At 44.2% G+C, this 71293-nt stretch overlaps 2 protein-coding genes across 9 annotated transcripts; one reads left to right on the top strand and one right to left on the bottom strand.

Annotated features, from left to right (window-relative positions):
- Positions 1-3700: 3700 nt before the first annotated feature.
- Positions 3701-5509, bottom strand: rps16 (ribosomal protein S16). Its single transcript, XM_069164961.1, has 6 exons — positions 5451-5509; positions 5307-5358; positions 4846-4947; positions 4506-4602; positions 4351-4398; positions 3701-3887 (listed from the first exon to the last, which is right to left on the bottom strand). The coding sequence occupies exons 2-6, from the start codon at positions 5352-5354 to the stop codon at positions 3742-3744; spliced, it is 441 nt and encodes a 146-aa protein (XP_069021062.1). The 5' UTR covers positions 5355-5358; positions 5451-5509; the 3' UTR covers positions 3701-3741.
- Positions 5510-21527: 16018 nt separating this feature from the next.
- Positions 21528-70903, top strand: ppp1r12a (protein phosphatase 1, regulatory subunit 12A). Of its 8 annotated transcripts, XM_069164719.1 has the most exons (28): positions 21528-21852; positions 40632-40762; positions 43433-43551; positions 47577-47736; positions 48417-48561; positions 48643-48717; positions 48861-48952; positions 49148-49305; positions 49594-49682; positions 52133-52357; positions 53117-53208; positions 53510-53623; positions 54575-54727; positions 55717-55881; positions 56426-56572; positions 57618-57708; positions 58186-58353; positions 58461-58629; positions 60714-60835; positions 60947-61012; positions 62524-62540; positions 62641-62758; positions 62833-63021; positions 63204-63308; positions 63419-63466; positions 65163-65213; positions 66491-66790; positions 68830-68913. In XM_069164719.1, exons 1-27 carry the CDS (start codon positions 21616-21618, stop codon positions 66626-66628), a joined length of 3384 nt encoding a protein of 1127 aa, XP_069020820.1. In that variant the 5' UTR covers positions 21528-21615; the 3' UTR covers positions 66629-66790; positions 68830-68913. The 8 variants fall into 8 exon arrangements, with proteins under 8 accessions (XP_069020820.1, XP_069020821.1, XP_069020822.1 ...); XM_069164720.1 differs by lacking the exon at positions 66491-66790 and having other exon boundaries at positions 68830-70903; XM_069164721.1 differs by lacking the exon at positions 54575-54727.
- Positions 70904-71293: the final 390 nt, after the last annotated feature.

Genomic DNA, 71293 nt, shown 5'->3' with positions numbered 1-71293 from the left:
ACTTTGGATTTTCTTTCCTCAGCTTCTGTCAAAATGATAAATGGTTTTACCAAAGTTGTTGTTAATCATTTTCATTTACTGGCTCAGCAAAACATAAACCATTATAATCTGATAAATTAGGGATGTGTGGCATTATTATATAGAAAAGAAATATGAAAAGAAAAACTTGAATCACAACAGAATTTCCAGCTGTAATCTCTGTGGAGACATTCCTTCTCCTTCACACACACACACACACACACACACACACACACACACACACACACAGATCAGCATGGACAATGCAGCAGATGAGCACCTCGCCCCTCATTATCACCCAAACAGCAGCGCGTCACCTGGCAACGCTGCATTTTCCTCAGCTCCTGGCACCGCCAACCAATTGTTGTTTACTCATTCCAGGCAATGAGGCTCGACGAGGAGTCAGCAGGGGAGAAAAAAAGGAGGGCAGTGGTCAATATATGTTAATGAACACGCTTCCCTCTTCATTTATCCCCCGCTTTCTTTTTCGCCCGTGCGGAATAGAAAATTGAATCTGTATGTCTGAAGGCGACTTTGTGGGCATGCGTGTGGGTGGACTCAAATGTGTGTTTGTGTGCGTTCATAAAGGCGTTGTGAGGAGAAGTGGGGATGAAGTGCAAGTGATGACAAAATGCATCCTGGCCTAACACCTCAATGTTTGTGTGATTGGGAAACCTGGAGAGGCGGAGGTGTTAACAGAGGAAAGGCAGGTGCTAGAATCACTCTGTGAGTGTGTGTGTGTGTGTGTGTGTGTGTGTGTGTGTGTGTGTGTGTGTGCGTGTGCGTGTGCGTGCGCGCTCAGTCATAAAGGAATAAACCCTGCACACTATTTGAACACCAAAAGAATGACTAACACTTGTTGCGCAACAATAATAAATCAGACACCTCTTTTCTGCTCCAGATCAAATTCCCTTAATTTTACCATCACAGCCCTTCAGTTATTAAATGAGAGAAGCAGATTCGCAGCAGTGGAGCTGAATCAAAGCAGCAGCTTGTTAAGATGAAAGAAAACAAGCCGATGTTGACGCATCTGGTTCTAAAAATTACATTAAGGCCACAAAGTGCACGACAATTTCATCTCTCGTCCTTTATTTCCTGCAACTACGCATGGTTTACTTTAAAAAAAAAAAAAAAAAAAGAATAACTGCTTATAAATGTTAACTAACAGTCTTTAATGGTTAATATATCACTAATTATTGCTGTTTAGAGCAGGTACAAGCCACATTAATCAAGTTGTCATGAAAACAGGGTGAATGGAAATGTTAACCATGCACTTTCGTATGCTAATATGCCATTAATGTGTGGTAATGAGTTTCTCACTTACTAATAAACAACCAGCAAACCAGTGTCATCTGTTAAGAATCTTAAAAAGGTTAGTAATTCAAGGTTTTTGATCTCCCAACTCTGCAGCTGACAATATCAATTAAAATTGAATAAATGGATTGCTTCTATCGAGCATTAGTCAATTATTTATTAACCCTTAATAAAGCCTTGTACTTCTATTCATGCCCTTACGCTGAAGTTCAGGTTTTATTGCTGTGTCATTTAATTTACTGTAGAAAAAGCAGTTTTCCTATTATAACAGCTTATTTTTTTCCATTCGCTGCTTCCTTAAGTTGTGATTTACAGTACACACACATTATTGTGCTGCAGTCTGGAAGCCATCAGAGAGAAAACAGACACGATCATCTGTTCTGCCGGTTCTTTTTGTGCTCCTTCCACCTCCATTTCCCTGCAGCCCGCTGCATTATCCACATTAGTTTCCTCTCAGGCCTTATTCCTTGCTGCAGACAACACAGCCATTTCCACAGGTGCAGAATGTCCCCGATGCAGCATTATGGCCTTTAAGGGTGAGGCGGCCGGCAGAGGCAGAAAATAAACAGTAGTAAACAACAGTAGCAGTGGGGGAGTGGGCTTCCCTGCTGTGTTGATTATTGGAGGGCTGTAAACAGGCCTGATCCCCTCCCGGGAGCACACGGAGCGGGAACGGCTGCTGTGGGCTGCCCACAGAGAGGCCAACAACATCTGGGCCTCAGCTCACCTCATCACACTCCCGTTGTTGTTGTTGTGGTGGTGGTGGTGGTGTGTGTGTGTGTGTGTGTCAGCTCTGGCAGGGAGAAACAGATAGCAGTAACAAGCAATCAGCAGAAAGTGAGGAAAGAATGCAGCAATTCTATGCAGAAATGCTCCTCTGGACATCATCTGGTGACATCATGAAAGACGCTGTTCCTCTGGCGGAAGGTAATAAGTGCAAATCATCTGTGCAAGGTGTTCTTAAAATCTGTAGCAAGGAAAAATACAATGAAGCCACCAACCAGAATAATGAACTGTGAATTTTTTTTGGCACAGTGAGGCTGGTTTCATTATACACCATCCATCAAATCAGCAGTGGGACACACTGGGTGCTCACAATATCTCATTTTAAATAGAAAACCAGAATGGGCCTGGAACAATAGTCAACCTATGCATTAGTATTTATTTGTACAATAGGAGGGCAATAAAAGCAAATTCAGCTCGGGTACATCGCTACGCTTTGCAAATCAGTCCAAGACAGGAGATTTACGTGCCTTTATCTTGACAAAAACATGGAATCTTTTATTTATATCCAGCGATAATGTGTCTGTAGGTCTATAAGACTCTGTGAAATGGCAGCAGGCCAGCTGAACATCTTTTCCAATAGCTGCTGTTGTGGGAAAATATGTAGCGCTCTTTTCACTGTCTTATTGCGCCCTCTGCTGGTTGATCGTTGCAATCATACATGCATAAATTGGAGTAAATTAATAGAAGGTAAAATAAAAACATCTCAAAAACTAAACTAAATATAAAATACTTTGTGTTTCATAATGCAGCTAAAATATATTTAGAGTGAATGTTGCACAGGGGAAAAATTAATACAAAGAAATTCCTCAATTATTGATCACACTGAAAAGTACCCACTGCACATTAAATCGGCATTCTTCACACATTACACTCAGAAAAACAGGTGTAATTAATAGATTGAAATCTGAATTCAACTTATCAGCTTCGGTTTCAGGATCTTGGTGGTGTGACCGCTCTGTCATACCGTCAGGGCTCATGGACACACTTCATTAACAAGAGTTGTCATTAATGTTTTGAGGAACACCTTCTGCAAAGAAAGACCTATATGATAATCAATTCTTACATTTGCAAACTATTACTACTTTAAAAGCCCATAATTAAGTGAAATTTCTAATGAAAACGGCAAACATCTAAATCGGTTTCTCTTCCTTGTGCACAATGTAGAAAAAGTGTGCGCAATATTATGGGAATTGTATAGCTATTTTTGTTACGCATGATCATATCAGGAAACTAATTTGCAGATAGTTCTGCAGGATTAGCTCATATAAACAAACCTTCACTGTTTCTCGTCCTCATCGGGAGGTCAATGTTAAATTCAGCCACATTACAGCTGCCTTGGACTCATTTCAGCAGAAGGGGATGTTGCTGCTCGTGTTCTTTCTCTGTAACTGACAGTCTGCTTACTTACATTATTTTCCACTCATTAAATACACTTGAGCTCGTGAGAAATACAAAGTGGACTGTTGGTGCCTAGCAACCGAAACAAATATGCAATTTACCATCAATCACGCCTGTGAGATGTACTAGGGGAGTAGAGCAAATGAATAAATAATAATAATAAAAAAAAAGTCAGCAGATTAAGTTCTTTGTTCCTACAATTTATTATGAAAATGTACATAGGATTTAACGGTAGGACTTCTGGTAGCGGGCACGTGCTCCAGGTCCACCGAACTTCTTGGACTCGCAGCGACGTGGGTCGGCAACCAGCAGGGTCCTATCGTACTGGATCAGGATGTCCTTGATCTCCTTCTTGGAGGCCTCATCCACATCTGGAGGAGGACGGGGAAAAACGTGGGTTATTCTGAACTTGTTTTTCGTTTACAATTTTACAAGTTAACACACGTCCAAAGAGTTTCGTTCTATACTAAAAATACATTTCGAATTTACTGACGTTATCCACGGAAATGTCAAATTGGTAGTTTTTAAATGGGAACTCCAAGACAACTCATTTACTCCATACAAGTCTTTCTATTGATATTTAATTTTGACGAATGTCCGTGAACACAAACTAATCACCGTACCGACATTTTGTTGAACTGCTCTGACATCATCACCCCTGAATCCAGCATTCAGCACGTACATTTTACAACATTTCTTATATTTTATTTCTGAAAAGCTTTGAGACTTAGTGTGTTTCGATAACTTATTATTGTCTAGTACTGGGTTGCAGTTTGACATTTTATGGCCCCACGAGGAGGGATTTTTTTTAACACCAAAACTTCCAATACTTACACTTCTGGTAGTAGGCGACCAGGGCTTTTGAGATGGACTGGCGGATAGCTGAAACACACAAAAATTAGATGAATGGAGCACTTTTTTATTATTATTATTATTATTATTATTTAAAAAGCATCAGATGAAGAAAGAGTAATAAATCTTCTGCTCACCGTAGATCTGTGCGACGTGTCCGCCTCCCTTCACTCTGACTCGGATGTCAACACCTGCAAAACGCTCCTTGCCGAGCAGCAGCACCGGCTCCAGGAGCTAGAAAGAAAGAAAGCACTCTATTTAAACCAAACAATTATGTAGAAAAAACAACAACAACAACAACAACAACTCGTGCTCGGTGTCCTTAAAAGTGTTTAATGACACACAGCCACGTTTGTTGGAAGTGGTTTCAAACGTGTCATCCAGAATCCACTGCAGATGTTCCAGATGTTCCGGGCCCGGCCCAGATGTGCACCAGGCCCGGCCCAGATGTGCACCGGGCCCGTCATCGGGACTCACCTTGTACTGGAGGGTGGCCGGCTCCACCATCTCCAGGGGTCGGCCGTTCACCTTGATCAGGCCATTCCCCCTCTTGCAGTGGGCAACTGCTGTGGCGGTTTTCTATGATAGAAACAAAAAAAAAAAATCAAATCCCAATTAAATAAAAACCACCTGATAAATAATAGTTAACTATATATTAAAGCTTACTAATATATATATAAAGTAAACTCGAGCTAACACCGACTAGCGGCTAACCTTAGCATCGGTCTCGCAAAAGCACAGCGATCAGGTGTTGACAGCTATTTCAACTTCACACGCAAATAATCCAAAACCACTTTTATAACCTCGTAACAAATAAAAGTTTAATTACTGGTTTATAGTCGGTGCGTATTTACCGATCTCCCACCGATTAGCTAGCTCAGCTAATGTCCGGTAGCCCGCAACGCCACACGTGGGTTAAAGACGATATATTTACTTACTTTACGTCCAAAGACCTGGACAGACTGGAGAGGACCTTTAGCTGGCATGATTCTGGAACACACAGAGAACAACGCTTTTGTTAGAAACCATTGAATAAGTCTTAATTTTGTTCCTATTTATGTGGCACAGCACGGAGAGCATACCGTCTGCAGCTAGGGGTGCCGTACGAAGAGACCGACGGGGTTTCACAAGCCGAACATCAGGGGCTGCTGCACGACAATTTAAGCTGCTTTTTTTTTTTGGGGGGGGGGGGGGGGGGGGGAGGCTTTGCGACAGTTGGTCTTGCTCGACCTCCATTTTACGTTTTCCCAAAGTCAGGATGGGATTTTGGGGCAGGTAGAGGTGGGTTTTTTTTTTTTAATGTTTATTATGCCATTATGGCATATAATTGGACATTATGCGCTTTAGAGCAGCTTCAATAATTCTCCAGTTTTTTTTTTTTTAATCTAAAATAATTTACGTTTTTCAAAGATTTATTGGTATTTAAAACATTTTAAAATCCATAAAGTCAGTGTCAGTCAGTCTGCTGGTACCTGACTGGAGCATAACCAATTATAGGTGTTGGACCCGAGCATTCACTTTATAATATGTATATTATGTATATGTATTATGTATATATGTATATTTATTATATAATATTACTAGATAGTCTGGGAATGCCTTTAAGTGTACTGATGAATCTGAAGTAATTTCATGGTAAATTCAGCCTAATCTTCAGGAACCTTTATATTATATATTATATTTATACTTTCGGTTATGCAAATTAAATAATTATATCTCAAAGTTATTGTTTAAAAAAACATAATTAATAAAGCAGGTGCTGCTGTCTTTGTGACTGTAATTTGCATTAATCTTTACAGACATTTTAATATGCTAAAATCGGAAGGTCCAGGTAAGGGTTGAATCCCTAAATGTCATTATTTTATCCACAAAACAAATTCTGTATAATAAACAGAATATGGTGAAACAGCGAAAAGCTGGAAGTATATATAAAAAAACACAGTTGTGAATGGGTTTTTCTTTGTGTGCTAATCAGAAAGATTGATTGTATGTTCAGAGAAGGAAAATGCCAATTAAAGGAGAAGGGTCAGGACACCCAAAAAAAAAAAAAGAGTGATAGTTTTTCCAAATGGATGTTTCTAGAGCCAATGATAAGCTTCACCCATAATAAACCAGGCTGATGATGATTTGTTAATGGTAGACATGTCTCCTCCTTATTCACCAAACAACAGCACACTCTGGTGTTGGTAAAACAAATCACACAATTTGATGTGTAACATCATTGCCAGCTCAGCTGGGGGCAAGGTTGTATCATCAACCAGCAGCAGCTTGGCCAAGATCAATGCCGGGCGTTAATTTTCTCAGCACAAGTTACATCAAACCACACAAACTCAATACCGCTTGTGTTTTCGTCATGAGTCTAACCACAGAGATCACGCGGTTCAGCTCTGCTTGGGGCAGAAGAGGTGAGGGCCAGGGTATGGAAATGGGACTTGACATGGGAAAGAGGAAGTGGGGATCTTTTCGGGACACCGAATATCAACCCGTAGTACAAGTGCCTTTGATCTGACCACAATCTTGGACAATGTTGACATGACCAAACTAGGCCCTGCAGTTTGTGGGATGAAACAGGCGTCAGACCGGTTCCCCTTGTCCTCTCTCTCATGATTCAACATTTGATGTGCAGTTGACAAAAACAAAAACAAATGGGGTCTTTGTTGGGGGATTGACGTTAGGGGGAAAAAATTGCACCAGGCGCCATTCAGAGAGCCTTGAGAGAGACACTTGTCAAGACTCTCAGCTGCACACACGCACACACACATCCTGGGACGTGGAGAAAAACCGTCAGCGTCGAGACACGGTCTTACCCTGAAAGGAGGGAAAGCAGCGGGGCCGTTCCAGGGTCAGAGGAGGACTGAAGACAGATAGCATCTTGGGAATCTGTATACAGTGGCGTGAGTCATGTGCGTAGTGCGTAGTGCCTACCTATGCCTGACATTTACTGCAGTGAGAGTGGTGTTTATAGTGTCAGCCACGGGTGAACAGGCACCTGGCTTCTTTTATTGTCAGAGGGAAAGTGTGCTCCCCTTTGGGGCTGCCTGCTGACGAGCTGTTCTGCTCTCTACCTTCAGTCTCAGCGACTCGCAAACTCAAACCGCGGTGCCGTCCTTGGAGCCTCATTTGTGTGACAGTAAATCTTAAGGTCAGTTCCCCCGAGGAGTACGTGCATATTTTTTTTTATTGTTTGCTCTGCTTGTGGGTTTTTTTCAGCGTACACCGATGAATTTTGTGGCCATTGAGGTTTTACTCAGTTTTTTGTTTTTTTTAAACGGTGCCACTTAATTTTTTTTGCCAGTTGGGGGCAGTGTAACGAGCAGGGCGACACATCGTTGACGTATCACAACTCAACATCTTAGAAAAATAGCTTGTGAATTACATCAAGCAGACACTGAACAGCATTCAAATTCATTTGCAGTTGTTTTTTTTGTGGCCTCCGAGATGAGTGGAAGTCCAGCGTTTACTCTTTTTGTTGCTCTGTTTTGGTCTCCACCAGTTCCTCTCAAGGAATATCTGGTTGTTTCACCAGCCACTGGTCATTAACATTTAGGTGTTTCAGCAGGTAGAAAGACAAGGTTGAGAATAAACCAAAACATTGATGTTCAAGGTAATAAAACCAAAACAAAGAATGAAAAGATACAAAAGTCAAACTTAGATCTACTTTTAATATAAGATATTGTATAGTACGGCTTTTAAAATCGTCTCTTAAAGTAAATTGGGAGCGGAGTAACAAGAAAAGGTCTGTGTAGAAATGAATGAAAACATACCGTAGGTGTTTGGATCTTTTCCCTGATGCTCTTATGGTGACAAATGGAGCCTGCTCCTCTCGAGGAGTCATTATTTGAAGGACCGAGTCCAGAAACCAGCCAGCTCATTTCGAGAACACTCACTTTATTCTTTCCCTTTTTAGTTTACGGGTGACAAGTCGGAAGAGTTTATAAGCCAACAGATAAATAAGGGATATAGCTGCAGACCAGAAGTGCTAATACCTAGACCGGTCAGGCAGACAGAGGAAACCCTGAAGGGGGACTCTGAGCTGGACGATAAACTATCAGATAAACTTGTGTTTGTGTTATGGGTCACTAAGGTCGCCCCGTCACTGTCTGCATAGGAAACACGTTAAGGCTGCTGAATCGTCCCCGATTTCCTGCTGTGTTCGGCAGGCCGCTGAAGCACACAAGTCCTTTTGTGTTACTCGCTGTCAAGTTCATCTTACAATGTCCAGACCTCTCAGCCATTTACGCTCTCAGATTACTTGCTTTGAGTTAGAGGTATTTTCAGCCTCAGCTTTTACAGACAAGCAAAAAGCGTACGCACAATCACGTTATAACTCATTCTGTAAATATACAGAAGATAAAATATATTTTCTGAAAAGATCCAAGACTTAAAATCCCACACAGACACACTGCAGCAGAGCTCGCAGAAGGAGGAGAGTCTGCGGTCATCCAGCAAAAGAGCTGGCAATAAATAAAGACCATACCATATATGTGCATTTCCTCTCCACGGCCTTATGGAAACACATCACCTGGAGGCGCGACCCCTCAACCTTGTCTTGTCACAGCACCCCGAGCATGAGACAACGCTCTCAGATTTACAGGGGAGGAGATGCTGTACTTTGGCCGGCCACAGTGTTTCATTTGACCATAATAGGCCTTGCGGTGGTTGAAAAAGTGTTGCCGGTAATTGAAGTTTCCCTGAGCAGAAGGAGAAGATCTGCTTAAACCCCAAGTGGGCGGAGAGGCCGAGAGGGGCACTCAAAAAAAAAAAAAAAAGGTATATTTGTGAGGTATACAGAAGCGTGGTCGCCACGGCAACGGGGGGGAGGAGGAGGAACTCCTTTGGGCTCCTGAGGCAGAAAAAGTGTCCTCCCTGGGATACAGCTGCGAGGCCCATAAATCTGCAAGTCAGGAGAAAATATGATTCAAGACAACAGGTCTTACCTTTTATATCCTTGTGTGAAGAACCATAAATAGCTCGCTCTATCGCGCCGTTTTCCCTTTCAAATGTACCAAGATTCTCAATTTAATGGCGCAATCAACCTGTTTGAGCTTGTGTCTTTAAATGAAAAAAAAAAACACATTTATTTGACAGGATTAAAGAGATTATCAGTGTATCAAGTGTATTTTTTTAACCTTTTTAAAGAGAGTTGTACTTGAGTCAGACTTTCCAGTGCCACAATCAGTGAGTGGTGAACATCCCACACAGCGTTTCTGCCACATTGGGGCCTCTTACTATAAGAATCAACAATCCCAAGGTGGTGCACCGATGCACCACAAAAGGGGGATTTCCTGAAACTTGGCATAACGTCGTCACTGGATGTGAGAGGTACCAAAATGGCTGCCACCGCCCCTTTATTTTTTGCTTGCCGTGCCATGGCAGCAGTAAATATTGATGTCTGCCCGACTGGCTGACAGCTCATAGCACTAAAATGTAGCCCAGTATTGAACCCTGGTTTGGACTTGAGCCCCTTCCATTAATTTGGCTATTTCAGCACGCATTTACCACATAGCAGTGGGCCTCGCAGCTGTCCCGCGCTCTGTCAACTTCCATCTGGCCTTGGAGTTGGGGTAACGGGATAATGCAGAAGCGAGCCCAGCATTGCAGTCGCACCTCCCAGAGGGGAATACTTCACCCAGATCGTCACGCAGCATCCAAAAAAGGGAGAAAAAAAAATTATGTCATTTTCCTTTTTCAGCCACTTTTATTGAACTTTTTGAGGTCACTACAAAAAATGTCAACAGTTGCTCTCAAATCTGACTGATAGACATGAATCAAGATAAGAATGAGGTCCAATTGGTAAAGGGTGTTGTATGATTGACAGCCCAAATGAAAAATAGGCTGTTGGGAAAATTTTTGGGGGGGACAACGGTCTCGTGAATGAGGCTGTGCGTAATCTGTTCATACTTAAGTGTATTTATGCAGAATTTATACTGTTTTTTCTCTGCTTCTAATTTAGAAAATGTATCACATATCTTTCAGTTGTTTATCGCAAATACTGACACGCGCATGCCCGTATTTACTACTGGAAATACCTCTCTGATAGGCCCAAGAATAAATATGACCAGACCTGACCGCCTTTTTATGGTACTTACTGTCAGCAATGGATAAACTGGGAAAAACACCCGTCTTAATACAAGTTACATTTCTAATCAAATTCAAAGACAAAATATTTGTTGAAACCATTAGTTGTTTTGTCATGAAGATGCAACCTGAACAGGTTTAATGGCTTGAACTACAATTTGCAACATATCAATTGGTTTCAACTTATTTTTGATTGTGACATTGCTTTTTCAAAAATATGGTAAAGAAATCTCTGGATATAAGTTTTTTCATGAACAATAAAACTTTAATACTTAATGCAGACTTGGTTAGATGGTTGATTTTGTTTTTAATTGTGAGCCTCATATCGATTCACAATGACCAGTATTCAGGATTTTGATTCATGTTGTGTTTCAGGTCATTTTAAAAAAATGTTCTAAAATTCTGTAGCTTCATTTAGAGAATAGAGTTATAACATTCCAACAAAATTATTTCACCCAGCTGCCTAAAATGTCTTTTATTATATATATATTCTACAATATCTATTTCATTGGTTTATCAATTCAAGGAATGAATAAAGTTTCTATGGAGCTGATCTGGCAGTATATAGAGCAGGGCCAAACTTGCCAACATAACAACCTTTCGTCCAACGTTTGTCTATGCTGTCATACACACATACACATACACATACACACACAACACACACACACACACACACACACACACACACACACACACACACACACACACACACACACACACACACACACACACACACACACACACACACACACACACACACACCGGTACTTCCCCTCGATCAATCTCTCACACACACTCAGCTCGCCCACTCAATCTGCTCCATCACCCTCCTTCTTCTCTTGTTCCATCTCGTCCCCTATTTATTTTCCTCCTATCTATCTCTGTGTTTATGTGTTTGTGTGTGTGTGTGGGTCTGGTCTGGTCTGGTCTGGTCTGGTCAGGGTTCATGTATGAGGCAGGGGCAGCGGGGGTGAGAGTGGGATCATGCGGGTTCCGGCTGACATCGACAGTGATCCAACCAGAGAGGGTCACCACTGCAGCAAAGACTTCCTTCTTCTTCACCCCTTCTCTCTCCTCTTTTTTTTTTCTTCCCCTCCTCGCTCCAGTGTTTCTATCAGATGGGCTCGGGAACACTGAGCTCCAGCCTGCTTTGGCCCTCGACAACATCAGAGAATACAAAGATGAATATAATCCCTGTCAGCGACTGGCGTCCCCTCATTTCTCTCTGTTTTTCTCTGCGCCTGCACACACATTAAAACGTCTCAAGGATGATGAAGTGTGACCTTGACAACGCGATAAGTACGTGTTAGAACTTGAGCTTTATTTCTCTCTTGACAAATGATGCCATGTCATGCCGCTGTCTTGTGTTTTGCGTGAGTCAGTTTGTGACAGTAATTTTTGGTGCGTGGCTTTAAAGTCTATCCATATTGTGTTTCCTCTATAAGTCCGTGCTCATGCAGCCGCGCTGTGCTTCAGGCTCCCAGGGGGGAGAGGAGATGAGGCTGGGAAGCTCTGATGGGAAAGTGGGCCAGCGCTCTTATCCCTCCACTGGAGAGCTCCTTAAAAGGCCTGGAGAGATGATGTCGTGGACTCTTTCCTTTCTCCCCCCCCCCCACCACCACCAACCTTATGTTTTTTTTCCTCCCTCCTACAGCGGCAAAGAAGCCCGGCAGCAGCAGAGACGGACTTTGGCCAAACTCATCATGCACATGAGAGAAACACACGACAGTGATGACTTCATTGAGCTGAAATAAGGCCTCCATCCATCAGCAGCCTGGAAAAGGCTTGTTATGAAACATAGGACTTCCTGGAGTTATTCTGCCTTGTTTTACCCACTTAAAGTCCACGTTAACTGGGTATTTTTTCAAAGTATTTGTTTTAGTTTGTGGAACCACTAAGTTCTCTTTATCGCAAAGCAAAAGCAGAAATGAGGAGGAAATGCAATGTCACGACTGCAACGTGAGATGCAGAAGTTCTTCTTTTGTAAGTTGTGTTTGGCTGAGAATGAAACACACTTTTTGCATGCATCGGCTGAAATTGCTATATTTTGGTAGCCTTGACCGATCACAATGCCCCAAAACACACTGAACAGAGGATGTCTTCTCACGCAGATGCCGGCCTCGACGCTTCAGCAGGACAAACTCATGTTTTCCATCACAGAAAGTGTGACAGAGTTCAAGATGGGCCTCATCAGATCGCCGTGCCCTTCTCACCCCACACACACACCATGTTTTTGGCTTTTCGCAGGTGGATGCATCAGGCGTGCGTGGGCGAGCTCCTCACCCTGTTCCTCACGAGGCTCTAATCTACGAGCCATCTGCCGTTATCTGGGGAATGTTCTCCGCACACTTCATGGACATATATGTACCAGCGCTTTGACGTCTCTGTTATTTTTAGCACCAGCCCGCCGCTAGAGGTTGTTATGGTGATGTCACACAGGCCTCCAAAATAAATCTGACTGTTTATCCTGGACTGTACTTCCTGCTCGCTTTTCATGTTGTGTTTGTTTGTGTTTATTCGTCTGTCAAACTAAATGTCTTTGCGTTGCTTCACCGGAGGGACTTGTTTTGCCTGATTTGCATCTTGAGTTTTGTTGTGCAATATTCTCAAAGTTATGATCAATATTTTTGGCTTGAGCACAAAAGCAGGGTTCACCCTTTCAACGCAAATGTCGGTCACTGACTGAATGAGCGATAAAGTTACGCCGTTAGTCAGCCGAATGTTGCAACTTCTTGTGTCCATTTCAAAGTAAAACCCTCGTAAATGTTAAATCTGGCTTCGTGGTGAAAACCAGTCTTCTTCAAACTTTTGCCATGACATTTTCTGAGTTTCCATCCACAATCATATGATTATAAATTGTTTCACTGAGCTTTTATATGCTGATTATGTTTGCATTTCACTTCGCCTCTTTTACCTTTAATCAAAACCACCTCCCTCAAGCATAAAAACATTTTGCGATATTCGGAGATTTTATTTTCAAATTTGCTGTGATTTTTAGCCCACACATCTGTTTCTTTCTGTTTCAACAAACACACCAATATTTACTGTACAATCATGATAGCGGTATCAATCGGTAAAACGGCAAATAAGCATATCCCAAAATGTCAAACTATTCATTTCAGGTTAGCTCCGAGTTAAGGGTATGCTTACATGTACAAAGGTCACTCTAGAAGTCAGGATGTGAGTCAGAACAATTACTCCACCAATGGAGCACACTAAAAGCTTTGAACACGTTGTTGTGTTTCCAGGACACCTGAGATAGAACCACATTATCCTGAGCCCATGAGACAGGTGAATTGTTCTCCCTCCATGTCGGCATTTGGGTGATCCTAGTTGGTGTGAGTCACCTTTGAGGTGTTTTGAGGGGGACACGGGAGTCTCCGAAAGCACCACCACCTCCCATCGTCCACCCCTGCCCTCCCGTCACTCCCACCCACTACATCATCCTCCGCTCGGCTGCAGGTATAAAACCAGACTGGGGCCGTAGAAAAACACCACATGTGATGAACAGTGTCAGTCGTCACCTTGTCAGCTGCAACACAGCCACACCTTACTGTGAGGCCCTGTAGCAGATAACACAGCTGAATCAAAAACACGCTACAGTAGGTCACACTGCGATCGAAATGCAACAGTTTCCAACCAACACCGGGCTCACTGTGCCGTCCACAGCGTTCAAATTGCACCTAATTTACATTCCTCTGGCGGCAGGCTGGACATGGGAGATGAGGTCTGTGAATATTGGCACTAAAACTGCCTTGACCCAATTTATAGTGCGCTCTAAATTTAAACTACACCAGAGAGGTTCACTAATCAGGCTCCCATCTCTGCAACAAAAAACAAATTCAGTCACATTGGCATGCGAATATTAAAAGAAACCAGTGGAAGAAAATCAAAAAGTGTACTTCCAATGAAATACGTGTATTTTAAAGAGTGTGACAGGTTTTTTTTTTTCTTTCTGTGTTACCTGCTGTTTTACACACAAAAATTGTAGCTGAGGTGTTACATATACATCGTTTTCATGCTGCACGGTCGTCGTGCGTAACTTCCAGTTGAACTCCAGTCAGACCAACAGCACTGCTTCACCCACTGCAATAACTTTGCCTCTTTAGAGCAGTAATGATCGCCGCGGTATATGAGGTGATATCTTTTGTTTTTTGCCCCTGCAACGTTTATTCTACCTCACACAGTATGCTGTAGAAGTTGGGTGCTGATAATACTGTCAGATGGCTGCATAAAGGGTAATAATCATATGTGGGTGGCTTCACTGCAGCTGAGTAGCACAAGTAACACTTATCTATTTCCAGCTGCAGCTTGAGGGCTTCCTTTGTGAAGTGTGTGGATGGAACTGAACATAATTTCTGTATGACCGGGGAGAGTTAAATGCTTGATTTTTAAGGCTGGAAATGATTCTGGTTTTTGTCATTAGCGCCTGAAATGGACTTAATTTTCTTGATTTAGAGACCTTTTTGATTTTTGAGTGTCCTTTACAAGTGTAATTCATGTATTCTAGGATAATGTATGAATGTGATGGAAGCGAGTCGTGGGAAACACGGTAACCTGCAGATATGTTTTGTAACTTGTTGTAGATTTTTAGGATTACCGAGGTCGTGGGAGTTTTCCACGGTTAGGTAACGGGATATATGACACCTGTTAATTGAAAGATGAACCTTCTCACATGTGAAGCGAAGGCCCTTGAAGTACAGTCCATGACAAATGGGATGGTCAGTGCCCTTTGACCTCGGAGAATGCGTTCACCGGGTTCGCAAACCCCGACCGTCCACGGGGGTTGAGTTTAGTTCACAGCGTGCAAGTGGTATTTAGAACCCGATAGGGCCGAGGCTTTAAAAGACTGAACACAGCTTTGTTTTTCCGCTCATGCTCCTTTTTCATGGAGGTGAATGGAAATAATGAGGACAGAGGGTTTCAATAGCTAAATCAATAACTCTTAAACAGGATAGCAAAGCCTTGACATATGACGTATGACATGAGAAACAATTGTTGTGACTAATTATTCAGCGTATGTATGTGGACGTGAGGATTGTAAAAAAAAAAAAAACAATTTGAAAAAATGTGACGCTATCCTTTAATACAGCTGCTGGTTGGTCATTTGTAATCTTGCAGTCTGTTGGATAAAGATATAAAACAGTGCTCATCCTCATTTATTGCTGGAGCATGATATTTATTTTTTTTGACAGCAGAAATTTATGATCTCTTTTTCCATGGTTTGCTTGGCTGGAATGATTCATCGTAGCTTTTAGCACTAACCCATTACAGGCTCCACCACAGCTCCAGATTTTGGCCTATTATTAGCCTCTTTTCTCAAGGAAACAAGGTCAGTCAAATGGCCTTGTCTTATTAGGCTGTCGCCACTCATTTGGCCTTAAAGAAACATGCATTGCAGAATTACATCAGTCTGCATCACACACTGAGCAAATTCTCATTCTCTGAAATAATGCAGTCACCTTACACTCGAACGCAGCGAGCACAATCAAACATTCATCGTTATCATGCCAGCGTAATGATCTGGGATTGAAAGAGCAGAATCAGGTGATGCTCCGGGTGTGTAGCCCCTGCTAAGTGAAAGCGACTGCCCTATTTCTGTCCAGGGTTAGCGCTCAGCTGTCGTCTGCCAGTAGATCACCTCATGAACACCCCCCCCAACCCCGGACTGTCCACCCAGGCCATGCCCTGGAACCCAGTTTTGGGTGCAGGGGTGCTCTTGCGGCGATATATCTCCTCATGCTAACACAGAGCCATTCAGACTGCCAGGTGGCGCAGATTATTTTGTCAAGCTGGTATTTTTTCGAGTGCTCCTTGATCACATGTGCAGCGAGGCATCTGTCATGGAGAAGTTGCAACACATTCCCTCTGTGCATTTTAAATCCTGGCCTCCAAATTTGCAAACAGTCTCTCCGCTCATTAATCGCTGTAAAAGTGTCTGCTCGGTGCAAAATACATGAGGTAATGCTTGCAATGCTTGTTTGCTCCAAATGATTAAGTGGATTTACACTGCACAAACACACAAAGAGGAACTCAAACACAAGCACGTAAACCAGCACCCGCAGCTGAGTCGGAGGCCACAGCGTGTGACTGCTGATCAGATCGGGTTGCGGTTATCATTCGAGAATGCTCTGAAACAATCTGACCCCCATTTATTACCTCGCTGCCAATTGGTTTCTGTTCATCCACTTCGCCGCCTGACACATGATTGGACTTGGACAGGAGTCTGCGTTCTCATTCCTCTCTTAGACAGTTGAATCCTCCGTGTGACACTGAGGGGAAGTTCTACACATATCTAACATTACATAGCAGTAAAGTGTTGGTTCATTCATCAGTGATGGACAGGGGGAGTTTGGGTCCAGTCCAGTACCCGATGTCACCTTGAGGCTGTCTTATGAGCCTTTCTTGGAAGTGTGTTATTGTTTTTCACTGGAATCAGACTTTTTTTTTTTTATCGTCTGTCGAGCCACAACCTCCCGTCTGACGAGCTTTTTAATACACTGGTGATTAATTGAGAGGGTCTGAAGGCCTGAACAAGCACAACCAGAGTATTTCTCGCCATTGCTTTTCAGAGATCCTTAGATTACATCAAAGCATGACTATTTCTATCTGTGTGATAAAGCTGCTGTCTGGACACGCATGTCGGGGAAGGAGATGAGTGTGTCCGTGTCGCGGGCGCCAACAAACAGGCTTTGGGTGACATGGGAGCATTGGCAGCAGTGTGTCTGGCTTCTCTCAGATGGGACTGAGTTGTCTACACTTCACCAGTCACCGCTCTGTGAGTGCTGCCTCATCTGGGTCACCTGCACTGACATGTTGCTAGATATGACTGGATACACTTACTGTGTACGCTACAGAAAATGGGTGTTTTCCATGTCTGATCTCACTGGTGTGGGTTTTGGAGGGCTAATATCAGTCTAGACTGGCATCACTGAGTCGTGACGTTGTTTGGATATTGAATATATTTTCAGCATTTTACATTACATTTTACAAGGGCGCAGTGTTTGCCCCTCAACTTTGTTGTTTATTAGAAGAGGGAGAACAGCCTATATGTCTAAATAAAACTTGCAAATTGCTTCAAAGTTACGACAAGTAACAAAAAATATCAAACAGAAATTAAACAGCGAAAGGAGATAGCTGAAAACTTTCAGCTACAGCTGGTAGTAGGTTAGCTTTGCTTAGCATAAAGACTGGAAACAGGAGGACTAAAGCTAGCCAGGTAACAAATCCACTTGCAACCACTTGACATGTTTTGCCTCATTTGTTTAATGTCAAAACGTAGGATTTTTTTTTAGCTGTAGATATCTTTAGATGCCAGGTCGTTTACTCCTGTCTTTATGCTAAGCTAAGCTAACTGGCTGCTGGCTATAGCTGTATATTCACCAGGCAAAGTCAAAGAGTGGTATCAATCTTCTCATAAAAGTCTCAGCAAGAAAGACAATCTGTGTATTTCCCAAAAGATTATACTAATGCTTCAATCAATTCAAACATTATTTGACAATACTATTATTCACAATCTGTAGGAGCCTCCAATACTGACTGGCTGTCATCCAATATACAATAATACACACACTTGTGCCTACACAGACTCATGCAAACAGCCCTCCTCTCCCCTCCCCGGCTGTCTTTCCAGGACACTTGACTTGGACACCTCATCTGGTTTCACAAACCACACAGTCCCTCCGGAAACACTCAATTAAAGCGGTAAACAAGGGCTTCCCCACAGGGATCAATCAAAGGTGCTGAGGGCTCGGATACTGATGTCATGCCGCGGAGAACAAAGCCTACGAATGACTTGACTTTAAGGTCTGTCATTGGGTTTTAAATCAACACTTTTATCCTCTCCAGGAACAGGAACAACCGCAAAACAGTCAAAGGATCCTCTGACATCCCACCACTTATTACACACTGTGAAATCCTGATGAATTCTCTGGTGTCACATTGATTTTCAGGAAGAAATTTGACTGACAATTTTCACGTCAGTGACCTTTCTAATTATTGATATCCACACGACAAGCAGCCATAATGTGCTGTATGTACTGTATGACTGAGGTAAATACAGCTGCTGAGGGGGGTACAGCATAAACAGGATGCATCCAAAATGTTTAAATGGTGTTAAGTGGAGTGTGCCGATATACATTAGAGTTTCCAACAAGAGGCCCCCACTTACATAACCATGTAGTTGACACTGTAGTGTAAGCAGACGGCAGTAAAATGCAGAGCACACATGGTACATATTTTCTCTTAAATTGAATTTCAAATGTTTTTGGTGTACAGTTCCACACAATGACAAGTATTTGTGCTTAGAAAAGTATTTTTAAATGTATCTTTAGTGGTTACTTGATGCAAACTGATGGCAAGTCATCTGCAGGTATTATCACCAGTAAGACGTAAATAATAATAACAATATGTAATAGCTGTAGCTTCCATATTCGACTATCCTAAAATGTTAAGACTGCCAATTAAGCTGGTAGATATCACGAAGCATTTGAGGGCACATGCTTTCTTTTTACAACATACATAAGGATGCTATCACATATCCAGTGCAAGATAGTCACATGTTCGATGGAGACTGGAAAATGTAATCCCTTCATTTGAAACATGTGAACCAAATCTTTCAGATAAGCATGTTTTGTTTTTGTTGTTGCTGTCTGTGCTGCAGGATATAAAACTGTGTGCAGTCACAGATGCACGAACACCTACACACAGCACACCCTTCCTTACGTTCAGAGCTGGATGCGGCCCACATGGCTCGCCTCGCTCCGTGGAGGGAGGTCAGCTCTCTCTTCCAAAACAGCAGCATCGGTTTCCCTCCAACCCTCCTGATATCAGTGCACTGAAGCCTCCGGCCTCCGGCTTCCTGACACTGACGCCGTTGCTGCTCCGTCTCCCTGTGACTCAGTAGAACCAGAAGAAATGTCCCATGACATTTCTTTTACAATAACGACAGTCCTCTGGTCTTGTTTGCTGCGCTTGCAGACAGTAGATCACTTCAATTGTTCAACATTTAGTTTCGGTGACATGATGAATGGTTCTGCCTTTACTCATGGCTCGTGGTCACAGTTGTTTAAATGTTCTGAATCGCGATTTTGTTTGAACAGCTTGTAATACGGAAAGTCAACTTCAAGTTCAGTTGGTGGATGGTAGCTAATCAAGCGCATCTTTAAAATGTCTTCAAACAGAAAAATAACATCTTTATCATCTGTAGTGACACCTCGGTCTTAAAAAAACTGAAAACAGTTCCTGCATGTCGTAGCCACAAGTTGCATATGAGAAGGCACTACCGCACCCCCTGCTGAGTACACATGGGTGTCTGCCAACAATAACACATGGTGGTGCCAAAATAAAAAAAAACACTTTATGCCTGGCCACCTCGCTTTTACTCCAGGTTGAGCTGGACCACCCTGCTGCTCGAGTCCACTAGACATTCCTAGCACCTCAAGTGTTACCCATCAAATCATTGCAGGTACTTTGCGGTAAGAAGGCTTTTTATTTTCCCTCAGTGGGAAATTTGTTAGATGGAAAGTAAGGGATAGCCATTTTATTAAATCGTTCATGCGTGGGAGAAAGCGGAAATACCTCTAAAATGTAAGTTTGTTTAGCGAGCGTGACAAAATAACATTTCTGGAAATGAAAAGAAAAAAGACAATTTACCTCTGTGTAGTTGTTCATTATCACTATAATAATAATACAATGAAGTTAAATAAAAAATAAATTCAACTACACAATTACATAACTGAAAAAAGAATAGATAAACACTATGATACAAATAACTAATGTAGTTTTAAAGATGGGCCTTAAGGTCTTTGGTTCATTACCTACCTGTGAAAATACAAATGGAAAATGAATATTTTGTAATTCAGTCCATAAAAATGAAGCTCAGAAGCATGTAGAGTGCTGGAAGGAGCATCGGAAAAGAGAGTAGTAGTGGGTGGGAGATTTCCAGGTTGGCACAGGGACATATGAGTAAGTTTGTGCTGTTGGGCTGTTTTGATTCAATATTATTATCTAATCTTTATACTTTTCCTTTCTTTTTGTGTCTTTTATACAGTTTCCCAATTTCTTCAAGCACCATGTTGTCAATCTGTGCAATATTATCAATGATGATATGACTTTGCAGACAGGCTGGAAAAAAATTGGGGCTTTATATAAAATTAACGGATGGAGATTAGTAAATAATTGTTTGAGTGCTTGATCTCTTTCCTAACCCAAACTCAGACATGTTGCAGCACCCACAACTGAACTGTCTTCATCACAGCTAAGCACTGCTGAAGAAAGTCCAGGAGATATGGCCGAAAGCTTGAGAAACAACAAGTGAATTGGACCTTGTGGTGAGATTTTGTGAAGTTATTCATGCGTTGTTTCACAGCTTTGAACACACTGGAGATACGGCATACACACGAGCTGTTTTTAAATTTAATTTGAATGATGAATACTTGTTTTTATCTTGTAGATTTTGTATGTTTTGTTTTCTCTATGGCTCTATGGTGTCGAAAAATAAAGTTTGAATTTGAATAGCCTCCATCCTACATCCACCACTGTCAGAGGTGAACTATAACCCAGCAGTATCAGAGTAAACAGTGTTTCTTGGTTGTTTGTATATAATATATATACTGTACTGTATATACTGTGCATTTTATATTTAATATTTTTTTACTGCTATTTTATTGCTTTTTTATTATTCTATTATTATCTTATTGCTTCTGTATGCTGCTGTAGCGAAAAAATTTCCCCTCGGGGATTAATAAAGTAACGACCTAACCTAACCTAAACTATAGTTTTCAGAAAACAGCTCCCAGCTACAATATGCAACAGTGGCTTTCCCAGAAAATGCTTGTGAGCCCGCGTGTTATGTAATATTTCCAAGTGCTCTTGTTTTATTTGGTGTACACAGTCTATAAGGGATTACCCTGCTCACTCTCCCCTCATAATCTGTTGATGATGACGTTATACTGCAGCTCCTGAACGCCAAACTCTCGCGAGATTATGGAAACCAATCCTCCCGCTCCCTCCTCCTCCTCCTCTCCTCTCCTCCTCCTCCTCCTCTCCTCCTCCCCGCTCCCTCCTCTCCAGCCCTCCCTTCCCACGCCCCAGTGCGCTGTGGGATAGTGGCACTATAAAGTATATCCTCTCTCGGAGAACGATAAGAAGCCCGAGACAAGGAGGGGGATGAAGATGGCGGACGCCAAGCAGAAGAGGAACGAGCAGTTAAAGCGATGGCTGGGCTCGGAAACGGACCAGGAGCCTCCGGTTCTGAAGAAGAAGAAGACGAAGGTGAAGTTCGACGATGGCGCCGTGTTTCTGGCCGCCTGCTCGAGCGGCGATACCGAGGAGGTGCTCCGAATGCTCGACCGGGGCGCCGACATCAACTACGCCAACGTAGACGGTCTCACCGCCCTCCACCAGGTTTGTGCGTTTTTTTAATGGCTGTTTTTAAAAACGTCAGTCGACACCGACACCGGCACCCATTTAGACAAAAAACACCACCAGCACCACCCAAAATAAAATATATATTTACACATATATATCGGCTCGCTGCTGAACAAACCGCTTCGCCCCCCCCCCCTCTCTCCCCGGAGCACCTGTCAAATGGAAGCCATTCTCATCCCGTTGTTTACCTTCCCCCGAGCAAACACTCGTCCCTTTTTCTTTTTCTTTTTTTTTTTTTTGTTTCTCTTCTCCCCCTTCCTCCTCCTCCTCCTCCTCCTCCCCGACGCGAGAGTTGAGGGGATGATGAACCCGGCGGGCTCCGTTATCGAGTCGGCAAGGCGACAACTACCGAGAAGCGACCCCCCCCAACACCCCCATAAAAAAAAAGTTGAACCGCTTCACTTTCCGGGGAGACGACGACCGACATTTGTGCTCGTTTTCTCGCCTTCGGTGAAGTCTCTCCCCCCGGTGTCGGCGGTGCGGTCTAATTGCTGCTTTTTTTTGTTGCATTTCAAATAGAAAACGTTGGGTCACTTTTTTTAATTTTTTTTTTTTTAATTTAAGTTTGTAAATTTACATCCAAACGTTTGTTTTTTAATTTATTTGTATTATTATTATTATTATTGTTGGTCATTTGCGGTGCTGTGATCGTGAGTTTGGGAGTTTCGCGTAAATGTTGTCACCGATTTGAGTCGCTGTCCGGGAACAAAAATATTAAAAAAAATAAAAATGACTTCAGGATTAAAACATAAATAAATAAATTAAAAAAGAGAGATGTTTTTGTTGATAAACGCTTTCCAGCTCGACTTGGGCTACTCTCTGGAGAAGGAAGCTAGGCTAAGCGTTTAGTTTCGTAAACGTCATTCGTCACCGTCGCAAGGCGTCAGCTGGATGCCACTTGGTGGTAATATTTACACTGACGTCAGGGAGTTATTAATATTAATCAAACTTGTGATTTATATATATATATTTTTTAAAAAGTAGTTAACGATTGCAGCCTAAGCGAAATGTATGCTAACGCTACGTTAGCGTGCTAGGATAACTGTCGCTAGCTGTGTTTTTTTTTTTTTTTTTTTTTGGGGGGGGGGGGGGAGTAGGAGGAGGAGGAGGAGGAGGAGGAGGGGGGGGGGTTAGCTAAGGGTAATTCATTCATTAGCTGACATGTAAAAAAAAAAAAAAAGACGTCAGCGCTAACTTCGAGGTCTCCAAATTTGACTTTTAGTGACCTCGTCGTGTGTTCATCCAGAAGCACACGTGTGGTTGATGCTCTGCCATTTTTGGCCGGGATGTGAGCTATCTTGCCCCGCTAAGCTCCGTTTACTAGCTCCTCCGCTGTGTGCACTTCCACAGCCAAAACAACTGAAAATGGCACCTCGTTGTTGTCGTCGTCAAGGTTGGTGCCCAGTGGATGAAGCTATTTCAAACTATTAAATGTCTCGATTCACAAGTGTTGTGTGTTTTTTTTTTTTCTTTTTTCTTATTTCTGGCCATGTTTGTTACAGCTCAAATTATATTAACACTTATCTGTCAGCTGCATCAAGCACAGAAACCTTTTTTTTTATTATTATTATTATTCGTGGTGGATTTGTGCATTGATTTTTTTTTTTTTTTTTTTTCCCCCCCAGTGTGAAAAAAGCATTTGCCGTTTCTCTTATCCCATCAGCAAGGATTGTTTCTCCTTCTGCTTGCTCCAATAGTGTTTGAATAATCTAAGGATTAACAGAAGAATTCACATTAAATGTTTTATGCAAGCACAGATCTCCCATGATGTCACCTCATTACTCACGTCCACATGTCTGGTCTTAAGTAAGCGTGATTGCTGCTATGTGCATCACCTTGCTGCATGGTTGTTTTTTGTTTTGTTGTCCCAAGACTTGCGCCAGTACACCGATTTAAAAGTTGAGTTTTCTGGGGTAGGTCATTGTCTTTTTTGCATGGGTATTTTCTCTGGGATTTTTATTAGTGTTGTTACTAAATCAACCTTTCTCTGTGCTCATTGTCTGCTATAATTAAATGTGGAATTAGCATCTCCCCCCCCCCTTCACCGTGCAAACTCATTGGGTGGAAACGTTGCCTTTTTTTGGGCTGATGTCCAGGGATGAGCTAGAGTGAGGAAAGAATTTGCAGTGCTGCTCTCCAGACCTAACCATCTCTGGAGACGAGAAGCTGCTGGTGTGTGTGTGTGTGTGTGTGTGTGTGTGTGTGTGTGTGTGTGTGAGAGAGAGATATACTGGCCAGCATGTGATCCCTGGGTTTTGGGGGTCTTACAAAGGAGTTGAGCAAGAGTGATACAGGGATTTGTATTTGAAGAGCTAATCCCAGGTCATGCTGATGATAGTTTTCTTAGATGGCGTGAGGAGTAGATGGGCACCTGTTGTTTTTCCCTGAATGTCTTTGTCATGCTTTTCTTATTGATTTCAGACAAAAATTCCAAAGGATAACTATCCCGGTGAGTGACTGACCCCTCTGCCTTTGTTGTGAAGTGTGCCATGTTGTTACATGAGGACTCGCTTCTCACTGGGTGCAGCAATATCACTCCCGGGGCTGGTGACCGGTGCAGGTTTATAAATACCACTGCCACAAGTTGTCCTCACTGTGTTTCAGGAGATGATACTAAGTTTGGGTATGACTCAGTGTCTGTAGCTCCGCTTTGTAGTGCGGCCTTTGGTATAATCTCACATTTAGGCCTGAGGTTGTGTCTCTGTGCTGCGACCCCTCTGTCACTTTCAAAAATGAGTTGTTGCTGAAGGAGCAGTAAACAAGTTCATGTGTTGCGTTTCATTTTGTATTTTATTTCCTTTTTTTTTTTTCTTTTATGTGATTGAGACTGGTTTACACAAACACAGAGGCAGGTGGATGGTGGAGGGGATGTACAAGTGAATGAGGGGTCCAGTGGACAAGTGGAGATTCCAGATCCATACCAGAGCTAAACTCATCTCGGGAGGGTAACATACCGAGTCCTGTCGCTCTAGCCGAGCATTCCTCACATGATGGTCGCTGGAAACCATAGCAAAGGGAGAGCAGGGAAGACATTCCTCAGCTGTCACCTAAACCCCTCCCCTCCAGTCATTCCCTCTCTTTCTCTCTCTCTCTGGCTTGCCTTTCCCCTATAAGATGCCAAGCCCCAGCTGACTGTTGCCCACTGAGCTCCATCAAGGCAATTAGAGTGGAGGTAACCAGGGCTTGTAGCCTCCTCAGAGGAAAATCTCCACACTGACCGACACCTGAACTTTTTTTTTTTTTTTTTTTGCTTAAGCGCTCGTGGCCTTCGCTGATCCCCCAGGACCGAGGTTACAGGACTCAGCTCAGCTTAACATGTCAGAGCTGGGCATTACAATGCCTGCGCTCTGTTGACATTACACACCCTCATTATGGCCCTCGAGTCTACGAACATTATCTTGCACTGTCTCCATGACAACGACTGTAAGGTTCCTAGTCACTTGTGTTGGTGGATTTGCATGGACAGAGTGGGAGTTGCATAACAGACTGAACAGAGAGTCTTTGGCAGTGCTCAACAGTTCGAAAATGAGAATCAACCTCATGAATCTGTAATGGAACAATTGCAGAGCATGTGGTGGAAGATGATGAGGTGGCTGCGTGTGTGTTTCTTTTCATCCAGACCAGCATCAGTCATATTAACACATTACATAATTGCTGTGGATCTCGCTCCAGCCCCAACCTCGGCGATTCTCAGCTGTGCCCGAGGTTTGCAGTCGGCCGGCGAGAGGAGCAAAACATGCCTTTGACATGTCCCCGTGTCCTCCTGATAAAGGCGGCATGGCATCCCCTTGCAGACCCCAAGCCTCCCTGACTGTCTGCCTGGGGGAGAAAGTTCCGCCATCTCATGTGGAGAAGGCCCCCTTTGGCTCAGACAAGCAAAACATGTGTGCGTCACATTGCATTATAGATCTTCCCCGTTTGCTCTCACCTGCTCTGCCAGCCTACACGATAGAGATGCAGGTGAGCGTTTTACCAAGAAAAAGGCTTAATCCACAAAAATCTGTCGGGGCTCCAGCTCGGTGATCTACCTGCATAACAGCTCTCGGATCTGATGAGTGTTAGATAAAGACTACCTAGGATTACATATTTTGAGGATGAGACGTAACGCGCCGTGCTGTTTTTAGTTTTTCAGCAGCTTGTGGGGTTTGTAAAGGGGTGTACAGCATGTGGCCTAAAAGCCTCCGGAAAATGAGCCCGGATGACAAAGCAAAACTGTTTAGCATGCAGATTTAGTTCGGAGGTCTTTTTAAGCTTTGTACAATATGTGAAGCATTTTAAACATACTGCTTTCTGGTATGCACGGACATACACGCCTTTCAAATGTCGCTGAAATCGTCTGTTTTCAGGTGACTTTAGGGGGAAGATGGATGTTCTTTTCCTGAAATGGAAACTTTTCTGATGGCACATTTGTTGTAGAGCATGACTGATTATTTTATATGAATTTATTCTTGAACATAAAGGTAAAAAAAATACACTTGAGTTGGAAGCATTTAATTTAGTTTTTAAAAAAAAAAATTTTTTTTTCATTAGGCAGTTGTGTACTATAAATGACAGATATTTTTTTTTAGATATTTCTATTTTGAGCTTATGAGCTCACCCGTTGCACCTGTTGGGGGCTTTGATGTGCCTATTTTTTGGGGTTTTTTGTTGACCCAATTTCTAGCCAATGACTTATTGACAGGATGATAGCCTTCGAGTAAATATGATGAAGGTAATTGCATTTTAAAATGTTGACTAAATGAAATAGGAATAGTTTGCTGGGTTTTTACGGTAACATGCTCCAGTATTTAGGCTGTTACAGAGTCTCTGTGTTCAGCAGTTACTGCCCATCCAGGACATTGGCCCGTTTTAGAACTAGTCCGCCTTCAGATCACTTTTCTTGCAAAAGGTTGCACGAATGGCTGTCAGTCTCTTTGTTATGTTTTAAGGCCATCTTACAGGAGCAACTAGCTAGTCACTCATGCATTTCTAACACATTGCTGAATACATTGAGATGTAACTTAATAATTCATGGGTTAGAATCTAGACAGTCTTGATTTTATTGTTCTTTTGTCTGGCTCGAACAGTCACCTGCCAGTCCTCCTCGACTGCGACCAGCTGTTGTCGTGTTTTGTTGTCTGATATTTGGACTTAATTACTGCTTACAGTGTTGTGTTTCCATATGATCGTTGGCGACGCATCTTTGTTAAATGTTTCCAAACCTGATCTCAAAACCTGTCGGAGGAAAACCTACAGTGAGTCACGTAGTTCAGCTTTGTGCTGTGCGCACAAAAGACTGATCACGTTTTCATTTTGTTCTAATGTATCCTCATTTAGCCTCTGGTTGTTGTCATGCATAAATCTGACGAATTATCAGTTCAGACAGCGTCGCAGCTGTAGAGGCCTAAAAGAGAGTAGAGTAAAGGGGGAAAAAAATGATTGCATCATGAAGTTATTAACGACATGAAGCAAAGCAGGCGTTGCAGAAGTGAACTGTAACCTCTGTATTGAGTCAAACAGACCGTTGGAGAAGGAATACAGTGGCTCCCGAGTACCGACGGCTGTGTAGTGCTTTAGTTATTAATCGCGACAGTTGCACCATACATGCGCTAATATGAAACAACCATGACACCCTCCATTTAACTTCCTACGAAGCATCTGCCATCAAATGCGTTCCAGCCTGGAGTGGATCACTTGCAGCGCTTATCTTTCGCCTGCCTGATGACCGAGAGCCTTCATTTTAAGAATGGGAGGCCCTGGAACATGTGTATTTTACCTGTGCATAATTGGCAGGTCTCTCCTTGTCAAGCTGGCCTCACTCACTGTTTCATTCAGCCTCTCCACCAACCCCATAATCAACTGCAGGAAGTCCTTGTGGCGTTTGCGCGCCAACGCTTCGCAACACGCCAGGTCATCTGCCGATTGTGACACGTCGATGTTGTTTCCTCGCACGGGGTGTCGAGTTAAATTTTTGCATCATTATGTCAGAATAAATATATATTTCGATTCAGTGGGGAAGACTGTACGTTTCGTTTGATCTAATTGGGTTTACTTGAAAGTGTTTGGCCTTCAGAGAAACGGTCTGGATGGATCGCGTGCACCCCGACTTCCTGCACGAACGCTGCCGCGTTACCGAAAGGGGGGAAAATACGAGAAACATCCAGCGGATCTGCAACGCCGAGGGTTTCTGAAGTATTTCGGATGAGCATCGCTGCAGGTTGGAACTGGTTCACCCGGGGTCGTAACCAGAATTCCTCAGTAGAGCAAACCTGCTGCCACGTATATAAATGTATGTATTTGAGCAGTGCTGACTAGACAGCCGGGCTGCTGACACGGACGTGACCTTGCCCAGAAGTGCGTTTCGTGTCGGAACATTTTTTCATGTCACACTTTAGTTCGTGGCCAGATGTAATTAGTGCATTCCTGAAACCTGGCAGTACTGCAGTATAAGAATTTAGCAAAATGAGAAGCTGATCTGAAACCAAAGGCTGCTATTTCAAACCAGCGCCTTTTCCCCGCTGTGTTTTGATGATGTCAGCGTGTCCGTCTTTGACGGGTCCGTATCAACCCGTACATTAGATGGCGTCTCTCACTGCACCGTCGAATGTCACGAGAGGCTGATGATAAACGGCGTGTTGAGACGGACCGGTAAAGGACGTCGTCAGGTGCTTCAACAGATTAACGACCGCCGCCTGCTTTTCTGTCTGTCTGCCCCCCCCCACCCCCCCCCCCCCTCCACACACTTTTTCAAGCTGTGCATAGTATTGAGCTGCTGTGAAATGTTTGTGGGATGACTTCAGCTTGTGGTTTTTTTTTTTTTTGTTTGTTTTTTTCCACCCTGTGGCACACAGTGCCCGTCTTCTACCTAAGCCAGGTCTTCTCGAAGCTGTCCCGCTGTTGTTTGCTTGGCGGCAGTCGCACGCCTCACGCTGAGCGTGTTTTTGTTTTTTTTTTGTTGTTATTGTTGTTTTTTTATGAGCTGTTTTTCAACTGAAAACACCTGGACCCAGAGACGGTGAATTCCTCATTGTCTTACAGAGCAGGGAGTACAATTAAAGCAGGCAACGCGTGTCCATTTGTTGTCTGCGTGGAAGGGTGAGGTTGCACTCTTTCCATTTATTCTCAAAATGGCTGCATCTCCAGCTGACGAAATGAGGAACCCGAGTGAAGAACGGCGACGAGCCCGTTACACATAACCTGACTTCATGTTCTTCTGGTTTAACAGTAACACAACGTTATTGTTCATTCCGCTTGCACCTGTCACAGAACCTGCCCGGCAACCAAAAAAAAAACAAAAAACACGTAAATTCAGCATTATGCATTTTAGTTTTTCCAGGCAAGTTTACTAGTTCTTTTGAAAAACCCATCTTGGGGGACCACATTAGTGTAACGCTCCTCCTTTCATGCTTGATTGACATTGATTTTTGTTAGTGCTGATCCACGAGCGGCCATGAGATTGAATGAACCTGATGTTTGCTGTGATGCTACCCCATTAGTGTTCCTGTGGGTAAGCGCATGCAGATGATACTCTTCCTGCAGATAAATGCCGCTGTCAGTAAATGGGCCCGGACTTCGTCTGTCTAAGTACTTGGGCTTGTGATACAAATGGATTTACGCAAGTACGCCCTCCGTGTGCGCTTGCATGCTGATGTTGTTTTGTGTAGTTGTTTTTTTTTCCATGTTGTGAAATTCCAAGATAGTCTCAAATATTTCATGCTTGTTGCCATTTGGACTATTTTCAACAAATGTAAAACTGATCATTCATTAAAATGGCATAACATTAATATAAAGAACTCCGCAGAGAATGGACCGCTTCCGTTTGCTGATTGCAAAACGCGAGCTAATGACATTACAAAATGTTATTACTGTGTCCTCCAACTGAATTTTATTCCATGTTTTATAGAGCATGAATGTGAGGTCACTGCGTCCAATCAAGCTGTGACGTTAATAGACTGTAAAATGAATAATTAATGAACCAAAACCACTCAAGCGGCTGTATAGAAAATTAATTAACGTGTGTGTAAAACACAGTTATGGTATGATTCTCAATATCAAGACCCTGCGTCTTTTATGGATTCATGTTCTGTAAAAAAAATTAAAATATTAAGATCTAATCGAGAAGCTAATGTTAGATGTTAATCATGAATGTTTCTAATGATCAATCTGTCTTTATTCGGTGTGGTTGACGGACAGTAAAAATGGATGCCCTTTTCTTCCGTGTGTTTTTTTTTGGGCCCAGAACGCGGGGAAGAAGGGGGTATTATTGCCCATCCGTCCTTACCGAGGTGGGGATGGTTGGAGGGATCTGGGTGTTGGAGATTTCAGGCCAGAGAGGAACAGGAAGTGGCTGTTTATTTTTCTCATTTCCTCTTCGAGGCTCGTGAGCCTGCTCCTTCCACTCCCTCGATCACTGACACCGGCCTAACGGAGACGCATGTACACACGTATTCGTACAACTATCTGCACTATCTGTACAACTAGCTTCTCTAAAGCTGGGCAAATAAGTATGCCTCCTTCCCATGTTGTTGTTGTTTTATTTATTTTTTTACATGTGGCACGGGGAGCTGAATTGATTCTTTTGTTTGTCATGTAGAGAGGACTGGGGTCTTCACGGTATCTGTATATTACCAGCTTGCTATTTCAGACTCAACCTGGAGTGAAAGTCTCGCTATGGACGATAGTTTTGTCTTGGCTGAAGGAAAAATAACTAAAACTCGCCATGCAGACACCTGCAGTTCTATTAAGCTTGTTCACATGGGGAAATATTATAGTTTCTGTTTAGATCATATTGTACTGATCTTATTTTGATCCACCTGGAATTGGTGGAATTGGTCTTTTTCCTTGCGTGACAGTGTAAGAACCATTTTGCATTTCTCGTGTTACTCTGGTGATGATCCATATTCATGCTGGCACTGGTTATAAATTGGTAAAATGCCCACGAGGCATCCACTCTCTCCATTAACCTCTTGGGTTTGGAGCTTGTTGGTGCGATGGGTGACATAGTGCCAGATCACCGGAGGGGTGGTGGGGGTGGGTGGAGGAGGAGGAGGAGGGGGGGGGGGGGGTTTGTACCGTCGCCCATGCTCAATGCCTCTTTAGTTGACTGACTGTCAGCGAGTGCTGACTGAGCTGTCCGCTGCCCTCTGTATAGAAGCCTCCACATAAGGGTTCTATTATATGGAAATATCAACAGAGGTTGCATCTCTCTGTGGCTATCTGACCTCCCTCCCCTCGCTCCTCCCCCCCTCGGGTGCCCCCTCTCGCCTTTGGACCCTTCACATGGACACAAACTTGGCTCTCAAGTGGAGCTATTGTTTTGGCTGCCGAGCGAAAGCCCAAGTGAAACATACAGTTACAATCTTGCCGGTATTTTTTTTTTTTCTTTTCTTTTCTTTTCTTTTTTCCCCTCTTCTACACTCCTGGTCTTCTTTTTCCATGGGAATCCCAGGGCCATATATGGTCGTCCTCGGTAGCAGGCGCAGCAACAGTTAGAGCACTGAAGTGTGTGTGTGTGTGTGTGTGTGTGTGTTTTATGTCTGGTTACAGCTCCCAACAGAGCTCATCTAGTGGAGGGACCCAGCTGGTCGCCCCCCAGCGCTTCAACCCTCCCCCTTGTACCCTCTGGCCTCCTGAACCCTGCCAATAGCACGGGAGCTGTGAGCTCTTTGTCTCAGGCGTAAACACACACACACACACACACACACACACATTTACAGACCACCTTCCCAAATCCATCATCACGCTCTCCTCTTTACAGTTTTCCCAATCATCATTCAATCCCTCTTTTGCAGGTCTGTTGTGATGTATTTTTACATGTCCATCTCAGTGCTCTGTGGCTGAGTTGACCTAGCTCACACACACACACACACACACACACACACACACACACACACACACACACACTCAGACTTACATGCAGGCGGTAAGAAGGAATTCCTTTTGTGGAAGTGGCTGTGCGCCTCTGAGCCAGTGACGTAGCCCACGAGGAGTGGCCAGAGCGCTGATGCCTGAAGCCCCAAGGCTAGCAGTATTACTTATCTGGGAATTTCTCCACTGGTATGCTAGTCGAGGGCCTCGCTGCTTACTGGCTGGAGAGAAGCTACAGAGAGAGAGAGAGAGGTTGTAGAGGGGAAGCTGAGAGGAGTAAAATCGGAGAGTTCCAGCAGAAGTTCCTTTGTTGTCCGCACTGTTGCTTTTTATGGGAGAAAGCTCCCCGTGAGCCAAAACGACAGCAACAACAAAATGTCCTATGTTATTAAGCTTTATTGTGGATGCCTTGAGCTCCAATTCTGAAAGCCTACAAGCCTTCTTTTCCTCTCGATTTGTTGCGCGCAACGTTTGAGAAACCTTACACCAGAATACCTAGATAATGTTCCGGCCTTCCCGTCAGATACTAGAGGGTTTCGGCCATCGTCTATCTCGCCGCTGAAATTACAGCAGTTTCACTCCTCCCACGTCGCACCAAAAATAACGACGGCCTCACTGAAAGCACTAGATGATCGCGAAAACCAACAAAGGGAGTCGTGTGTTTGTTTAGAGTCGTGTTGCAGTGAATCGTAGTGGTATCACCCCTCTGGCTTTTAAAGAGCGTCTTTGTGGTTGTGTGGGTGCTTTGATCCCGAAGCAAAAAAAATCCTAATCGCATTCGCAGTGAGAGTCACTCAAAGCCTTTTGTGGCTTTGAGGTTACACAGTTCCCCACCCCCCCCCCCTTCATCACTTTAATAATCCTTCTGGTTTATTGCTGTTGGTATTTGACATTTAGTGAATATGGCATAATTTATAGACATTTCTGGGGAGTTTTTATTAGAGCCATTTATTTCAGTTCAGTTGTCCCGATGAAAAACTGTTGCCTGTGAGGTCTGTGGGTTATCCTGAGCAATCTGGACATTGTTCCTGAAAATATACGTCTCGGTTGAGCTGAAAAACATTCACCGCCTTCAGCAATAAAAGCTCAAATCTGAAGTATGTGCAAGGTTAGATACCACAATTATATATATTTTTTTCTTTTCTGACCCCTTCATGGTTAATGCATCAACAAAGCTAGAACTGATGTTCAGTGCAACACTTCATATGTCAACCTGATACAGAGATCTTGTTGTTACTTCATCTCCCGAAGCACTAATTAACGGTAATGTAGCTATAACAAGCAACTAAACATAAGATTTGCAGGATTTGAATATTTCTGCGTGTGCTACGATTTTACAGCGCCAGACGCACGCTTATAAGCTGAATGTCGCCATATATCAGATAAGGATAAGAAACCCCATATATAAGGGTGTGACTGAATAATGTATAAAACATTATAGCTGATGCGGCGGTAAAACGTGTTGCGTCTGCCGTTGTGTTGATATTTGTTGGTAGGCTGGTAACAGTTCTGTAAAAAAAAAAAAAATTCTACACGTTTATTTATTTTAATTTTTTTTTTTTTATCGGCCAAAACTGCACACAGCCCTTTTCGATTCAAAACATGATACTCAGCAGTTTCTCAGTTGGGTGACTGAGCAAATAGAAAGCTATTGTTGTATGTAACATTAGACTTACACAGGACCTTTCAACCCGTTGGATATTCAGCGTACATGAATATTTTAATGACCAACTGCATTGGCTTGTGTTCTCCTGTTTGAGACTTCATCCGTGGTACCAAATGATGGCTCCCGTGACGCCCCAGGCACACCGCTGTCAGTCACGGGTGCTGCCACGGGTGTGCACCATTGATACTGTCATTGACTACGAAATAGCTGCTAGCTCAATGGGGAGGGGGAGGGGTAGGGGGAAAGGGCTGGGGGGGGGAGGGGGGGGGGGGGGGCTGGCGGCCCGTGCCACCGAGTTCCCTGCCGCTCCGAGTAGTAAACAGTACAGAAGCCGAAACGGCAGCTTTCTCCAGGGTGCTTGAGTCGGCCATCTGAGGGTGCTCACTGAAGGAAGTCAAGGAGGGGAGGTGGCTTCAAGTGTCTCCTTGAGGTGGAGTGCTGCTAAATACAGCTCGCCGCACAATGTCCCACCAGATAATAAATGAACCCTTTTTTTTTTTTTTTTTTTTTTCTTCATCCGCACACAGTAGTTAGAGCTTTTTACTTTTGCAGGAGGGCGACCGTGTCTTGTAAAGTGTTTTTGGCTTGTCTGACTAAACCGATGAAGCAAACGGTGCAAAAATTTGAAATTTGACCAAATGGCGTCAATGTTTATGGCCTTGATTGGTACAATAGAAGTTTGTTGCACTTTTACAGCACACGGACAGAAGCTGACAGTGTTGTAGTTTTATAAGTTTGTTGCAGGTAAGCTGCTTTGGTTTTAGCATTACTTCATGTAGACTTTCGTAATGGGTAATGTTGACATTTTGAAAACATTACAAGATGTTGATCAGCAAAAGATGTGAATGTGGCCGTCTTGGCAGGGGTGTAAGAAAAAGACAGAAGTCATGATATCCGTGGTTTCAAGTACTGCTATTTTGTTATTGGTTTTGAAGTCTATGAAGATTGGGGGAAAAAAATGGATTGAAATGTAAACCAACCATTTTAAATTGCTTTTTTTGTTTTGTTTTTGTCCTCGTCACCCATCCCAGTCATGTTTATAGTCACCGCCTCTTTACTGCAATAATGTAAAGTCTGGTGTCATGCTAGCCATTGCATCTACAAAAAAAAAAAAAAAAAAAAAAAAAAAGAGGAACAAAAGGAAGTGACTGTACTATAGATTCAAAACACTTTCTTGGACGAGTAGTTTAATATTGCCACGCTTGAGTGTCGTATTAATTTATGTTAAATCGACTGTGTTATTAATGACAATATAAATTGGAGACCGCAATCGCAGCAGCACCCACATAATAGCAATACAAACCATTTCCTCTTTTTTTTCTTCTTTTTTTTTGCGGCCATAGAAGATCATGAGAACTGCTCCAATAGCAGCTGAAAGTCATGCCTGTAAGAGGTTAAAAAAAAGAAGAAGAAAGATGGCACCTCAAGATGCTCCTTCCAACATTGTTTTTGTTTTTTTTATGTCGTCTCACAGCGGTTTGCCCAGAGCGCTGCCTTCAGCGGCTGTCTGAGAAACTGGTGGTGCTGTTAACTGATCAGTGGCTGATAGATGTACGTAGTCCCGCTTAACTTACTTTTCTTTCTCGGGAGTTGTGCAGTTACTTTTTTATTTATTTATTTTTTTTAAACCTTGTGCCAAGATATTTGCATATACACAGCCTTTGTGACAGCTGTTCAGGCCTGGCGACTTGGTTATTGCCTTTGCCAACAGTATATTTTGTGTCATGTTTGCTGGAGGTGCTCCATATCAGCTTTTTTTGAGTCAGGGGACTGGTTTCACTTTGTGATTTTTAGAGCAACTGTTTTAAGGAGTTGGGGGGGGGGGGGGGAGGCATGGCAGGAAGCCACCCACTGTTGTGAAATTAGATGCTGTGATCTGCGACGACCTACAAGGTAAAAGAGGCTTTGCAAAGCATCACGGTAAATACTGCAGGATTTTACATTTCCTGCAATGTTGCTCTTAGATCTCCTCCGGTATTTTAGAGCATTTAGAGCAAGTTCACTTCCGTCTGGAAGTGGTGGTTAAGTTGCCAGCATTTCCCTTACGTCCCCTTTTTAATGACCCCCACTCTCTGTAGTTTATGGATTGTCATATCACACCGGACCTTTGGCCGCCATTGACAGCCATCTGATTATTGGACTTAATTTCAAACCGCATCCCTCACACCCGAATGGATTAACACCGTTGTTTTCAGGAGCTCGCCACACAAAGTACATTAAACTCCTATCGACCAATCAAAAGGAGAATCCTGTGTCGATTTGATTAGTTTAGCAGTTGATTTAGTTTTTTATTTTACCACCCCCGAATCATCCGTTTCCATTTATGGAGGAGCTTTTATTAGAGAGAGCAGCAACGTCTATCGTCCCGTTGTCTTGTCTGACGGTACAGGTGACGTCCAACATTGTGTCTTCAGCCTGTTATGATTGTGTGTGTGTGTGAGAATTTGTTTCTCTAAGGATGAATTGTGAGGCATCGATGACATTCATTTCTGAAAAAGAAATCACATTATCACCTCCATTTTCATGTCTTGGTCCTCCTCTTTCTTTCACTGTGTGGTGCCATGCATCTTATTGCCTTCGTGCTTGACAAGGCCTCCTCTCTTCTCCGAGGCACACTGGCCAAACGGGTTTAAATGGCTTCGTGTCTGTTTGCCGGTGAGTCACTACACGTCTTGAGTATTTTCCCTGCGAGCACAGTATAGGTCCTATACGTCAGTCGGGGGCTGATTGGGATGTGCGAGACAGGATTAAGCCCACAATGTTTCCCGGTATAACTTTGATTAATAGTCAGATCCTCATCCTCTCCTCTGTCTGACTCAGTCTTGACTGCCTGCTGTGGGTTACGAAATAATTTGTTTTTGTGGATTTATATGTAACATGGAACCTTTTTACGTTACAGCTCCTCCCTGCACATTCGTGCTGGTTGAGGTGCGTTACAGGCTTTTCTATACAACGACGCTCTGGTAATAAGGATTGAGGATATTGTGGTGCTCTCTCATCTCGTTTGTGTTTTTTTTTTTCTTCTTCTTCTTCTTCTTCTCCCTCCTGTCTCTTCGGCTACGACGCTAAGCGTACTCTTGATGCGGGCGGAAACTCTGCCACCTGTCAACCACAGACAATCCCAGCCATTAAGAGATTACCTTTGTTGGGCTCCAGTAGCTGCTGGGAGGAGCCAGCGGAGGAAAGGCTGGTGACGCACAGACGGGGGAGGTCACGGGCATCTCCGTGTTCACCTTAAGGGGCTTGTTTCCATTCTTAGACGAGGAGAGGACTTTGAAGACATAATAAGCGGAGGGAGTGACTGAGGGGGAGGATTTAGATGAGGGTACGAAGGAGGGTTTTCAGATTAGAAGCAGGAAGTTGGTTTATTTTTTTTTAACAGCCATCACAAAAAATGCTGACTTGCATGACTTGCGAAAGGTTCGTGACGCACCAAACCAATGTAAAACAAAAATCTTTCGTTTGAAGATAAAACTCAAACCACAGCTGATGGCCGTCTGACAGCCAAGGCTCGTATACACTGCAGCAACGTGAGGGGAAATAGCAAGGCAGTAACTGGAAGATGCAGTATTAGTTTGCTAAAAGAAAATAACCTAATAATTTACTTCCATTTGAAATCTATCTAGATGTTGTTGTTTTTTTTATTTGCTGGTAAGAACATTTTTTTTTAAATATGTGGGTTTTCTGTGCTTTGCATTTGTGTCATCGTCTGTGAATGAGGAAAACGGTGGCGAAACATTTTTGAGATTCTACTGAAGGGTAAAATCTTTGATTCACTAAACTGGACAGCCAATCAGACAGCTGGCTTTCATTTACTTCCTTGGTTGGCACTCGGCCACACTCACTCAGCTGTCCGTAAGGGGCCACTTGTCTTTATTTCAAATCCCACAAGGCAGCAGATTGCTTTGCGGATGAGTCTCTGGAGGACATGCATGCTACCAAAGACGGCGATTGCCTGTAAAAAAAAAAAGAAACAAAAATAGGAACCCGAGATAATGTGCTTTCTACATGATGATGATGATGATAAATAGAGTTATACAGAAGCTTTGTTAGTTGCACTCGAACGAACGCGAGTGACAGGATTCATCCTGTTAAAAGTCCTGAGTGTCCTAATGCTTGATTTTTTTTTTTTTTATTGCTGTAAACCACGTGTCCACCTTTTTGTTAACACGACATACTGGTGAACTTGAAAGGGGACCACGAGCTGCCATGTGTTGTGGGAACAGGACGGTCACATCGTTTACGCATGACGGCAACAAACTAACAAACCCATAAAAGTCACATTTTTAGCGATTAGAGCTGCACACGTCAGATTGTTAAAGTCCATCTCCACCTTTATAAAAAAAAAAAAAACATTAAAGTGCACTGAGCACCCACATACAACGAAACCACATCGCACACACACGCGCACACACACTGTCAGATAAGCTCGGTGAGGCTTTTGCAGGCACTCTCCAGCTCTGGCGCTGTAAACGGCCCAAATTTGGACAAGGATTCCAGCCAGATAGTCGTGTGCCCCGAACGTGAGGCCGCTGTGTGTTCATGTGTATCTGTTTCCCTTGCCGACGCTTTTGTTGTCATAGCAACCCCAGGAGAGAGAGAGCGAAACAGTCCAGGCACAGTGTTCAATTATGGGTTGGAGGGACTGGGGAGGGATGGGGGGAGAGGTCAAAGTTTGTTTTTAATATGTTGTAATTATTTTGAATTTCAAAGCGTTTCTCTTTTAGATGATTTACTGCGCTGGCTGTCATTGAAAGTGCGATTCCACAGATATTCCCTTTTTATTTTTTTTTTTTACTGTTGAGTATTTTGTTCAGGACAGCTGCAAATACAGTGGAAAAGAAAGATGGTCTTTTTTTTTTTTTTTTTCCCCACTTGAGTTGATTTATGATCAGTGCTTTGCAGGTAACTTTGTTATGCGTCTTTGACGCGAGACAGCTTCTTAACCTCGGGGCCTCGGTGTGTGCTGAATGAAAAGTGCGCTGCAGCCTCTCTTGTGCTGCGTTTCTTCTCGCTCCCTCTTTTGGATGGTGACAACTCGGCGTTGTGGGGCAGTAAAGCCACTATTGCCTGACTGTGTATGAATTACGTGCAAGTTTTAATAATTAGAATAGAAATGTATTCATGTACTTTTTTTTTTTTTTTTTTTTTTTCCCACATCCAAACATGCGGTAAACAACAAATGTAAAATTTGAGCGGTCGTAACTTTTCTGGACGAAGGTTTATGTTACTTCTTCAAAATGCACGATAACGATTTCTTTTTTCTTTTTTTTTTGCCTGGCTCAGTGGTTAGAAGTATTGCCCAACAGTAAGCACGTCCTGCTAGACTTGTGTTCACAGGAGATATTTCACGGTGGTGCAAGTTCTTGGCAGCATGTTGCTAAAAACAGACTTCTTTATGAAAAAAAACAAGCAAAAAAAAAAGTATTTTTGGGGACAGTGGAGAAGAAAGAGAGAGAGAGAGACTGGTGATGGCATTTGACAAATGTCCACATCTGGATTTGACCAGAGGCAACGTTCCAGCTACATGGCTGTTGTCCCTAACACCTCGGCCACCCAGGACGGACACGTCAGATCGCCTCCTGGTCGCATCAAAGAACAAATACAAAGTGCAGAAGCACTATAAGCACCAATTTATCGCTTGCGTAACGCATGGAAAAAAATACTCGGTGTAGAATAGACTTGTCGGGCCTGTTAACATAATTGACCCTTTCTGATAAGAATGAAATGCAGCTTACAAAAAAAAAGGGACTTTTTGAGTGGACACTCGACTAACGAACGGGCATCGAGTAATTGTATGACATTTAACCAAAGTGTTCCTACAGCTGGTGCAAATTCACATTCATAATGTAGGTGAACGAACAGCATCTCCCACCTCATGAGTCAGAAGATCTTAAATTAGAGCCCTCCCACTGGCAGCTGCTCTGTGTTTCTGTGGGAATCACTTGTGTTTTCATTGTGTCATGTGCGTGTGCGTGTGTGTGTGTGTGTGTGTGGTTCTCGCCAAAGAAAGTTACACTGCTGCAACTAAGGGTTATTTTAATAATTGCTTGTTTTGTTGGTTATCTTCTCGATTAATCGACCAGTTGTTGGGTCTTTTTGTAAAGATGAATCGTTTATTGCTGCTCTACTTGTTTATAATAATCCCCCACCAATAAACCGCACCAGTCCTGCATAAATCCCAGAGCACTCGGGGTCTTCGTCCGTGCTCCTGGTTGACATTTGAGGACGTATACGGGTCATTCTCGCACGTGCATGATATTTTGGCTGGTGGTCTGCAGATTATCTTCCGTACTTCTTTTTTTTTTTTTTTAAATGTATGCAGAGTGAAATTATTTTTGCCGAAATACCATCAGATGAGCCTCCCTCCGCAGATCGGCGTGCTGCTGTCGCTATCGCCCGGCCCAGACGGTCTTCGGCGTCACCCTGACTTGAGGCGACTGAAGTCTTTTAATGTGAAACCTTTGTGGTCGTACCTCAGATGCTCGTCGGGTAACTCCAATTCCCTGCCTGTTAAGAGAAGCAAGAGACCTGCCGTTACGTAAGGAGCCTAATGATCAGTATTGATTTAAATTAGGAGGGCGAACTCTTGCGTTGAATGCGTTGCCAAACAAAGCGGTTTCACTTTCTTTTAGTTCAACCACAGATGTGGATTTAATGGCGTGATTCATCAGCTGTTCAGCATATGAGGAACGCGCATTGCGCTGGCAAATATTTGATGAATGTGAAAAGCAGATTTTCTTTTCGGTAAAAGCAGTCTGTGGAAGTATTTTAATTCCATTACTTTCTGCATTAAGTATGAGTGTATATTTGTGTATGTGTGTGTGTGTGTATGTATATATATATATATATATATATATACATACACACACACGCACGGCACCTCAGCGCCTCCATCAGCAGTACTATGCTGTGTGGTATTTCGGGCGCCTCTGCTCTGTGGAGGCATTTCAGGGAACGCTCCGGCTGCCAAAATTCCCCAACGATTCTGGACCCACGTTGCAATCTATCAAGCGCAAGATGTTTGTAACCGAAGCGCAGATCATCCCACTCGCATAAGCTCGCACGCACGGCGAGGAATTAACACATAGACACACTGGGCAGGTTGCTATCCTTGCTCTTTAGCCTCACTCCCCCCTTCTCTCTCTCTCTCTCTCTCTCTCTCTCGCTCGCTCTCTCTCTCTCTCTGTCTCTGTCTCTCTCTCTCTCTCTCTCTCTCTGTCTGTCTGTCTCTCTCCTGCAGGCATGCATAGATGACAATGCTGACATGGTGACTTTCCTGGTGGAGCATGGAGCCGGCATCAACCAGCCTGACAACGAGGGCTGGATCCCCCTCCACGCTGCAGCTTCCTGCGGATACCTAGACATAGCAGAGTAAGTGTTGTCAGCACCTGTTTTAAAAAAAAAAAAGAAGAAGAAGAAAAAAAAAAAAAAAGAAAGTTGCCGCAAGCAGTATCCGTTTCATCGGGTTCGATTTCTGCCAAGTCACTCTTGCATCCTGTTTTGTTTCTGTACATTTTCATAACCGCCGCGCTGCTCTCTGAACCTCTCGGTGTGCAGTTTATGTGAACGTGTCCGAGCCGTCGGCTCGGTAAGGCTGCCAAACGAAGGTGCAGCTAATAAGGTACCGTTTCATTTGGACTGCGGAGCACACGGTGACATGAGGACCGACGTGGCCGAGCTCCAGCTGAGGCCTCCGCTGCCCTGTCGCCCTCTGGGAAACTCGTACATGACCTCTGTCTCTCGAGCTGTATTTCTACGCTGTGTGTGTGTGTGTGTGTGTGTGTGTGTGTGTGTGTGTGTGTTTAGATCTAGTCTATGATCATTTCGAGGTTGCGTATGTAAACACTTCGCAGCACTTTTCACCGGTTTCACCTTTTTCTTTTTTTTGTTGCGGTGAAATGAACAATGCTTTGACTAGCATCTCGGGAATTCTTGGGAGTTTTCCTTATCTGAACCGAGTCCAAGGCCCCCCCCCCTCCCTTGTGATTTGTGATTGGGCTATATAAATCAAATGGCCTGGACTACGTCATCCTCAACGTATGCCAATTGGGGCATATTTATTTGTATTTTTAAAAAGTGCCCACGGTGCCATTTTAGCTCGCTTGGGCCAGAATCAAAATGTCAAGAGCCGTCATTTTTCTCACGAGCACAATTAGCCAGGAGCGGCAGCCCATCTGATAGCGCCGACACACACTGTTACGGTGATGTAATCAAATATGGAGAGATCAGGGTCACCCACTATATCTGGAATCAAGCTCTAGAGTTGCATGCAGCTTTTTTTTTTTTTTTCTTTCTTTTCTTTTTTCTTCTTGCCCCTAGTCTTTTTCAGATAAGAAGACTGCTCGTAGGGCACAGAACAGAAGCGCAGAGATGTTATCAGAGGATATTTAAACAAGCTAAAAGGGGGCTGAAGGAGCTCAGTTGTACTCATTGTTCAGCATATTGGGAGTATGCTGTGACCTGCTTTAGCTTCTGTGTTACATTACAGGAACCTGGCGAGAGATTTATCCTCATTATTGATATTTTACTAAAAAGTGCAACCAGCTGTAAGAAGAAGAAGAAGAAAAAATGTTGGAAAGTGATATATTAAAACCATTTTATAAAAAAAAAAAAAAAAAGGAAAAAAATTGTGCACACAAGTTTCAGACGGAGAAGTCTTGCGTTCAGCGGGCTCTCGGCGTCGGCTCCGAGTTCGAGTTACAGAAAACAACAAGTTTTTTGTTGTCGCATTTGCCACGAAAAGGTCAAGTTGGCTGTCCCGATCTGGGCGACTAATGGAGACGTCGTGTCACCGAGGGACGCTCGGAAAGGACCCGCCGTGGGCGGCGAGCTCTCTCGGCAGGCCCGTTTCAACCCCGGCATCCTTATTGACAACGACGGGGGCTGCGGAGAAGGGCCGTCTCTGTGCGCCCCTCGTTGTCACCGCAGTCGTGTAATTGCAGGGGTCGGTCACGAAGCCCGCGGGGGTGAGGAGGGAGGAGAGGGGAGGGAGGGGGGGGGGGTGTGAGTGTAAACCCAGTGAAGCCAAGCTAAAATAGGCAGAATAGAAAGTCCAATCAAAAAGATATAAAAACCAAAAACTTTGAAATGTAACTGCAGTCCGTTGCCATTTGGGAGGAAGTCATAGGCACCGAGTGCTTTTCAAGTGGTGTGTCGGTCTAATGAGAAGGGCCTGAGTCTCACCACGGCTGTAATTGGAAGCAGCTGAACTTCAAGATGCTGAATGGGTAAAAATGTCTTGAATCACTGCCGGGAGGCGGGGGGAGGGGGGGGGGGGGAGTAGATAAAGGGTTCAAATCCGTAAGCAGCCACAAAGGCTGTGTTGAATGTGTGTTTTGGTTGTCCGATATTATTTTAAGGGGATTTTACGGTTTGATTCTGCCTTCAGATAACGAGTCTGAATGAACGGTTACGCAGACAAAATCTGCGATTCATTCAGTTCAGAATAAATCGTTTTCTGAACATCAAGATCTGAATTGGAAAAAAAAAAACAACAACCAAAAAATAAATGTTTTGTTAAATTTCTAATCTGACGGTTGAACCACAGAGCCGTTGTGCCACATTTCAGGTTGTTTGTGCTGGAGGTTTATTTTTTCCCCTCAAGACGCCTGAGAACATCACTGTATTGACAGTCTGATCCCGGGGGACAAATTCACGCTGCAACACCCCGCAAATGTCAAAGAAAACCCCACCTGGTTGCTCCTGAAACGCAAATCCCGCTCGAAAAACACCTCGTTCGCCTCGTCGAGTTAGACTTTCTGATTGGTTTCGAAGCCCTCTGTTGTTGATTTTTCGAAGTTTGATGCGAAATACAGGAGATGCAGATGTGGCGTCGTGTCAACCAATGTTGGCACTGAGCCAAAAGCAACAGTATACATCTGCTGACCTCCTCATCTATAAAAAGACGTGACATTTGTCTTCTTTCCTCTTCACTCTGCCAAAAAGCGTCAAACTTTAAAGTGCAGAAGTCAACTTGACGTTCCCTTTTTATTAGATGCCGCTTCCTGCTGCTACTTATTTTGTTTTGTTTTTATTTTCCAGATATCTCATTAGCCAAGGGGCCAGTGTGGGAGTTGTGAACAGTGAGGGTGAGACGCCTCTGGACATTGCCGAAGAGGAGGCGATGGAGGAGCTGCTGCAAAATGAGATCAACCGACAAGGTGCAGTATTACGGACGTCTTCATCGCGACACGCTGAGCATTCGTCCATCATCTTCACCACCCTTCGATCGCTACTCAGAAATGTTCTTTAAAAAATAATAATAATAATAATAATAATACTGTAGCGTGTCAGAGTCTCAAGAGGGTTGATGATTTATCCAGCACGGTCCGGGACAGTAAATTATCTTCACATGAAAGGAAAGAAAGAGTCCTAACTTTATCATATGATGTCTAGAAACGGTCCCGGGTGATCCCGGGTGATCCCGGGTGATCCCGGGTGATCCCGATGATCCCAGGTGATCCCGGGTGATCCCGAGGCCTTGCTGAAAGGTAACATAGCTGGCAGGATCTGAATTCTCATCGAGCGTCGGTCACCTGCTGTTTTCCACTCTCACGCTTGATGAGAACTTACGTAATACAGAAAAAAAATTAAATAAATAAGTGATCCAGCTGTGTTGCGAGCTCTCATGTGACGACTCAAAAAAAAACAAAAAACTGAAGCGCAGGGTCTTTCTATTTTAGGCCGGGACATTCTTGACGAAAAGGGCCCTCCCCCTGTGGTGAAAAGCCATGCTCAGACATGTTAACTGGCCCCGGGCCAGAGGGGGTGCTCCTCAGCTCGTATTCACTCATAAAGTCTGGCCGGCTTGCCCCTTTTTCTCCGTGGCAACGTTATGCATTTTAAAGCAAGCGGCACATCTTCGCCTTTTTATTTTTTTTAATTTTTTTTTTTTTTACAAACTTTTTGTTTGCATGCAGCGGGAAATGTTTAACGTTAATGTTTGTCTATAAAGCCAGAAGAGTTGTTTTTAATATAATACTTTGAAGTGGTACGTTGTCTAGTACCGCTTGCAATCTTGAGGAAAAAAAACAGAAAACAAAAACACCTCCGTCTCTACGCTGTCAGTCTCTTGACTCTTCGTACAACTTCCAGGTGTTTGAAAGTATTCGGCACCCAGTAGCAGCTACGCCCGCGGTGCTGGTTGCGTCTTCTGCTCCTTGGCCGTATTATGTAATGGTAGTGAGATTTTATTTTATTTTATTTTTTTTTTTTTTGCACTCACCCCAAACCTCAAGCATCGCGGCGGCTGTCATCTCTGATTTGCCGATGCCTGACAGACGCACTGCCTGCTGCGTCCTCACACCGCCCGCCTCCCTCCAAGCCCACCATTAACCAGCGCTAAAAACACCAACTGTGGATCTTCATCCACGACGCTCCCGCGCTTCACCCGAATGCATTTTCATCGTGTGGATTTTATATATATATATAATTCGTGTTGAATCCTCATTTTATGTATTTATTTAAAATCGACTTTTATAAATCTGCTTTCCAGGAAAAAAAACAACAACTCCCAACACTGAATTTGCGATGATCCCGAGGGCGGCCGCAGACAATCCACAACTCGGTTCTTTATGCCAGAGGTAGCAGGCAGCCTTATGCAACGAGCTGTTGTGTAACGCTTCTGTATGTTTGTAATGTGATTTTCTCCTCTTCAAGAGACACCAGTCACGGGGGTTAAATTTGTTAGTGAGCGACCGCGGTGTCGCACCCCCCTCCCTCCACCACCACCACCACCTCCGCCCCCCAACCTCCGTATCCCCTCCTTGAACCCGGCTGGGTCAAGTGACTGGATCGCAGTGTGCCACCTTCCTCGTCTCCTCCCATCAGCTTGCTGCATTAAAGCTGCTGCCTGTCCTTGTAATGGATGTGTTAGCGTGGAAGCTACAGAGAGAGGACAGTCGTTTTTATTTTTTTTTCTCTTAGGCTTAGAATAAAACAGTTCATTTTGGCGTCCCCCTATCTTTTGACTTTTATAAAAAAAAAAAAACTAAAAACAACAGGAAGTACACTTCCCTCTGAGGTTTCTAGTTCTCGCTTCAGGGTAGATTTCTGTTAATATTTCGTATATTTATCAGACATGCTTTAAGGTCTAGCGTTAGTGAGGCGAAGAGGGGGACGAGTCCTTTTTTGGTGTAGTGGGTTTTTTATCTTCTCGATGCTCAGGTAGATGTGCTGTTCTCTTGTAAAAACTCGAGCTTTGAACTGCTGCCAACTCTTCCAGCTCTTGTTCTGTAGTCCTACTTAGAGGCCATTAGGCTGCCTGCTTTTTATAGACCCGGTGTAGGCTGCTTCCCAGGAGATCAGAGGATGTTGCCCTACCTGGCCAGCCCACCGTTCCCTTCATTAACTGAATTGCCCTAATGAAGTTAAGATTGGGTTTTTCTACTATAACACACTGTACCCATACCTCACTTTCTCTTGCATGTCAAGTTGAGGTGAATTTGGCTTGAATTAGGGCATTTATTGGCACTTTTTGTTCTTTAAATTTGTTACTAGTTAGTATTCTTTGTACATTTGGATGGAAACCAAGCAAGTCTGTGATGCCAAAAAAATTGTAATGATAATAATTCACTTTATTTGTACAGCACTTTTTCTAAATTTGGGTTAAAACAGGACAACAATCTGAAATCAAATCAAATGTTTGGGTATAAAGAAATAAAAGTGGATTCCTAAACTCAGCCAAGGCTCCCTGATAAAAGTGTTTTAAGAAGAGAAGTAGAAAGTACAATTCCTTTTGTAATATTATGCAGTGTTTCAGTCTGAGTGACACTTTCTCACTTGTAATCTTGAAACATATCGTCTAGTTATTCATTTAGCTGAAGCAGGGTTTGATTTCTGACTCATGAACATAATAATACAAAAAAAGTGACTAACACTTTGGTCGACATTACTGCTGCTTCACTGACCAGACAGCCGCAGCGAGACGATAGTCCCTTCCCCGTCTGTCCCCAAAAACGCTGCTCTGTTTGAAATGAAACTTGAACTCCAGTCAAACATACAGTCAGACGCTGAGTCATCATTCTTCCCACTTGGTTTCACTTTCTTAGACTTCAGCTCACTAATCCTCTTAATGAGCAACATGTCCAGTCTCAGACAAGTGTTACTGTCGCCTGGTTCGGTTTAAGCTTTTGTGTGTGTGTGTGTGTGTGCGTGTGCGTGTGCGTGTGCGCGCGCGCGTTTGCGTGTATATAGATTGTTTTTCCTCTTTTGTAGAAATCAAACGAGAAAGTGTCTCACCGTCTTCTGTCGCGCTTCTGCTCCTCTCCAGCTTGCTGATGCTAAAACCTCTGGGCGACGGAAGACTTCCCCTCTTCCTGCTCTTTTTCTCCAACCAGACTCGCAGACACAGATGTCCTTTCGTCGGGTTGAAAGCTCGCGGCCGTCTTAAAGCTTTCTGGGGTGTCAGGAAATGAGTGACGATGTATCCATGGGACAAAAACCAATAAGATCAGCTGAGGCTTTGGCTCCTTTCCCGGAGCACTTTTATTTTATTATTATTATTTTTTATTTTTTTTGCATCATTGTTTATGTAGCTCGGCTCAGTTAACGCTCAGCTGAAGAGTCAACCATTTGTGCAGCGTTGCGTTTCGGCCCGTCTTGCGTTCCAACCAGGTGTCAACAAGACAATACCGGCCTGTTTCCCCCCCGCCGCCCCGCATGCAAAGCGTATAGCTGAGACACACTGACCCACTTAACCGGCTGAGCTCTGTGTGTTCGCAGCCTCTATTTTATTGTTGAATTGACAGATTATTGGCACAAAACTGCTCCCAAAGGCAGAACAAGAGCTTGGCAACACCCTAGTATTTAGAAAAGAAAATGGTGCCAGAATAGTGTTTGACTAGGTTTTTTTTGTGTTTTTTTTTCCTTCTATAAAACTTTTAAAAACAAAGAGTTTAAGCAAAGTACAGGGGTGCGTGGATTTTGGGGAACGGCTGTCCACATTGTCACAGCAGTGTTTTAAATATGCAAAGATTTATCTCATTGTTCCAAATTGAAATGTTTTCTCTTCTCTCGTATGTCATGAAATGTACTCCAAACATTCACATCCCTCCGTCTGGTTGTCCCCGTTCTGTCTCTGTCCCTGTCCCTGTCTCTGGGTTCAGTGTGACAGCTACCTCCTAGAGTAGCAGGCCAATCCCTGGATGGCACTTTTACAGTAGCGGCCTTTCTCTTGTCTCACCAGGGGTGGACATCGAGGCAGCCCGGAAAGAGGAGGAGCGGATCATGCTGAGGGACGCCCGGCAGTGGCACAACAGCGGCCAGATCCAAGATGTCCGGCACGCAAAATCTGGAGGAACGGCTCTCCACGTAGCTGCTGCGAAAGGATACGTCGAGGTTTTAAAGTAAGACGTTTTTTTGTTGTTGTTGTTGTTGTTGTTGAAGGTAAAGACGTTGGAATGAATGTGTAACACATTTATAGCCTGTTGTTTCACGTATCCTCTCCTGTGTGTTACTTTAAATACATGCTGTTTATAGACACTTAGCATCAGTTGTTTGTTTTTTTTTTTCTTTGCTAGTACCAGACATATCTCGGCCTCTGCATCCCGTCATCCCGCGTTGTTCCGACATTCTCTCCGTGGGTTGTTAATACAGCCACAGCGCTCGAGGATAGGAACCGCGTCTGTCTGTCCATCTGCTCCGGGAAGCTCGCCAGCGCACTCCGCTGCCATAGATAGCTCTAAGATATCCGATGTTGAGCGCAACGCTGCCGTACACGAGAAGGGGGGGATCTGAATGGCGCCCCCCCCCCCCTCCCCCCACGCCCCATCGTGCCAGATTTATTGGTTGAAATGTGTCCGCCTCATCCCGCTTTGCGAAAGGATGACTAAAATATTTGGGATTATATCTTGCGGGATGGACTCTCCCCAAATCTGAGCTGGGGGGGTTACAACACTGACGCACTTCTGAAATCCCGGGACCCTGGCAGCACCTCCGAAGATCAGTTTACAGAATCAAATCCGAGAAGCACAATCTGCTGATTCAAAACCAAAACTATGTTTCCTCTCCCTCTCTCATTGTGCAGGCTTTTAATCCAAGCGGGGTATGATGTAAATATTAAGGACTACGACGGCTGGACTCCTCTACATGCAGCATCACACTGGGGCAAAGAGGAGGCATGTAGGATACTGGTGGAGCATCTATGTGACATGGACCTCATTAATAAAATGGTGAGTGACCGGGAGCGTCGGGAATCCTGTCGCCTCACGTCCCGTGCGATCCTGAACTCTCACCGTGTTTCTGTCCCTCAGGGCCAGACACCTTTTGACGTAGCAGACGAAGATGTTCTGGGATACTTAGAAGAACTACAAAAGAAGCAAAATCTGGTGAGTGAGATATATTTTGCACCTTTCAAAGAAACCTGTGAAACTTGGACGAGTTCTTTAAGAAATGTTGTGCAAGTTTCCGTGGAAATTCTGAAATCTGATTTTCTGTCTTTGCTGTTTTTTTTTTTTTTTTTTTCTTGCAGCTGATTGGCGAGAAGAAAGATGTTAAGAAATCTCCTTTAATTGAAACAACAACCACGGGGGACAACAACCAATCACTGAAACCACTCAAGAGGTAAATAGTTTAAAAACAATCAATGGAAACCTTTTACTGACTCAGTTTTAGCATAATTAAGTTTGGTTCAACCATTACATTTTTCATCTTCTTTCATTCAGTTTTACATACATTCAGTCTTCCATCCTCCCCTTCCACCCTCGTGCTGCAGTTTTTTTTTTTTATTATTTTGTGTGTCAAATTCGTGCGTTGCAGCAAAGAAACGGTTCTTCTGGAGCCGGAGAAGAGCGCTCCCCGCATCGAGACCTTAGAACCGGAGAAAGTGGATGAGGAAGAGGAAGGGAAGAAGGACGAGTCGAGCTGCTCCAGCGAGGAAGAGGAGGAAGAGGATTCGGAGTCGGAGACTGAAGCAGGTAGTGTGTGTGGGATCACTGAATCTAAAGCCAAAGAATTTTCTGTTCGACCACCCACTTAGTTTTAGGCAAATTTAGACTTGGAAACATCATCCGATTTTATCATTCTGCAATTCATGTGTGCTTTCTACAGGGAATTCTAAATATATTTAGTCACCACAATCTGTAAGCCGTTTTTTTTTTTTTTTTTTTTTTTTTACCTTCTCTAATTCTCACACTTTTTTTAAAAATTGAATTGAATTTCGATTGAATTTTTTTTTTTAAATTTTATTTTTTTATCTCCTTCAGACAAGAGCAAGCCGCCAACAGCGGTGAGCAACACGACGCCCGGCTCCACCAGCATCACCGTCTCGCCTCCAACAAGCCCAACTAACCAGGTGACGACACCCACTTCACCAGTAAAGAAGGTGTGACCTGGTGAACTAGACTCTGACATCCCGCCCTCATCGGACGTTTAAAACATTCCCGCGGTCAGGCGCCGCCACGATGTCGCTCTTCTACCCTCCGACGGCTTCGAGTAGCGACTGCCCTCTTCCTCTGTTACACGAGTCCTTTTCTTCTACCAAGACGTGTTTGCGCTTCATACACAAATCAATTAAATCTTTTTATTTTTTTTATTTACTCGCTCTCAAACCTAGAACACAAACCTAATTTCACAGCCGACTGAAGAGACTTTGGGTTTACATGAATTACTTTCCAGTTCATATTCTAGGCCATCGCACAAATAGTTCTTCCTGGTTGGGATTCGCTCTTTAAGGTGGAGCTAATGGACGTCACAGAGAGATTTGAGACTTAAGACTAGTTGCAGTGGATGCTGTTCGCCATCTTCACTAGAAGACTGTCCAGGTATCAGGGGAGTAATAGTGTGTAGACTGGATTGATTGTGTGGTGGTGTAGTCCCGCTTTTGAGTCTGCTGCCCTCTGCTGGCCAAACGAGGCCAAAGCATTGAACTACAGTGAGGGTGGTAAATTTCTCCAAGGGCATGTCTGCTTCTCTCATCAAGCTTCTTCCTCTTGGCTGAAAATATGACCTGACGTTACTTCCACGTTTGACTGATTTTAAAATAGTTTGAATGGCCAGAGACTAGTCGTGGCAGGAGAGGAACGTTTGCAATGAAAATTTAGGAAAACCAAAATAAAGCCGTTAAAGCTGCAGACCTGTGAATGCACCTCAAATAGGAGGTCACCTTTCTGTTCGGAGTTTTATTCGTTACACTGACTGTCTGCGATCAGTGGCCACCGGTCCAACGCTTTCTGAATGTCGTTTCCGTTTTCTGCTTCTTTTTCTTGCAAAGAGCTTCCAGTCCTTATTTGAAGCCTAGCGCTCACACCCCACAGTGTCTCCTGTCTAATAAGTGAGCAAAACATTAACCAGATCCAATATGTATTGATCTGTCACTTATTCCAGCTGAGAAAAATAATGTCCCTCTCCCCCTTTAGTTCAACAGTAAGCATTGTGTGGTGTGACTAGGTCTTTAAAATACCTGTCCTTGCGCATAAAGTGTGTTTCTTTTGCTGCTGCTTCTGTCTTATTCTGGCTTTTTTTTTTTTTCTTTCTCTTGTTTCAACCCCCCCTTGCCCTCCCTCTCTGCATCCTTCTCATCCTGGGCTCTGGTCTTTGGTTGGCTTTAGTGTGATTGTATTACTCCCCTCATGCCTGTGGCGGAGCCGGGCTGTCCTGCATTGTGGCGTCAAGGTTTGCGCAAAACTGGCATTTCTCTAGTGCCCAAAAAACCCATGGTGAGGCATTGGTGTGTGTGTGTGCACCAGAGTTGTTCGCTCATCCTACATGCACCTGCGCACTGACCAAGCACTAAACACTCCCCCTTAACCACGTTGGCCTTACCCAGATCAAACAGGGTTTTTTCCACTGGCCCGGGTTGGTCTGCTTTCAGCACTAAACTGTGACGACCGCGGCCCCATTTCAGGTGAAGGCTGCGTGGACCGGCACCGCTCGGAAACCGACCTCCTCAGCACCTAAACTGTGCTGTAGACTAGAAAGAAATCACTGTGAAGCATCTCTGTCTTAATCTCTGAAGCTTCAACCCGAACCTCTGCGGTGTGGAGGTACCGGCTTTATTGGACTGTTTCCTTTCCTCCGTTAACTCACCGCCGATGTGAACTCGACGTAAGGGAATCTTTTATTGCGAAGAAATGCGTGTTCACCGCGGAGTTAACTGAGCAGTTCAGGTAAACTACTGCGGAAAAACACCCAGCAGGGCTGGAGTGGTCGCAGCTGTTCTCGGCGCGACGCGGCGTCACCGACCACCCACAGTGGAAAAACCCCAAATAGTGATTGAACTTTCCTTTGGCTGACTTTCACTCATCAACCGGACATGGTGTTGTTTTCACTCGTAGTGGACCGATGCACTGCCCTAATCCTTTCACTTTGTGTCTGCGTGGCGTCTGTGTTTTGTTTAGTTGCTCGTCGTCCTCCCGATTGTGGCTGAAAATGTAAAAGTGGCCAGACAATTAGCGAAGGGTATAAATTGGATGCTGAGACCCCAACAGGTTTAGAGGCCCACAGTCAGGACCATGATTTCCACTTCAGTCGTGGACTCGGGTACACGTGATCTCTCAGCTGGCATGTCCTTCCTTTTTATTTTTTTTTTTTTAATGTATCTAACAGGTATCATCCTTAAAAACTAAAAATTGCAGCCCTCCTTGAATAATCCAAACCATTCTTGACCTCTGTCCTGACCCGATTGAATTTTGTGTTACTCACCAATACGACTAAAAAAAAAAAAAAAATCTCATTTAACATCCTCATACTTGTAAAATGAAAAACTCTGCGTTAACTCGGCCGTCACCTTCTCCTCCCACTCAGGTCGCCCAGCCTGCTGGAAAGGTTTCGACTAAAGTGGAGGAGGACAGGAAGGACGAGTCTCCGGCGTCGTGGCGTCTCGGTCTGAGGAAGACGGGCAGCTACGGCGCGCTGGCCGAGATCACGGCCACCAAGGAGGCTCAGAGGGAGAAGGACACGACCGGCGTGATGCGCTCGGCCTCGAGCCCTCGTCTCTCCTCGTCCCTGGACAACAAAGACAAAGAGAAGGTCAGCAGAGGGATAATGGCACGCTTTTATTATTATTTTTTTTTTTTAACTTTCTCAGCGGTGTCTCTCCGACGCCACTTTGCCACCAAGATGTGCAGTTCGTCGGAGATATTTCATCCTTACTTCCTGTCTTTTCCCCAGATGTTGGAGCAGGGATTTACAGTATACAACATACAAACAAACAAACAAAAGCATAGAGGGGCTCGAATAATTACATGATAAAATTCAGTCACTGTCTTTCCGTCTTTTAGCTATATAATGATGATATTGAGTACACATTTATCCGCTGGCAACGATATACAGGTATTTGAAAAGTAAGAAGTCATTAATGCATTGGCTTTGTAAGGCAAGGTGAAATGTATTTCTGGAGCACTTTCCATGCCTGCAGGCAACACGACGCGCTGCAGGAAAACAAACAAAAAACCAGACATAATCGGGAGAAATTGGCCCAATCAGGCACTCTAACAACGATGAAGCAATCAAAAAGAACATGGAGGTTTCAACTGAAAGCCAAATTGAACAGAAATGTCTTGAATTGGGATTTCAAACTGTGCAGCGTTGTCTGAATCCTCAGTTCTTCTGGCAGCTCGTTCCACATTCTGGCAGAGCGGAAACCTCGTTTGAATTTTATAAAAAAAAAAAAGAAAAAAAGAAGAGGTTAGGAGGTTTATAGGAGGTCAGGAAAAGACTGAAGTACCGTTGTACATTATAAGGTTGAAAAATCCTTTTTTTTGTTGTTGTTTTTTTTTTGCTCCGCAGGAGAAGGACAAAGGAGCCCGGCTGGCCTACGTGGCCCCGACCATCCCCAGGAGACTGGCCAGTACTTCAGACATCGACGAGAAGGAGAACAGGTGAACTCCCCGGAGCCTCGCGGCTCTGTGCAAACACACACCGGCACGAGTGGCTACTGTTGCTCACTGCTGTGTGTGTGTGTGCGTGTGTGCGTGTGTGCGTGTGTGTGTGTGCGCACGTGTGCCCTGCATGGTGCGTGGCCTTAAGCACTTCAGTATTTGCGGTAGAGCCGAGCAGATTTCATGAATGGGGCTGAGTGAGCGAGGCGTAAAGGGACGGAAACGCACACGCATCTCCAGAATACACACGTCGGGGCTGTTGGAAGTTTTGGCGTACCATTGTAGCTTGTTGGTTCCCCAGGGACTCGACCGCTCTGATACGTAGCGGCTCCTACACCCGGCGACGCTGGGACGACGACCTGAAGAACAGCGACGGAAGCGCCTCCACCAACCGAACCCCCAGCTACCAGCGCAGGTTAGCCTCCGCCCCCGCCCCCACCCTCCCCCCTCCTCCTCCCCCTCCGCTGCAGTTCAAACCTCCGTCTCCCTCGTCCGGTCATCAGATCTGTGCTCCGTCGGATCTGACGCATATACGTCAGCGATTAGTTGTTTGATCCGTCACCTGCAGGACATTTTAATTTACATCATCAGAGATGTGTACGGACCCCCCCCCCCCCCCCCCCCCTCCTTCCCTCCCTCCTCCCCTCCTCCGCGCTCGCAGCAGCTACTGAGAAAGCCATGCAAATCAGCCCAGCGCCTCTCTACCACTGCCACAGTGTTTGTTGCATGACCGTACCCGTCCTGTCAGGTTGCTGTGCCACTGCAACGCATTACTCAGCTATTTTAACGAGCCTACGTACTGTCAGGTGAATCAGATGAATCGCATTCTCAGGGTTGTTATTTTTTTTTTTTTCTTTTAAATGGCACAGAACCTTGACATGGATTTATGCTGCGTTCATATCGTGTGGGAGAAATGCTGGTTTGTGAGCCACCGAATGAAATTAGCCTACTTTTCAGGTCGTAAAAGGCGGTTTGGGAACTCGTCACTTCTTGTGTTTTCCACAGGTTCCCGACACTACCAACCCAAACATCTTTGAATCTGGTGTAAAAAAAAATTCATCGCAAAACAAATAATCTTGCAAAAATTTGCCTGCGATTGTAACGGATAAAAAAAAAACAACAACGAAATATCTCCAAACATGATTGATCTCTTGAACTCTTCAAAAAGAGTTGCGTTCGATCCGGCTGCTCCTGTATGACATGAATGTGCCTCTAGTGTGTCAAAGCTTTAATAGTCTGAAATATGTATGTTTCCTGTACTGTGTGTATATATATATATATATTTATTTATATATATGTGTGTGTGTGCGCGCGTGCCTGCACCGCTAACATGCCTCTCTCGCCCACCTGCCTGCCAACACGCTAGCACGTCCCACACGCTAGCGCTAGGGCGGAGCGGCAGCACGCGGGACGTGCCAGCCAAGTCTTCGTCAACCTCCAGCTTGGACCCTAACACCTGTAATACTAAACCCTGGCAGCCACCCGCCTCCCACTACCAGTCTTACAGCATTTACCGCAGGTACACCAGCCTCCCCCGGGGGCACCTCCGTCTCCACACCCACCTGTCCTCTCTGCTCTGCTGGAGGTTCCACCAAGTGTTTGTTTTTTGTGTTCCCCAGGTTACGTGTGAATATTGGAAGACAAAACTAGTCTTCGTCTGGTTAAAATTAGGGGGCATCAATTTATCTTTCTATAAAAGTCGAATTTTAAGTTTCATGCAGGAAAATCAACTGGAGCAGAAGAGTGCAAGATTTTTTCCCACCCCCACCCCCACCCCCTAAATAAGTCTGTGAATCATGAATACCGAAGTCATCAAGTAATGCTGCAGTGCAATCAATGAACGTTTGTTCTGTTTAACTTTCACATAATCACCAATGGAGAATTTCCCTTTTTTTTTCTTCCATAAACTGTTGTTTCCAGCGATAACATAACTCTAAAGAATCAAAGCGTTTGTCAGATTTTTTAATGGGTTTTCCTTCAAACCGAGTTAAGAGTTCATGTTAACAAATACTGACGACCATGTTACAGCAGGCTTTGTTTATAACGCGTGTAAAGCCAACACTACTGTTAGCGGCCAGTTAAACCCAAAATGCAGCGCGTAGATTCACTGTGAAAGGAAGAAGTTTCAAACCGCTGCAATTAAAATGACCTCTGAAACTGTGGAAAACAAAGATGGCGGTCTGCTGCTCAGTCTTTAATTCACCAAACAAAAGCATGAGAGCAAATAGGGCATTCTTCCTGTAGAGAAAAGTAACTTCCCCTGACCCCTTTTTTTTCTTTTTCTTAATGAAATAAGTTGTGATTGGACAAAAGTCATAATGTTGATATGACTGGAAAAGAAGCTGAAATATTTCAACAGTGAACCCACTTCAAGATTTTGATCTCAGCATCCAGCAACGTAATCGGCAGTGATCACACAGCCGCCTCCTCCTCCTCATCCTCACCCTCCTCCTCCTCATCCCGTCCTCGTGTCCCACATTGTCTCACCGGCGGCTCTCTATCCTGCAGCGGCTCTTTCGGCAGAAGACACGAGGACCTGGGCTCCTCAACCACCTCCTCCTCCACGACCACCACCACCTCCTCGTCTGTTACCTCGCCCACAGGCCATCGCAGCCTGCTCTCCAGCCTGGGCTCCTCCTCCACTCGCACTGGCTCCACCAGTCTCACCAGCAGGTACAGCCTTCAGCACCCGGTGCCGGAAATCACACCGAATATTTGATGCAGCCATTATTAAAAAAAAAACAATTGTTTAAGTACGTTTCCAACGATGCGTCATATGTGCAGTTGCTGTTACGTCAGCAGGGTTAGGATGAGATAAGTCTGCCTTTTTATTTAATACAGTTCAGTTTAGATGCTTAGCATATATACCTGTAATTCAAAATAAGTCTGCCTTTTTATTGCATTGGGTTTGTAGCCCTAGTTGCCCTTTTGTTGCCCTCCTTTTCTTTCATTTTTTTTTTCATCTTATTAACAATTCATGACTATTTTTCTGCGATTTGAAATTTGACTGGCTCAAAAATTAGCAAAACTTTGGGTCGCAATTTAATGACTTAAGAAAAATGCTGGATCAGTTGTGGACCGCCAGTTTGTTGCTTTTTCTGTTAATTTCGAACAGGTTTTTTACTAAATATATAATTTACTAACCGATGTTTATTAAAAACCGAGCTGCTGAAGTGACGTCTGTCAGTCCACATGTGAAACGTGTTTGTGTGAACAGGTACTGGTCAGAGGAGAGTGCAGAGAGGGAAAAGGAGAAGGAGAAGGAGTCCGCCGCGGTCATCCCCACTATAAACACTGGCTCCACCACCACCACATCGACCACTACCACCGCCATATCCACCACTACTGGCCCCGAAAGACGCAGGTAACACAAACACGCACAGAACATATGGCCATTTATGATAATGCTTTTTTTTTTTTTAATTTTTTATTATTATTATGTTTTAACCTAGTTTTGATCTTTTAACATCTGAAAACATGCCCTTAATGCAAAAACGTAATTATATTGGTTGATCTGCTTTTATGTAAAAATTAACAGTCTCCTCTGGATCAATGGTAAAAATTCACGTTTTTATTTGATGTCGGTGGCTTTTTAAAATATACAACCGTCAGCTTATTGTTATCAAGCTTAGATAAGATGGATGCATTATCATCATTTTGTTTACTTACACACAATTTGTATATTTATTACTCTTATACGTTTTGGGTTTAGTGGAGACTTTCAACTTCCCATGTTGTGTTTTCATCCAAACCAATTTTTTTTTTGTTTTTTTACTACACATTTCTTTATATGTTTTCCAGTTGAGAAAGCTTTGACATTGCTGCAAAGTATTTGCCGTAAGCGGCTCCGGTAAAACATTGCCGTGAACTGGGAATCGGCCTCCTTTCGATGGAGACGGTAACTCCGGATGCTTCTGCTGCTTCTGTTTGAGAGCCGGGATGCGTTTTGATCTCTGGCTCCTTACAGACGTTGTGGGAAAGGGAGTGAGAGTGTGTCTGTGAAAGAGGAAGCATGCGAGAGACGTCTTCCCGACACGGCGCTGAAATAAGCCACCTGTCTCGGTGGGAGTGGGGCAGGGCTGCTCCACCGCCTCGGCCTGCTGCAGCGACTTCTCCTTATAAGGAAGGTGGGCAGAAGCAGCGCATTTCCCTCAAGGCCGAGGATCCTTTTCTGCACCGAACGACCTCGCGCTTCTGTATTTCCCGTTGAAACTGAACTGAAACTTTTGAAACCGAAGCACTTTAGAAACTCGGCCGCATAAAGTGCTCGGGATAATAGCGGATGTGATGACGATTATGGAGCAGATGAAGATGAGTCTTGACAGTTTTCATGCCAGCGGTGATTATTTGGACATATGTTGCTCAAGTGTTTGTTGACCTGTATGTTTGTGTGTTTGTTTGTTTGTCAGGTCATACCTGACGCCCGTGAGAGACGAGGAGTCCGAGTCTCAGAGGAAAGCTCGCTCCAGACAGGCTCGTCAGTCGAGGAGGTCCACCCAGGTGAGTTCACCTCCATCACCCTGCGTATTATTGACACTTTGTCTTTCCTATCTGATTAAAATTAGTCATTAAAAGTGCTAATCGGCAAAATGACAGTGGAGTTCGACGTCGAAACAAAATGGTGACCCTGGTTACCACTGGTTTTATAGCCATGAACTGTTTAAATAAAGTTCTCTTTGTTGAGACAGAGCAGACTTTCTGTGTACACAGGTAGCTCTTTGCTTCTATGCTTGTTCAAAGATCTTTTTACAAGCTGACAGTGCGAGTTCAAAAGTGAGTTTGAGCTTCGTCCTGTCTAAAAACAAAAAAAAACTATGGAACTCCACAATAACACAAAATGTATAGTCAAAAATCAGACATGAAGGACTAATTCTACTGCAACTCTAAAACTCATGACGATAATAATAATATTGTATTTATGAAAGAAGAAAAATCCTCCAAGCGGGAAAGAAAGATAAATCCACTCTCTTGTTTTAGGGTGTGACTCTGACTGACCTGCAAGAGGCTGAAAAAACAATCGGCAGGAGTCGTCCACTGAAGACCCGGGAGGAGGAGAAGGAGGAGAAGGAGAAGCAGGACAAGGAGAAGAAGGAGACGGAGACGAAGGAGGACGACTACCGATCGAAGTACCGCAGCTACGAAGACGTACGTTTCTCCTCCTCGTTTACGAGTCGTGCTAATTTACAGCGCGGCGTCTTCGGGCGCTCTCACCCGCCTTTATTTGTCTTCCTCGTGTCTCCCCCCCCTTCCAGCGCTACCGGACTTCGTCTTCCACCTCCTCCATTTCCGCGCTCAGCACTGCCTCCACCCCTTCTTACTCGAGCACCATATTGTCCTCCAGTTCGAGCTCCCTCAACAGGCCGAACAGTCTGTCGGGCATCACCTCGTCCTACAGCCGCTCCTCCAGAGACACAGAAAAAGGTCAGTACCCTTTTAATTCTTTTAAATCTGAAAAAAATACAGAGAAAGTGCTTTTTTTCTCTCTCTCTCTCTCTCTCTCTCTCTCATATCACACGCACTTAAAACTGAAAAGTAAATTTTGATGGCTGCATATGTGTCCTAAAGGAACGGGACGGCCTTACAGTTATCTAAAGCTCTTTAAAACTCATATGATAATGCAACCAGCAACATTATTGTGCTTTAAAACTTAAATCTGCTGCCTGTTTGTTTGTGTGAAGTCACAAACTGCTTTATTGTCTGTACTCAACCGAACTTTTTGCTGCTGAACAATACAATTTATTTTTTGCAAATTCTAGTGTAATATGGTAGCAGGTATGTGGGCAATAACCCGGAGCCCCGGCTTCAACTAGTCTCTTTACGAACCCGAAGAAAGATGGCACCAATCTTTACATCCACGTCTTCACAGAATCTCAGATGATACCCTCGAAAAACAACTTCACTTCGTCTCCTCTTTGCTTTTCTGCAGAACGGCAAAGAAAGCTTTGTGATTGCTTTTGAAACTGTGCAGTGATCATAGAGCGAAAAGCTTTTCTTCTGCAACTTTTTTTTTTTTTTCATATAACACACGGCAGAGATTTGCCCTCCAAAGCTCATACCTCCGGTATTTATAGGCAGAATGGTGATGCATGAAATGGATCTGAAGTATCTGAAATTTGAAGTTGAAAACAAATGTGATCAAAATAAAATGGAATTTCTGCACGTGTGGATAAAAATGGTATAAGATAAAGGACTGATCTGAAAATGCTCCCCGAGTTTATTGATTCGTCATTTCACCGTGTCGGCACATAACGAGGGATCTGATTGAGGCTGCAAATTGACACGTTACCTCGGTGGTGCCGTCAGAATTAAAGTGCAACTCCCTCACAGGGTTCAAACCCGTGTCATGTTTGAACTCGAACACGGCTGCCGTGGCAACTTCTTTTCACAGCTGCCGAAACGGCCATCTTTGGCTCGCTCGACTATCATCACACCGGGAGGTGAAGCAGCTCCGATATAAAGCCATATAAGCACACAGACGCACGGCGGCTGAATCCCACCTGAAGCTGGTGTCTCTCTCTCCCTCTTTCTCTCTCTCCACATTCACAAGGGCGAACCGCCACACAGCTGATTAAGAGCAACCGGACAGAAAGGGAATCGTGTTGCCTTTTTAAATGAAGAGCCTCTTCTATTAACGAATAAATCCACGAAACGTCTCTGGGAAAAGTAGAAACTGAAGGAAACACTGAGCACTTTGTTCTGTGACCAAAAAGCCCTTGTTTTTCTCTCTCTCCCTCTCTCTCTCTCTCTCTCTCTCTGCCTGCCCCCCCTCCCACACTGTGTGTGTGTGTGTGTGTGTGTGTGTGTGTGTGTGTGTGTGTGTGTGTGTGTGTGTGTAAACAGATGGACCGGATGAGATGAGAAATGGTTTTGAACATGTTTCAAAAGACATCTAATTGTCTAAAATCATCGAGGACCAGATGTACTGTAACTACAGTTACTTGAATGAGCTGTCAACTTTTATTTCTTTCTGGAGACATTTGTTTGAGGGACAGAAGAGGGAACGCTCAATTTTATAGGTGTTTTCCTCTTCATTCAGATCAGACCGGCACATTCGGGAACTTTGGCTTTCAGCGCACGGATCCTTTTTTTTTTTTTTTTTTTTTTTTTTGGGGAGGAGGAAAAAAGTTTAACTTGATCTCGTCACGTCCTAAATATTTGACGTGCTACCATAGCATGCTAACTAACGTCAGCTCTGACAACTGACCGAGCTGCATTATAACCCACAGCGTCCCGTTGTCTTCCCTTGTGGCACCATAGTTCTATCAGGATCTTTTTTTTTTTTTTTAGGACATCACAAATCAGAAATGAGAGTTTTTCCACATTGTTGGTGCAACTCCCGTTCCCGTTTTAAAACCGGTTAGTTTAAAGCAGAAGTTTGGCGCAAAGCCTCAGCTTCCGCCGATCCTCCCGTTGCCGTCGATGCAGTATGCCGGATTGTTTCCGTGGCAGCGTTTTTGATTGTATTAACAGCAGTCGTTGACATTCTTCTCCGTTCGGTGGGACAGAAGCGGACAGAAAGGACGAGGAGAAGGAAGGAGAGGACAAGTCTCAGCCCCGCTCCATCCGGGATCGCAGGCGGCCCCGCGAGAAGAGACGCTCCACCGGGGTCTCCTTCTGGACTCAAGATGTAAGCGAACTTTCAGGAGGATTTTAATTTGAAGTATTCGTGGCGCGGCGGTTTGTTGACTCACCGCAACAACTCCAAGGCTGATTTTTTTTTATTTTTATTTCACTCCAGGGGGATGAAAATGACCCTGATCAGCAGTCTGACTCAGAGGAGGGCAGCACCAAGGGAGACCCACAGGTAAGTCTACACACACACACACACACAGACAGAAAGTATATTAAACTGACTTCAATAGGAGCCCTCCAGCCTGTCAACCAAATCAAACTATTGCTTTTCTTGTACGCCCTTCTGCATTCGCTCTCTATTCCGGTCCTTTCCTCTGGTCTCATCTCGTGTGCCGTCGAGGCCAAATGAGGTCCCCTTGTCTTTGATGTTCAACCCCCTCCGTCCCGCACCGCTCTGATTTCCTCCCCTCCTACTTAACTTTCCTCCTCGCCGTCTGCTGCCTTTTGAATTTTTATTGCTCCCCCGTTTTCCATCTTCCGGTGATTGTCTGGTTGCCGAGGTGACCCTGGAAGCCAAAAGTACTCTCCGCCGTAGATCAGTAGGTTTTCAAAACATGCACACGCACAAAAGGGAAGGAAGTTGGGGTCTCTGGGGTCAAAGCGCACACATAAATGAGATGGTGAAACTTAAGAAGAACTTTTGAACCCTCAGTGGGTTTAAGGGACTTTTTCAACCACCTTAAGCCAAAATTGACTTGTAAGAAAATGATGTTGAACTCCTCTGGTTCCTGAAATGAAAATAAGAAGCATAAATAAGAAGCATAAATATGCCGTGGAGTCTAGTTAAATTGGCAGAGAGGGCAGCATTGTGCTGATATGGCTGGCTGGGTGAACTTCCTGTTTGGATGGTAGTGTGTTTTACAGAGAAAGCAGACAGTTGTCATTAGAGTACAATTATCAGGAGACTGCCAGACATCACTTCCAGCAGGACGGTGAAAAGGGTGGAGCAACCACAAGGAAGGAAACGGTAAACAAGCAGTTATCTCTGCGTGGAGACACGAACAGGAGCACCTCTCAAGTCACTTCTTTACAACTCTTAAATACAAGTAGTCTTTTTAAAAAAAACTCCTCCAGAGTTATTTTTTTAATATTCCTACATAAAGATCCAAAAACGAGACGGTTGCTTTGTCGTGATGTCCAGAATACGTTTAAAACTCTCCCGTGTACTACGTCTCCAGTCGAGCAGCGAGTAGCACCGAGGCCGGCCGTGTATCTGATCACATTTTCCTGGAATCGCTCTCGGGTCTTCTCGACTCGGATTGTAGCGTTGCCGTGTCGCCGCCCTCTGATCCGTCTCGGGAAGGACACGGCAATTTAAAAATAGCTGGAAGACCAAACCTGGCGACCTGACTGACCTCCCTATCTGATGTCTGGCTCCGTTCTCGTGGGAGGGGGGGGGGGGGGGGCGCTGCCTTTGAGCGCGGCGGGCCTGGGGACGCAGCGGGCCTCCAGGCTCTGGCTGGCTGGCGTGGCAGCTGTTCAGGGATTACTGTGCATGTATTTGCATGTAGAGCAGCTTGCTGGACTGCAATGGGAGTCGAGGTCGGGTGATGAGGCTGCAGTCTGAACTGATTTCATCCCTCTGTTCCGCTTTTGTTTACGTTCATAAATACCTTCCGATTTAATGCAATTTATAACACAAAGCGGTTTAACAAATGCTCTCGTGTTTCCGTTTCCTTACAGAGTGACAGATTGTCCAGGTACGTTCTACCGCCTTCACTTCCTGTTCCTTCTAGTTGTTCATCTGTTTCGTGTCTCTGCGTCCGTTACAAAAACGAGCGCCTGCTATTACCGTTGCAGGAATGAGAGCACTTCATCCTTGGATCGCAACGACGCTCTTTTCAGCCGTAGCTACGGCGAGAGTCGAAGGCCGTACTCCAGCCGACTGGACAGAGACGACACCACTGACTACAAGAAGGTACACCTTTCTTTTGCGTAGCACTAAGTCACACCAATGTCTGCAGAGTTAATAGTATCTTGTCTTCATTTCAGGCTAATCATACTGGACGCAAGTTATACGTGTCTGATGCACAATGGCCCCAAAAATCTGAAGAAAACGATGCACGTATGAAATCTAGGGATCAAATTTCAGAAAGTCGCAGGGAGCCAAATCTGCGAGAAACTCTTGAGCGGACCTGTTGTCATGTCGGAGAACGCTGTTGCCATGGCGCCCCGCTTCAGGTGGTTTGCAGTGAATGTTTTTTTTTTTTTTTTTTTTTTTTTGTCCTCCCTCAGACGCTTCAGAAGGTCCCAGTAGAACTCGGTGTTGACGGTCCGACCCCGGGCCGAACACTGGAGGAACCGGACTTGATTGAATGGATTTGACTGTCACCCGCGCTGACCGTTGGGTTTTCTCTCTCCAGCTCTACGAGCAGATCTTAGCCGAGAACGAGAAGTTGAAGGCCCAGTTACGTGACACGGACCTGGAGCTGGCAGACCTGAAGCTACAACTAGAGAAGGCCACACAGGTACGCTGACCTCGCACGTCTTCAGCCGACCGGCACACATCTGGACGCGAGCGTTAAAGTTTCTGACTCGTTCGTTGTTTTTGTTTTTGTTTTGTTTGTTATTGTTGCAGAGGCAGGAACGCTACGCCGACCGATCACAGCTCGAGATGGAGAAAAGGGTAAAAACGCACTCTCGTTTAATAACCTGCCTCGAATGCAAAATATATATACCGCTCGTGTGTCTCGGACTAAATATAGAAGAAGGAAGTCTTTGTGTTACGTTTTCAAAGTATTGTCATTGAACTCGACCTGCTTTAAAACATCACAGTAACTCTGCCAATGGGTTTATGTCTGAAGGTAACAAGCAGGCCCCAATATCATCTGGGTGCTGGTATGATCTTACCCTGAGTTTTTGTTTTGTATCGGTCTCCTCTCTGCTGCTGGCTGTCACACATGCCCTCGTACCCGGGGTCAAAGGGCGCCTCCTTCCTTCCCTCCCTCCCTCCTTCCCTCCCCTTTTTCATTTCTTTCCCAGCCTCCTTCCTTCCCTGTCTCCCTCTTCTCCCTTCTCCTCCTTCCTTCCCTCCCTCCTTCTCCTCTGTCCCTCCTTCCCTCCCCTCCACTTCTCCTCCCTCCCTCCCTCCCTTTCTTCTCCTCCTTCCTTCCCTCCCTCTTCTCCTCCTTCCCTCCCCTCCACTTCTCCTCCTTCCTTCCCTCCCTCCTTCTCCTCCGTCCCTCCTTCCCTCCACACCACTTCTTCTCCCTCCCTCCCTCCTTCTCCTCCTTCACCCCCTCCCTCTTCTCCTCCCTCTTTCCTTCCTTCCCTCCTTCTCCTCCCTCCTTCCCTCCCCTCCACTTTTCCCTCCTTCCCTCCACACCACTTCTCCTCCTTCACTCCCTCCTTCTCTTCCTTCACCCCGTCCCTCTTCTCCTCCCTCCTTCCTTCTTTCCCTCCCTCCCTCCTTCCTTCCCCGCCACTTCTCCTCCCTCCCTCCTTCTCCTCCTTCACCCCCTCCCTCCTTCTCCTCCTTCACTCCCTCCTTGTCCTCCCTCCTTCCCTCCCCTCCACTTCTCCTCCCTCCTTCCCTCCACGCCACCGAGAACACTGCCACCTTCTCTTCCACCTGTTTTTGAACCTGTGGCAGCGTGTGGTCACCACTTCTCAATACTGCTTATGATACTTTTTATTTGTTTTGTATTTTGTGTGTGAAAGTGTGTCGACGTCATTTTGTGCAGGAAGTTGTGAACGATTCTTACAGTTTGTTAAAACTCCCGTTGAAACATCCCGTGCACGCGTGTTTTCCTGCTGTTTTCACTCGTCCAGTAACAACGCCCGGCGTCTTCAGCTGCAGCTCTGTTAGCCAATGACATCACCACCTGTAGATCCGTGAACTCCGTCCACTATTTTCCAGCCCCGTGCTGCAATCTGAACATTTCAGATGCTCATCATCATCATCATCATTCGCGTGTCATCTGTCCTCACAGCCTCTTATAATACGAGAATGTCTTCTTTTTTTTTTTTCTAACATCAGGAAAAAAAAAAGACATTCTGACGTCCCCGTTTCATTAACATCCAACACGTCTGCATCCAACACGTCTGCATCCAACACGTCTACATCCTCATCTCCTGACTCATGACAGACATACATGTAAATCCTGTCACACATCACTGAATATGTGGGTCTGAACTGGCTGTTGCTTGCAGACGCCTTCACCAGACGTGTGTGTGTGTGTGTGTGTGTGTTGTCCGCTGCACCCTCACCGTCTTCCACACGTGTGTGTGTGTGTGTGTGTGTGTAAAGCCTCCACTGAATGAAGTGTGTTTCTTTGCTCGTTGCCTCTGTATGATTTAACCCGCTGCCCTCCACCCAACAGGAAAGAAGAGCTCTAGAAAGGAAGATATCTGAGATGGAGGAGGAACTTAAGGTACCGACACACACACACACACACACACACACACACACACACACACACACACACACACACACACACACACACAGATGCATTAAGTGTGCTATTCATGATATTAAAATGAAGTGTCTTTGTATATATAAATCTGGATCACTCACATTTTCTTTGGTTTAATAGAAAGGGGCGGAGGGGGAGGCATCTTAAAAGCCACGGTGCTGAATATACGATATAAACTTGGGTCTTATGTTTGTAGTTTTGCCGGTTTTCTTTCTTTTTTTTTTTTTCCCCTAAGATCTGGAGACAATCGCTGCGACAAAGTCAGACAGATCGAGAAACGCGAGCCGTTAGACGATCAGACAAGGTGGTAAACAAATCGGCAGCTTATTCTAAGCCGCTTTATTTGGAGGTAAATCAAATTTCCCCCCCGACGTGCTCTGATTGTACGTCATGTGCTACTCGGGAGACATTAACGAAGGACAAACATTATATTTATATTTACCGTGACGCTGAACAGATAGAAGCGGTGCGTTTGTGTAGCTTCTCTCTCGAGTCACACGTTCCTGGGAGGTTCCTTAACCAGTTAGATTATTATTATTATTATTTGTTGTCTTTCTTCGGCTCGAGAAATGACGACTTCCCACAGATTTGTGGACGTTTTTTTTTTTTTTTGTTTTAAAGCCGTGCTGTGAGGAGACTCGGTTGTCTCCGTGGCAACGGGAGCTGTCAGAACACCTGTAAGTTACACTGGAACCCGAGTGTTGAAGAAACTCACTAGCCTAGCGACGTTAAGGCTACGTGCTGCGGATTAAACCCCCCCTCCACCCGCCCCGTCGTTAACTCTGTTGGTAGTTAGCGTTTAAACTCCTGCGCTGAGATCGACCAATTAAATGTTCCTTTTTCTGGGAGGGAAAAAAAAAAAAGGTTTTGAGAGAAGAGAGGAGCGTCGTCACTTTTCCATTCTGTCTTTACAAGCATCACGCCGAAGCAGAAAGCTCGTAGTAATCATTCCTTCGGTTTCCAAAGTCTGTCCCCATTATTCTAACAGTCTTCCTTTTCTGTTTCCCCCCTTTTTTTTTTCTTTTTTTTTCTTTTTTTTTGTTGTCCTTCCTTCTCTATTACTTTAAATTGTCCTGTCTCTCATTAATCCTTTTCTCTCTCCTGAAACACATTCTTGTCTCCTCTCTCTCTCTCCTCCCGTCCTCCTCCTTGTTGTCCTTCTCTCTGTTCTCCTGTGTTGTGCTTGTTCTTGTCCCCACTTCCACCCACCCTCCCTCCCTCCCCCTCCCCTGCAGAACCTCCCCCAGGTAAAGCAGGTTCAGGCCCTGCGGCAGGTTAAGGAGCGGCTGCAGGCTGAGAACCGGGCCCTGGCCCGCGTGGTGGCGAAGCTCACGCAGTCGGCCTGCAGCCAGCTGCCCGCCGTCGACCTCTAAATCCACGTCCGTCTGTCCACCACCATTTCCTCCTCCTCCTCTTCGTCTTCTTCGTCTTCTTCTTCTTCCTCCTCACTCTCCCAGCCCTGCCCCTCCCCCACCTTCTACCAACCCCCATCCTTCTCATGCTCCATTCGTGCTCTGCCCCGCACCCATAGACAGGCAGGTGTCCAGCCGCTCACCTTTATCTCTGGTTTTGTAAACTCCCCCCTTTTTCCTCTGCCTCCCCAGAGCTTTTTTTGTTTTGTTTTGTTGTTGTTGTTTTTCAGATTGGGGAGGGTGACTTTTTCTTTGTTTTTTTTTGTTTTTTTTTTTTTCCATCGGGACACTCTCCGTTTACAGCACACGACTGTCAGGTGCCTTCCGCACCTTTCACCAAAACTAAATCCTAAATCTATCAAACTAAACGAGGTCGATAAAGAAACCCGAGACGAAGCTCAGGTAAGTGTTGGGAGACGGTTTTAATTTCGCATCCCGTGCTGTAAAGGAAAGTGTCCCCCGTAGTTATTAGCGGCGACGCTTTCGTCGGAGGGGAGCTCGGATGTTCAGTTTGGCTTGTTCTGGCTTTATTTGCATGAAGTTGGCTTCCTGTGGCAGTTTTTTTTTTTTGTTTTTTTTGGTCCCAAATCTTCGGAGACTGAACTATTTTCTTCCCTCCTGTGTGTTTGGATTTGGACAGATGACATCAACGAAGTATTTCAGAGACCTGCATGCTACAGACGGGTTCATTTGGTTTCTTGCCCTGTGCTCCATCAATATGGGGTATAAAGTCAAATATGCATTCATGAGCTGAACTGTGGGGAGTTAAACTAGCGGTTGATTGTCATCTGTAATCAATGACTAACAGGTTGGTTGTTGTTGTTGTTTTTTTTTAAGTGGACTGAAATCTCCTGGGAGATTGTCAGTGTTGAACACGTTTTCCACACAGAGTCCTCGTCACCACGGCTTCTTCCAAAGAGTCAAAACGACGTCGGGGCGCTCGTTTATTTCTGCGATCACGTCGGAGAATCGACGACGTGCATTGATCCAAATTTTAAACCGTTACGCTTTTATTGTTCACAGGAAGTTTTGTTCAGTTGACAGTAAAGCTGCACAATTAACCGTAAGGGGAAAAACTGCAATCGGTTGACGCCTCGAAGATGGATCATTTTTTTTTAAATGACGACTCTGCCGCCGTTTTATTCGGGACATCGGACACATCAAAACAAGCGCTCCCACTCTCCCTCAGCCAGCGGCAACGCAGCCGTGAGCTCGGAGCGAGAGATGTTGTCCAGAGTTTGATATGCGGGTATCGTGACGGGCATCCTGCCGAGTTCTGCCCGCCCGCTGAGAACGAAATGCGCCTCGAAGCAGCGCGCGGGAGGCTGACGGAAAACTGAAATGATTTTCTTGCCGTTTCAATGCGATTTTTAATCAACTCTTGTCGGGTTCAGCGACGACGATAAATCACACGAAGTCTGTAGCTTCTCAACATTTTGAGTCGTCAGGGTTTTATTAGAGTCAGTAGCAGCAATTTAATCGATACAATTGATCTTAAATTTACGATATTTTTTTTTTACCCTCCCCCAATAAAAGTAATTTAATATTAAATATGTGCTAATAAAGAGCCCCAATCTGATAACGCAGTTTACTGAAAATTTGAAAAAACTCATTTGTAGTCTAAATCAATACTCGTCAATTCTGCGCTGAACATGCGTGTTAAAATTATGAATATATATATTTTGGCGTCCACTCAACAAATGTCTCCTATGAGACAACCATCCGCCGACCAGTGAAAACGTGACAGCGTCCTCTGTTGTGTGTATTTTTCCGGCTGCCGGTGAGCAGCCGTTCAGATTCTGCATGGCTTGTCTCAGGATCTTTGGCCTGTGGTGTGCCCGCTTTGGTTTTTTTTACTTTCTCTCTCTCTCGACTTGGAACAAAGTGGTTTATTTTTGTTTTAATATGCAAAAATAATAATAATAATAAAAAAAATAAAAATAAAAAAAAGACGACAACAAAACATGAGAGATGCTGTGTGACTCCCGAGATTGCCTTTTTTATTTTATTTTTTATTTTTTTACACAGGCTGCAAAATTAACAGTTTGTAAGACGGGCCTGACCGGTTTTAACGACGCATGTCTGCTGTCACGACTTGTCTAAAGACGTCTCCTCTCTTGTGTCTCTTCCTCCCGTCCCCGTTTCCTCTTATTCCCTTTCAGATGCTCCCAGACTTGAAAGCAGACAACCAGAGACTAAAGGACGAGAACGGAGCGCTCATTCGAGTCATTAGCAAGCTTTCCAAGTAGAACCAGACCCCCCCGCCCCGTCTTCTGCACCCCCTAGTCCCCCCCCCACCCCATGGCAGTGACTAATGGAATTGCACATTTAGATATTAATTGCAACAGACATCAGAGACAAGACTCCTTTTTTTTTTTATTTTTTTTTTTTATTTTTTTTCCTTCTCTCTCTCCCCCTCCTGACTCTTTAAAAATCTCCCTTTTGTTTTTTTTTGTTGTTTTTTTTTGTTGTTTTTTTTGCTCCTCCACCTTCACTGCAGCATCCATCCATCCATCCACCTCCGCCACTATGAACCCACCCGTGGCCGCTGTCCCGATAGAACCACTTGAGTTTACTTGAGCAAAAAAAAGAAAAAACTAAAAAAAATTCAACAACAAAAAGAAAGGAGGGTTGTGTGATCAGCATGTAAACGCGTTGCGGGCGGGGAAGCCTGAAAACTATTTAACCAATAAGCCTTAGTTGTACATAAAGAGAAAAAGAAAAACACTTGCATCGATCTCTCTCTCTCTCTCTCTCCTTTCTCTCTCGGCTTTCACCGAACAACAGATATTATCCAACACCTGATTTTATTTGTGCCACAATCTCTTATTTGACGTTTTGTTTTTTGTTTTTGTTTTTGTTTCCTCTTCCTGTGTTGTGTGCTGTGCAGTTACTCTCCCTCCCCTACCCCCTTGGAAAAAAGTGCCACTTCTGCCCATTATCAGCTCCTTGTGGCCCCACCCCCTTCCCTATCCACCCCCCCCCTCCCCTCCACACACACAGAGATCACCAACACCCCCCCCCCCCCCACCCACACACCCACACCCCCTTATTTTTGTACCTCTGTGTGTCTTCCTCCAAGAGGGAAAAAAAAAAATTATAGTTTTGAATTCTCGCTTTAGCGAAACGAGGCGGACCTGGTGGAATTAAGCTTTCACTGTATGTGCAATATGCATTTCTTTACTTTTTTTTTTTTTTTTTAATGCTTTAATGAGTCCATCACAAGTAGGATTTTTCACTCTTCCACTTCTTCCGCTTCCATCGCTCACTTTCTACCCCCTCTTTATTTTTTTTGTTTTTATTTTTTTTTGTTTTGTTTTAAGTTTGTAGTGTAGTCAGTTTATACTCCGTATTTCTCACTTTGTTTTAGCAGGTACTGAGTGACGCTGTATATACCTGTATGTATTTGTTTGAGACCAGCACATGGCATGCGTTTATGGTTCCCGTCTGTTACTATTAAAAGTATACAAATTCCAGAGGACAAACAGGTGTGTTTTAATTATTATGATTATTATTATTATTATTATTATTATTATTATTATTTGTTTTCTTTTTATAGTCTATAAAGACATTGGATACAGTACAGTAGAGCCTCTCTCTTTACACGGGATGGCTGACAGTGTTCAGTGCTTTTATTTTTATTTTGTTTTGCTTTATTTTTTTTATTTTTTTTTGCCAGTTTAAAATAAGTGTTCACATAATTGAGATACAAAAAAAACAACAAATAATCGCTTCACTACATTTCACTTTCATTGTATCCAGTATCTTGAAAGAGTTAATTTTGTTTCTTTGATTTGTTTTTGTTTTTTTTGTTTTTTTTTAAAGCTGTAGTATTGTAGCCAAGGTGTTGTCACTTAAAAAAAAATAAAAAATAAAAAAGAAGAAGAATATCTTAGGTATTGCTAACCCAGTCCTCTCTACAATGTCTACATGCACTGTCGATGCCATGTGAGGAGTCTTGATGTCAGGTTTAAAGCACCATCAAATATTCCATTAATCTGAAGACATTTTATGCATTTCAGTGGCCTTTTAAGGATATTTTTAGTAAAAGAAGTCACTGCAGATGGCCCGATGGCCATCTACTCTCTCTCTCTGTCTCTCTCTCTCTCTTTTTTTTTTTTTTTCTTTATTTTTCCCATCATCTTGTAAAATAGGTGTGTGGCTTAATACATGCAAGCTGTGCTGTGACTACCAACCACTGAAGAGTTCATTAAAAATAAACTTGTACATTGTAAAGTTCCCCTGCCTCTTTATTCCCCCCCCCCCCCCCCCCCCCCCCGCTTGTTTATTTATTTTTTTTTTTTTAATGTCGTGAAAGTGGAATATTTCGTTTTCTTGTTTCCTTCTTGAGAACGCCTGGAAGGAATTTAGTTTAGTAGGTCAAAGGTCACGGTGACCTCACCAGAACATGTTTGTGGCTGTAATTCAAGAATTCAGCTGCTGGTCGTGACAAAAATGTCAGAAATGCCTTGGAGGGTAAAACGGTCCAGTGATGACATTTTATATCCAAAAGGTCAAAGGTCAACTTCCCTGCCGACATCAAAATGTTCCAGAAAAACACTTTTTTTTTTTCCGCCTGTTATTTGCGACCAGAACGGGGAAGATTGTGAACATATTTCACATTCG

The sequence above is a fragment of the Embiotoca jacksoni genome, unplaced genomic scaffold, assembly GCF_022577435.1.
Source record: "Embiotoca jacksoni isolate LCO1_2020_lvr unplaced genomic scaffold, fEmbJac1.0.p SCAF_32, whole genome shotgun sequence".
NCBI classification, from domain to species: domain Eukaryota; kingdom Metazoa; phylum Chordata; class Actinopteri; family Embiotocidae; genus Embiotoca; species Embiotoca jacksoni.
Note: the sequence above shows the minus strand (reverse complement) of the source record. Positions and strands in the feature narration are given on the sequence as shown.

Coding starts and splice junctions, on each gene's coding strand:
- rps16 (XM_069164961.1), bottom strand. CDS start 5,354: ATGCCAGCTAAAGGTCCTCTCCAGTCTGTCCAGGTCTTTGGACGTAAA. Junction 4,603..4,845: donor CGGCCACCCTCCAGTACAAG/GTGAGTCCCGAT, acceptor CTTTCTTTCTAG/CTCCTGGAGCCGGTGCTGCT. Junction 3,888..4,350: donor GGTCGCCTACTACCAGAAGT/GTAAGTATTGGA, acceptor GTCCTCCTCCAG/ATGTGGATGAGGCCTCCAAG.
- ppp1r12a (XM_069164719.1), top strand. CDS start 21,616: ATGAAGATGGCGGACGCCAAGCAGAAGAGGAACGAGCAGTTAAAGCGA. Junction 49,683..52,132: donor CAACAAGCCCAACTAACCAG/GTGACGACACCC, acceptor CCTCCCACTCAG/GTCGCCCAGCCTGCTGGAAA. Junction 65,214..66,490: donor AGATGGAGGAGGAACTTAAG/GTACCGACACAC, acceptor CCTCCCCTGCAG/AACCTCCCCCAGGTAAAGCA.